Here is a 72,089-nt window from a genome sequence, read left to right on the forward strand (position 1 = left end):
TAGCACTTAGAACGTATTGCACACACCCAAAATCCTACAACGCATACACCCACCCCTCCCCCTGAAAAGCGTATAAACAACCAAATAAGACAAACTCACAGACTCTTTGCATGCATACACCCACACCCAGCCTTTCACGGCAAGCCCACAACGCCCTACCACCTATCATATGCTCCAAATAAAACAAGAGGAATCCAAATTTTTTTTTAAAAAAAACATATGTACATACTACACCCCAAAAATGCGAACAATATGAAACCAAACAAAAATAACTTTCTAAACAACCCATAGTTGAAACCAATCAGTGGACGACTGCACACGCCGACATGATATAACGCACATACCCACTGCTAACTGGGAACAAAAAAAAAAAAAAAAAAAAAAAAAAAAAAAAAAAAAAAAACAACAACAACAACAACGCCAACCCTGTCCAAAACACCACATCGCCCAATCAACACCGCTCGCATAACCCGCCACGGCGGTTAAAACCAAAAAACAAAAACAAAAACAAAAAAACAAAAAAACAAAAAAACAAAAACAAAAACCAACCCCGAACCATCCCAACCGGAAACCCTAGAAACACAACCCCCAGAGACCACAAGGGCGCCGCCTCACCCCCCCCCCCCCCACCACAGACAACCGACCCAGACGGTGCCATGCAAAACAAAACAAGCCCCATGAATCACGTATCCGGCCGGAAAAATAAAAAAAAATAAAAAAAAAATAAAAAAAACGGTCGACCGGCAACACTCGAAGAAAAACAACCCACCCAGACCAAAATCAACACCACAACACAGAAGCAATACCTGGAACGCCGCTGGAAAACGCCGCCCTCAGCCGCTTGGAACTCCGGTTCGAAGAGCCCGCCATGCCGAACGCTAGACCTTTGTGCAAGAACGGACAACCGTGAAACGATAGGAAAAGAAGGAAGAAACGAAGAAGATGAGCAGTCGGGGAGAAGAAAACTAAAAGAAGAAGAAGCGACAGTTTGAATGGAAAGAGACGGCACACATAATAAAATCCGATTTCTACCATAATTATCAATGCACAAGCCCATAAAATCTGCAATTAAATTAATCTAAATAAATATAACCTAATAAAGATACAATTAAAAAGACAATAAAACCCCCCACACACCCACAATGAGACGCACGTGCACATAATGCCTCATCCATCTCATTCGTCCAACACCCAAAATAGACGCACAAGATCAAGCCTCACCACCTTACCTGCCAAAGAAAACCTCACCAGATTCAATATATATATATATATATATATATATATATATATATATATATATATATATATATATATATATATATATATATATATATATATATAAGATTGTAATATCAAATCTTGTGGATCAATCTAATTAATTTTAATGGTCTAGATTAAGTATATATATATAAAAGATTGTAATATGAAATCTTGTGCATCAATTTAATTAATTTTAATGGTCTAGATTAAGTGTCTGCAAACGCGATTAAATATGTGCAAATGCGATTGATCTAGATTGGTCTAGGTGATATTGTGAGATCAAATCTTGTGCATCAATCTCACAATTCACCTAAAAAGGTGTTCTCATTGGAATCATATATAATATATATATATATATATATATATATATATATATATATATATATATATATATATGTGTGTGTGTGTGTGTGTGTGTGTGTGTGTGTGTGTGTGGGGGGGGGGGGAGGGGGGCGATCAAGTGCAGTCATGTTATTAGGTGTGGTCATATGGACAATTACAGGCCATTAGATTAGATAAATCCAATGAATCACATTAATCAAGATTCTTCCAGAATTTCGCGCATGTTCTCCTACCCAGCGAACTGCAAGGGTAAACTCGTCATAGGGCACCAGAATAAGGGAAATCACATTGTTGTGTATTTTATTTGTGTAATTGGTGCATTATTAGCCTTACTCAGATGTATTTGGAGATTCCCATTGGTGCCAAGTTCAAATGCGGCAACTCCTTCCCGTGTGGTCAGTGCGACCGCACCAATTGTTATACAAATATACACCATCCATGTTATGAAATGCACAGCAAAAAACATACACAAATTAGGTACACATCACAAAAAATGCGCCATTAGATATGAATAAATACATCATATAGTGTTCGGGAATACACTATTGGTGTATTTCACTGTGGTGTGTTTTATTACACTATTGGTGCATGTTGTCAACACTGTTGGTGTATTCTGGAACCCCGCCGCTATAAATGGCCACTATAATTACCATAACACCCCCGCTTACCAAAACACGGGAAAATCCTCAGAATTAACCACTGCCGCTAGATTAAACTGATTCCACGACACAGATACGACCACATCGCCACACCTAATGATATGACCACATATGAGCGCTCTTATATATATATATATATATATATATATATATATATATATATATATATATATATATATATATATATATATATATAGTATACTAGTTGTTTTACGCGCTTTGCGTGAATGAAATATTACCCAATGATTATTTTTAAATAAGTATATCAAAATATAACAATGCAATATTATATCGGAGATGTTCATGCATAAGTAAATAAATATTGAATTTGTTTATTTAAATCGGTAATTTAAAGTATATAAATGCAAGATAATATATGAGATTGATTATATTGTTACTAAAATAAGTGTTTGCAACTTTGTAATAACACTAGTCTAAATACTTAGTCTAAAAATGATAGTCTAAATAAATACTACTTTTGGTTTAAATTTCTCAAATTCTTCTTAATTCTCTTTTGTATAGCATTGTCATTGTCTTCATCTTAAGTACATGTCTTTTTTTTATTGGTAGTGTGTCATGTGCAATTGGGTTACTGTATTTTTATTTATTTATTTATTTTTGTAGTGTGTCATGTGCAATTGGATTACTGGTGGTAGCATGGATGGATTCATCGTGCAATGTGATTATGGTGTAGGAAGCTTTAGATTTGCCTTGTTGTGTATATGATGAAATCTTAATTGTACTATTAATTCTTTATCTTACAAGCACCTATTGATATTTGGTAGTGGTAGTTTTTCCCCTACATGTTTCATGTGTTGTGAGATGTGTGTTGTAGGTTATCATGTGAAAGTATTGAACAAAATATTAATATTTATTATATTTGTATAAAATACTTGGTAAATAAATATATATAACATATTTTATATTATAACTTTAATATTTAATTACAAGATAATGTAAAAAGAAGACAATGGACAATTTAGTGAATATAATAAATTAATAAATTTGAAGTCATGAATCTTTGAATTGTAGAAAATAAAGATAATATAATTAATGAAATTATATCTCTTTCAAATTTTTTATAATGAATAATTTTTTTAATTATATTAAAGGCATTATAGACATCTAATTCTAAATTAATTAAATGCATATGTATTATTTTTTGTTGTAGCTACTAATTTATTTAATTTAATAAGAGCTAGTAATAAAGTAGCGTACATACTTTTCATCAACAATAATGAAATCATTGATTTTTTTTAATTAACATTTGTTGTTGAGACAAATTGTTTTGAGAGCTTGTCAATGACAATTGTTACAATTCCTGTCAATAGAGGATGATAATAAATAATTCAAAATATATAGTTACAATAGATATTGTTATAATGATATATTAAAAATTAACTTACAAATTTCTTTAGAAGTTTTCATGCATTGATAAAATTATGATGTGTAAACTTGTTCAATTGGAGCCAGTGGGATGCCAACATTGTCAATTCTTTGAAAAATGGTCCTACCGTTTTAGAGTCCAGGTGTAATTGTATTTATGATCAACGACTTTGTAGTTAGGTCGCACATGTTTGACAATAATGTAAGAACAATTTTGTCCAATAAAAAAATAATAGTATAATATTTGTAAAGTAATTACAATTGTACCATTATAAAAATACATACAAAAAATATTGATACCATAACGACCTAAATCATACCAATAATGCAAAAGTATAATTGAAATATTAAGTTTTGTTATGATCTAAATAATCAAAAGAAGATTAATTAAACGAAAAAAAAAACTTAACCTAATTTTTTTTTTTTTTTTTTGGAAGAAGAAACTCAATTCATTAAATCATCAGCAAGTAACGGAACCAGAAACGGAGGTGGTATATCAAACCACTCCCCACAACCTAACGTTGAAACGGCTTCCCGAGCTAATGCATGGGCCGCACGGTTCGCAGATCGTTTTACAAAACGAAAGTTAACCCCAATGATTGATGAGGCAACTTGTCTAATATCATCTACTAAAAAATCAAAAGCAGAAAAACAAGAACTAGCATGAATAGCATGGTAACAAAGTTGCGAATCAGTTTCCACATCGACCTCACCCATCCCTGTACCTCTTAGCCAAGTTAGCGCCTCCCGCACACAAAGTGCCTCCGCCTCTGCCACCGTATGATAGCCAGCGACATAAACACTACTAGCTGCCAAGAAATTCCCCACATCATCCCGCAACACCCAACCGAGCCCCATTGAATTTCTCAAAACATCTACGGACGCATCCGTATTCAGCTTCAGTCTCCCCACCGGTGGTAACCTCCATGCACCCGTACATTCATTCTGCCTGGCCTCACACTCGCCACCCTCACTAACCGCCCTCCAACTCTCCCAAAAGACCAAAGTTGTATGCCGCAAATGCCGCCCATCAAAAGCCATTCCCTTCCAGACGCCATTATTCCTACTTTGCCATAAACCCCATAACAACATCACATACTCACACTGCACTCTTCCCGTGAGGCCACTAAGATGCCCAAAAAACCAGTCTACCAGAGAGCCGTGATCATGAGCTGAGTCCGGCAATTGAATGGAAGTCCATAACATCATGGCATGGCAACAATCCCGGAAAAGATGAACTGCCGTTTCATCAACTGCTCCACACATATGACACATAATATTAGGCGCAACACGCTTAGTTAGCAATGCATCCCTTGTTGGCAATATAGAAGAAGCAAGCTGCTATGCGAAAACACGAACATTCGAGGGCACTTGCAAGCCCCAAATGAGATGCCAGGGCCTGTCTGCCACACACTCCCCCACCAGCTTCCGATAACAATACTTCACCGTGTAATTACCCTTTGGCTCCCCACTCCACACCCACACATCATCTGGCAACCGCACACTCACCGGAATATTAAGTATACAAGCGGCATCCCGGTCATTAAAAACATCCCTCACACAACTTACATCCCATCCATGCCCCTCCGTGCGCAACAAACTACTCACCGGTGCCTCTATAATAGACTGATCCAACTCCGTCTGAACATATGGGTGGTCAGCCGAAACAAGCCACGGATCAGCCCCAATCTTAGTAGTTCGTCCGTTTCCAATGCTCCGTCTCGTCCATTCACGCACCACATTTTTAGCCTCATAAATTCCACGCCATATAAATGAGGGGTTATGGCCTAGCTGCGCATCAAAAAAAGTAGAATGTGGGTAATACCTACTCTTATACACTCGTGCAACCAATGAGTCTGAACGAGTTAGTAGTCGCCAAGCTTGCTTACCCAGAAGAGCCAGGTTCATCTCCCTTAACCGTCTAAAGCCCAGGCCCCCTTTCGCCTTTGGGACACTAAGGGCCTGCCAAGATTTCCAGCACAACCCGCTCCTGTCACTAACCTTGTCGGACCACCAATATTGATTCAGTATCACCTCAATTTCCCTACACAAAGTGATCGGCAAAGCAAATACCATCATAGAGTAGCATGGCATAGCCTGCACCACATTTTTTAACAACACCTCACGCCCAGCACGGGACAGAAATCTTGTGTTCCAATTTCTTACACGTTGCAATATTTTTTCCTTCAGAAAACCCAGTATTGCCTTCTTGTTGCGCCCCACCAACGAGGGTAGCCCCAGATATCTTCCTCCCGTGTCACCCTGCGCTACCCCGAGAATATTAACCACATTAGTCCTGGTTGGCATATCCACATTGGCACTAAAACACAGCACAGATTTATCATAATTAATTAATTGGCCAGAGGCTTGGGCATACACATTCATTACCTCCCTCATTTGAAAGCTCTCGGCCGGATTTGCTCACATGAACAGAAAGCAGCCATCAGCAAACAGGAGATGTGTTAGCGGTGGAGCACCCCGCGCTACACACACCCCATGCAACAGCCCTCTACTCATCCGATTCTCAATTAACGCACTCAGCCCCTCTGCAACCATCAGAAACAAATATGGCGAGAGCGGGTCCCCCTGTCGCAAACCCCGCCCCGGCACAATCGGACCGAGCCAACACTGATCATGCAGAATATTATACTTAACGCAGCTCACAGTCTCCAATAAGATACTTACCCATTTTTCACTGAAACCCATCTTCAGCATTACCGACCTGAGAAACCGCCACTCTACACGGTCATAGGCCTTACTCATATCAACTTTTAGAGCAGCCAGCCCATTCCTTCCCTGTGTCTTCCTCCTTAAATAATGGTGCACCTCATAAGCTAACATTATGTTATCTGTAATCAAACGGCCAGACACAAACGCACTCTGTGCTTTACAAATAATTTTCTCTAGTAATGGCTTTAACCTATTAGCACATACCTTCGCAGCTATTTTATACAGGACATTGCACAATGCAATTGGCCGCAGGTCTTTCATGGATTCCGGCACCGGTTTTTTCGGGATTAGCACTATCAACGTATCATTAGCCTTCGTTGGCAGCTTTGCAGTCTGAATAAACCGGCAACAAAACAAAGTCACCTCACCTCCTATTAACGGCCGGAAATGCTGATAGAAGCCTGGTCCAAAGCCATCAGGCCCCGGGGACTTATCAGGATGCATAGCTAAGACGGCCAGTCTAACCTCCTCCATACTAACTTCACGCTCTAGCATCAAATTATCAGTCTGCGATACAAGGGATTTCACACAAGCCACCACCTCCGCATCATCCCCTGGCTGAGCAGTAAAAAGTTTTTGATAATACTCAACCATTAGGCCCCCCACCTCCTCCGATCCCTCAACCCACATACCATCATCATTCAACAGCCTTGCTATTCTATTCTGACGTCTCCTAGTTTTTACCGAATTATGAAAAAACCTTGTATTCAAATCACCCCCCCTCCACCAGTGTTCTTTGGCCCGCTGACGCCAATATTGATGTTGCTGCTCAAGCAACGCCAACAACTCCCTCTCAGTTTTATCATAAGCAGAAACCCCCGCCGGATCCCTTCATGGCCGTAACACTTCAAGATCCCTCTTACACTGATCCATCTGCCTGTGAAACCCCTTATTATAATCATGCCCCCATCGCCCAACATCCTGACTACACATTTCAATTCGCTGGAACACATCCAAGCCTACAGACTTGGACCAACTTTGCTCGACCACCTCCGTGAACACCTCCTCCCGCAACCACATATTATCAAAACAAAACCTCCTCCGCCTGCGCAGATGATTAACCACAACTGGACATAACATGAGGGGGAGATGATCACTATTGGGAAAGATGATTGAGCATGCAGTAGCACCCTCAAACAACTCCATCCACGTCGCGGATACAAGAATCCGATCAAGTTTCTCCTCTACCATATCTGGTGATCCCCTATGTCGATGCCATGTAAACTGATAACCCGAAAATTCAAAATTCAACAGGCCACAATCAGCCACTGCATCACGGAACCCATTCAGCAGCCATCGAGGATGCGGTACCCGGCCACGTTTCTCATTCTGACTGAGAAGGTCATTAAAATCACCAACAGCGGCCCACGATAGATTGCTAATACTTAACCTAATTTTTTTAAATGCATAAAAATCAAATGATTTTTAAAATTCTTGATTTATAATCTTTGATGTTAACTTTGAATGTTATGTATTTAGTCGGACTAATTATTTGACCAATGTTTATGTTAAATTTTATATTATATATATTTTTAATACATTTTAACATATTTATAGTATATATTTAACAATTATGCCAACTCCAATTGGGATGAGATTCGAACCTAAGACATTTCTTATAGAAATTAATAAGTAATTTAAAAATAATAAATAGTTAACGGAATATTCCGTTACTAAAGTTTAAACTAACGGAGTTTAGGTTATTTAAGGGAAGAAAATAATATAATAGAGGGTAAATAAGGAAAATCATTAAAAAATACTAAAATCAAAATAATATGAACCATTCATTTTAAGAAACAATAGTACCGACATTTTTTTTGTTCCAATTAAGGGCCTAACATTACCGGCAAGGGGGCGCCTAGCGCCTAGGCGCCGATTTTTTTTTTTAATTAAAAATAAAATTAAAAATTAAAATTTTTTAAAATTTAGTAATAAAACATAAGGTTTCCATAGTTATTTCTCAGAAACTATTTACGAAAGTGGTTGTAAAATTGTTCAAAAGATTGTTTAAACCATCTAAATACATAAAAAAACTAAAATTAAGAGCTAAAAAAGTATTTTTTTGAAAAATTAGTGGACCAAACCGCCTTCGGGATAAAAAAAAAAAAAGAAAAAAAGAAAAAAACCAACAAACAAACTAAAAATACAACAAAACACTACTAGTGGGAATTGATCCCATGACCTACCATAAAAATTTTAAGGTTTCTACCAACTAAGCTACTAAAACCTTTAGTAAATTTTATATTTATATTGTATAAAACTCTTAAATTAGGGAGGGGTCAGTGGATCCAATCTCCATTGTAGGTCCGCCATTGTGCATACCTAATGGTATATATATATATTTTGGATCTAGTGAGACCATCCTAATTAGGTGAGATTGTGAGATTAGATCTTGATCATTCATGTTTTTAATTTAACTGTTCAAATTTTATGTGGTATTTTAGTTTTATTCGCTGAAGTTGAATGGGGTTAAGGGCCGTGAAGTAATTTAGCTTAATCATTATTTCATTACCAAATACGGAGTATGAATTACTACGTACTAGATATTATTCGATTTCGCTATTCGCTCTCTCACTCCCGTATCTCGCCTCTTTTTCCCAATCTTCCGTTCGTTGCAGCCGACTACGAACCGCGATCGCAAACCAGAGGCCGTCTCCCCCGTCTGCGAACCAGAGGCTGTTTCCGCCGTCAGCGAACCAGAGGCCGTCTCCTCCGTCCGCGAACCAGAGGCTGTTTCCGCCGTCAGCGAACCAGAGGCCGTCTCCGCCGTCCGCGAACCAAAGGCCGTCTCCGCCGTCTGCGAACCAGAGGCCGCCACCGCCGACCGTGAACCAGAAACCGCAGCCACCTACCGCACTGAACCAGCGACTGTTTGCTCCACAAACTGCCGTCGCTGTCCACCGTGAACCAGCGACTAGAGCTCCACAGACCGCCGCGCCGCCACCCCTCTGCCAATTTGCCATTAATTTTGGCTGAGACTTCAGAGAAGATAGTGTTAATTGAAGGCAGAAGAACTTAGGTTTAGCAATAGTCAAAATCAGATGCATATTTTGATTTTTGACTCTTGAAGCTTGAATCAGTTGATTAGGTATAAATTGATTTGAATTTGTTGATTAGGTATAAATTGATTTGAATTGGTGACAATTTCATTCTCAATATGTTGGAATTGAGATTTTCTCTTTTTGCTAGACTTCTCTTTTTTTCTTTGTCTTTTGTATTTGTTTTGTATATTTATATTTCTCTCTTCTATATATGCGAATTTGTTATATATATATTTGAATGTATTAAAGGGAATGTAAGTTAGAAAGAACATATGTGCGTTTCATATACTAAGTTTGTGTTTTCGCTGTTTTTGCATATTTTAATGTACCCCTTAGAGGGGTGGGTTTAGGGTTAACCGCCCAACAACCGCTAACCGATAATCGCAGCGCCCAAAAAATTCAGTTTTCGGTCGGTCACGGTTATCAATGTTAAAAAATTATCAATTTTTCAGTTTTCCGGTTATAAATTATAATACGGTTAGTGGAGGTCGGTTATCGGTCGTCGGTGACCAATAACCGATATATAATATTTATATATATTAATAAATTAGATATTAGATATATAAACCAAGCCCATAGTTAATATTTAGTAGTCAGTAGCCCAAGCCCCAAACCCACGGCCCATAAGCTTTAATCAGACAAGACTCACAAGTCACAAGAGACATCAGACAAGTAGACAACCCTAAATCCCTAATCTCAAATTTTCAACTCTCGCTCCCCTCTCGGCTCTCGCCTCTCGCATCTCGTCAGTCTTCACTCTTCAGTGAAGACTGAACTACTGAAGAGTGTTCCGTCTTCAGTTCTTCACCACAAGCACCAGGCAGGCAGGCACAGTCGCACGTCACACGGTCACCTTCCACTTCCATATGGTCACACGGAGTCACGGCCAGTCGGCCACCAGTCACGGTCTCAAGGACCACACTCCCACATGATGACGAAGCCTCTAAATTGTCTAAAAATCTTAGAGAAGTTATGGCTGATTTGTTTAATCAATACAAGAGGTTGCATGAATCTTCATCATCTTCAATAAATGAGACTTTTCAATCAAGTGAGCTTGTAAGTGCTGAAATGCCTTCTATACCTCAACCTCCAAAGAAAGGGAAACCAAAAGCTGTTAATAAGGAATTCTTAAAGTATTTGGAACAAATTGGTTGTGCTAATCAGATCACAGAGTTGGATAAGTACATTGCTGAACAACTTGAGAATGGTGGTGAGGATGATGAGTTTGATATACTTAATTGGTGGAAAACAAATGCTCAAAGACTTCCCATCCTTTCAAGCTTGGCTCGTGACGTATTGGTTATACCTATTTCCACTGTTGCCTCTGAATCAGCGTTCAGCACGGGTGGTCGAGTTCTTGATAGTTATAGGAGTTCTTTAACTCCTAGAGTTGTACAAGCTCTCATTTGTGCTCAAGATTGGCTAAGGAATGAAACTGAAGAGTGATGGTGAAATTGAGTACGAAACTGGAGAGATTGATAAAGTTGACTTGGGTACATCCTTTCTTTACTTTTTTTTTTTTTTTTTTTTTTTTTTTTTTTTGTGTTCAAATATTCAAGTTATAAACTTATAATTTCTTATTTATCTTTATCTAATTATTTTTATATTATTTGATGTGATTTTAGAATTTTCAAAGATTAGTTTGGAGCCTGTGATTGATCAATAGAAGTTGCCAAGTTGGAAGAGTTCTAGTATCGTAAGGTAAAATGCTCACTTGATAGTTGCTATTATTTTATTGTATTAACACTAATAATACTAATGGTTTTATTATATTTCATTTGATAGGTTTGAAGGAATTGAAGATTTGAAGCTTGACACTTTTTCAGAATGTTATTTCACGGAATCTATGAATTTATGTGTTTAATTGTGACTTTGGTTTGGATTGTTTGTGACTTGTACTTGGACAATTGGACTGTTTTTGTAAGACTAATTTGTTTGTGAGTTGTGACTGCCCACTGACAGTGTGCCAGTGTGCTAGACAACTAGTAATCTTAGTAGCATTTATTTTGAATTTTGAATTTGGGCATTGGGCCATTGGCAGCAAACAAAATAGTATGTATTTGTTTGTTTTTTGAATTTAGACTTTTGAATTTTGATTGATTTTTTTGTAATTCGGTTTTTTGGTAACCGACCGATAACCGACGGTCGGTTATCGGTCGGTCATGGAACCACCATCGTTCGGTTTCGGTCGGTTACGAGGGTCAAAATCCACGGTCGGTTATTCGGTTATTCGGTCGGTTATGTAATCGACCGACCGTTTGCTCACTCCTAGGTGAGTTGCCTGTGTGCCCAAACACATTATTAGCTTTCCTCTGTCAATGTTATATCTGGCTATTATCAGCTTTCATTTGTTTTAGGTACTGAGTTTCATTTTTAGTTGCTTGGGGCTTCAAGCATGCTTGCTTGGGGCTTCAAGCATGATCGTGTGAGTTACTGAAGTATCTTACTATATATAGGGTCGAGATGTGGTGCGAACTGTGAACTATCTAACGTGCGACATGTGTCCTTCGGTGCAGATAAATGTGTTACTTTGTACAATTAGTTGGTGCACCTTTGCAACTAAAAAGTGTAGGTAAAATCACTTACAAGTGCACCTACTATCACCTATAAGTGCATGTAATTTTGCCTTGTTAACATTCATTGATCGGGTGCACCTACTTTCACCTACAAGTACACCCATTTCACCTAGGTGCACTTAGTTATAACTAGTTATAACTATATGTGCACCTAAATCTGGACACGTGAGCGAGATAGTTCACATTTCTCTCCTGAACGCGCATTTGCACCTAAACGGGAGTCTATAAATATATATATCAAATATTAATCATTTCAATTAGTTAGCAACTTAGCACATTCAATACGTTTTTACCACAATGTTAGATATTATTCGGTTTATATCTATCTAGAAATCTAATAAGAGCCAATAATGTTAGGTCCTTAACTGGAATAAAAAAAATGTCGGTAGTAGTTGTTTCTTAAAATGAATGATTCATATTATTTTGATTTTAGTATATTTTAATGATTTTCCTTATTTGCCCTCAGTTATATTATTTTCTTCCCTTAAATAACCCTAAATTCCGTTAGTATAAACTTTAATAACGGAATATTTCGTTAACTATTTATTATTTTTAACATACTCATTAATTTATATAAGAAAGGTCTTAGGTTCGAACCCCATCCCAATTAAAGTTGACATAATTGTTAAACATATATTATGAATACGTTAAAATGTATTAAAAATATATAATATAAAATTTAACATAAACTTTAATCATAACATAATCTTGAAATAGGCTAAGTGTTTTTTTTTTAATTAATCTTCTTTTGATTATTTAGAACAAAACTTATTATTTCAATTATGCTTTTGCATTATTGGAATATTTAGGTCATTATGGTATTAATATTTTTTGTATTTTTTATAATGGTAGAATACTAGAATTATACATTACTTTACAAATATTATACTATTATTTTTTATGGGACAAAATTGTTATTACATCATTGTCAAAACTGCGCGGCCTTACTACAAAGTTGTTGATCATAAATACAATTACACAGGGACTCTAAAGCGGTAGGACCATTTTCTAAATAATTGACAATGTTAACATCCTACTAGCTCCAACTGAACAAGTTTACACATCTGAATTTTATCAATGCATGAAAACTTCTAAATAAATTTGTAAGTCAATTTTTCCTATGTCATTATAACAGTATCTATTGTAACCATATATTTTGAATTATTTATTATCATCCTCTATTGACAGCAATTGTAGCAATTGTCATTGACAAACTCTCAAAACAATTTGTTTCAACAAGGAATGGAAATAAAAAAAATCATTGATTTCATTATTGTTGATGAAAAGTATGTACGACACTTTATTACTCTTATTAAATTATAAATAAATTAGTAGCTACAACAAAAAACAATACATATGCATTTAATTAATTTAGAAATAGATGTCTATAATGCTTTATTTAAAAAAAATATTCATTATAAAAAAAATTTAAAAGAAATATAATTTCATTAGTTATATTATCTTTATTTTGTACAATTCAAAGATTCCTTACCTTCAAATTTATTAATTTATTATATTCACTACATTGTTCATTGTTTTCTTTTTTACATTATCTTGTAATTAAATATCAAAGTTATAATACAAAACATGTTATATATATTTACCAAGTATTTTATATATTTTTTTAATGCTATTGACTCTATTACATTGTAGTATCTGTTCAAACATACTTTATCAACCTAATGAAGCACAAAGAGTCAACAACGCCTTCATTGAGGCTCACATGAGAGAGGTCACTACATGCCATCTGAGCACAAGATGCTTACCAAGTATTTTATACAAATATAATAAATATTAATATTTTGTTCAATACTTTCACATGATAACCTACGACACATCTCACAACACATGAAACATGTAGGGGGAAAACTACCACTACTAAATAATTCATATTACAACTAAAATCTCAGTCATATATAAAGCAAAGATAGGACATATGTAATGAAGATGAAAACAATGACAATGCTACCCAAAAGAGAATTAAGGAGAATTAAGAAGAATTAAAAAAATTTAAACCAAAAGTAATATTTATTTAGACTATCGCTTTAAGACTAAGTATTTAGATTAACATTATTACTTATTACAAAGTTGCAAACATTTATTTTAGTGACAATTATAATAAACCTCTCATATATTATCTTCAATTTATATACTTTGAATTACCAATTTAAATAAACAAATTCAACATTTATTTACCTATGCATAAACATCTCTTATATAATATTGCTTTGATATACTTTGAAATACTTATTTAAAAAAACTAGTGAACCAAAACTAGTAACTCATTTTTATGATTATGATAGCCAAGAGACTGACAACATGAGTTGACTCAGTTGTAAATTTCATTTTTATAGGCAAGAGCACAACACAAAATCTACCAAAAAGCACTGTTAAAGTCTGAATAATCACTCGATATTTCTTCGCTAATTGAATACAAATGATACAATGATTTTTGTAAATTGAGAGGAACACAAAATTGTAGGAAACATATGTGGTATGTCATTTCCATGCTTTTCTCCCTCTGAACTGTTTGCCAGCTCGCTGTTGCTTTTTCTTTTTTTCCTGTCTTGATTTTGCAACCTTGGCTCTCTTTGCAGCTATTGGCATTAGTTTTTTGCGTTCCTTTTGCAGATTGCTTTGACCACCAGTCTACCCAAAATTAGCATCGCGAGTTATAATCAGAATGCAAGATATATAGAAAGAGAAACAAGTTCTTTCAAATGACAATGGCAATCTGTTAAGGGTAAGTATGGACTGCAAAATGCAAGACAAAGACAGGTGATCTAGGATGGTAGAGATATATCAGAGCCTAGAGGTTGCCCTGGGGGGGGTGCAAACAAATTATACTTTCAGAGAGCAGTGTGTTTGAGTGTATGATTCTTTCCAACAACCACTATATTCACGAGAAAATAATGCAAGCAATTCTTTGGAGTGCATCTGAGCATTGATATAGAGAGGCTACACAAGAATTTTTATTTTTATTTTTAATAATTAAAGAATGAATAGGAAAACATACCTTTTTCTGTTTCACAGCAGAACGAGCCTGGTACTTTCCTCGCTCCTCCCTGCGAGCTTTTATTAATGCTAGCTTTTCTTCCTTGCTTAACTTCTTTCTTATGTTAGCCTAACATTCAGAAATAATAGCATTACATGTCTATTTCAACAGGCACACATTTAAAAAAAAAAAATTGAAAAGATTACGGTTTAAAAATGCTTTTCCTTTCTCCTCACATATACAGTACCCCAAACAAATTAAATGCATTAGCAACTGCACCAGAATGAACACAAGAAACAACATTTATGAAAGAGAAGACAAACCTCAAGTTTTGCTGCATCAACTCTTTTTGAACTGAGTTGGTCTGAGTTGGGAAGTTTAAATCCATGCTGAGACAAAGCATTCCTTGCATCCTTTTTAGCCTAGAAACAAATGCAAGGAACATTATATCAATCAAAGATATTGATTAACAATCAAAATCCACCTATGCTCAGTAAAGTGTAGAATACCCTTAGCTCTTTGATCTTTTGGAAATCCTCATTAGACAGAATACCATCTTGTGTATCTGAGGAGTCATTTCCAAGTTTTGCTCCTGCTAATTTCTTTAGAGCCCTAAGACTCTTACCAGCAGCTTGGAGCTCTTCATCAAAATCATCGAACTTCCTTTTCTGTGCCTTGGATTTCTTTTCCCCATCCTCAGAACCTGGAGTACTAGTACCTTGTCTACTGGATGGTCCGTCAAGCTCCTCTTCATCCTCCTCCTCCTCCTCACTTCTGTAGTCATCTGCATCATCATCAGACAATTCCTCATCTTCTTGCTCATCAGTACTGTCATTATCATCATCAGTTCCATGATCAATGCTAAAGTCACTGAATGCATGTTCAGAAACATTGTCCTCATCAGACTGGTCATCTTCTTCAACAGGAAAAACATCTTCATCACTCTCATTATCATTGTTGGATGTGCCAATGGACCCACTTTCAACATCATCATCACTCTCCTCATCATTCTCTTCCAACAATTCAATGCCAGGAACATTGCTGGCAATCTGCACTTCACCAAATGCCTTGGGTCTTGCTTTTGGGTCAGAAGGGCGTCCCCTGTCCTTCTTGACAAGTAGTGAAGGGCAAATCTGCAGGTTATTCTGGTTAGTACGTGCATACAGAAGGACCTTTTACTTTCATACCGAGCACAAGTGAGGCAATAAAAGAGACACTTGTACCTCTCTGAATAATGTAACAAGTGAGCGAGCAGCTGAAGAAACTGCCTTCTCATGTGATTTCTTATACAATACAAGGTCTTGCAGCAGGTCCTCCGTCATTAACTAAAAATAAAGGGGGAAACAGTGAGATCCAGTAACAGAGACAGGCTGAATTGTCGGGGTCAAGAGCCAAGGTATACGTACCAGAGGCACTCGCAAACATATTTCTCTGACTACATTCAGTCCAACAGAGATTGCCTGAAATTTTTTTAAGCAAGGAGTGTCATCCACATTACTCAAGAGGCATTATTTGTTTTTTGAAAGAATAATAGAATACCTCAGGCCTTGACCGGTCATGAACAAACTGGTTGACTATTTGCTTAAATAGCGGTTCAACAGCATCAGGTGGCACCTGTGCAAGAACAGTTCATGTGTGAGAAAAGATTGAGCTAGAAAGTAAAATTACATTAAAAAATAAAACAGAAGGTAACAGTACCATATCGTGACAGGCCTGAACAGCCGCTGCAAGTAAGTTTGTCACATCTCGTTGATGAGGCTGTATGTATTGGAACATAACTTAAGCAAAAATGTAAAGCTCATCGTCATGTAAGAATAATAGAAAGTAGGGCACCTGAATATATTTCTGAAGGTAAGGATAAAAATTTAATAAGATTAAGTGATGAAGCCCAACTGTTCGTGCAATTACTTTTAGCAACATCATCTTGACCTGAAGGGAAAAAATATAACAAAATAAATAAATAAATAGAAGATCGGAAATAGAGTACTTAAAGAAAAGCAAAAGTTCTTTAATTTTAAAAATAGAGTAAATGAGTAATGAAAGAATAGTGTAAGTTCTTTAACTTTGCATGTTCATATGGATTCAATAAATAATATAATATCACAAAGTGGAGAGGCATTGCAGATTATACCTCAAACCTCTCATTACAAGTTTGAAGACGAGAAAAGAGCTTCTCTGCAAATCCCTGCAGGGAAAATATAATATGGACTTATATTCAGCCTCTAATTTAGATTGCCAAAAGAGAAGAAGAAGACAAACCTGCGCATCTTTCAAGTAGTTTAGTGGTGAGTAATAGTTTGAATTGTTATTTTGCTCTGCTTGTAACCGCTGCTGCTTCTTCATATTTCGAACGATACGCTGTAATTTTGCTTTCTTTTTCTTTTTGCTAGATGTTGTACCCTTATTATTTGCCTAACAATCAATGAATTGCAAAAAATAAGCATAAAAGTATATTACAATTACAGTTACAATAACAAAATATCAGCAAACTTCAAAAATTGAAAAACCAATTTCATGAAAAGCATAATAATATCACATATTCCATGTCATTTTCAGGATAAATCAGAACATCAAATAGTAAAATACTGGTCCTCAAGAAAAGAATGCAACATCTCCGTAACTGGTTAATATGAGATATAACTCTCATGGTCTCATGCTAAGTGCACATTGTAACTGCAATTAAAGAATCATATGGTCAAGAAAGGATGTAGAAGACAACCAACCTTATAAATGGCCTCTTTATTAACCACAACCATAGGCTGTTGAGCACTCTGGTCATCTTCACTGTCTGAATCATCACTATCATCATCATCTTCAATCTTCTCATAATCAATAAGGAAAGAAAGGGCAGCAATCATGATCCTGAAGAATCCAAAAATGTTTAGGGGCTGTTTAGCATGGAAAAGTTATTGACATTTTAATTCCCTTTTTTCCACTACTTCCCTACTCTTCTAGTCTCCAAATGGAAAGCAAAAAGTGGGAAAATTTGGAAAAGAGTGTTCTTCTTTCAGTTTAGAAAAACAAAATCCAATTGATCACAAACTCCATTTTTCCATTTTCATTTTCTACTTTTCTGGGTAAATGGAAAATTTTCCAGAAAACAAAGACGACCAAGTCTTTTGAGTTTGGTTTTTAAGGAATTGAAAAAGATTTGAGTGCATAACAATGATCGCAACCTTGATGATGTGTGAAAGCATGCCATACATATAGCATTTGCTGTCCTTTCATCAAACCAAACCTTTCTCCGGTGGAGTTCACAGAGCGTGATGAGTGCTCTTTTTGCTTTTATTTCATCTTCTTGCTGTAAAATGATGACTATTCACACATTAATCACACAAAACCAAATAACTTCAGCATGGCACTCAACAGTTCACATGAAAAACAAGTAAGCACCTGTAGCATAGCAAATAAGATACTCTGAAGCTCTCTGTTCTTTGAATCATTTTTATGCTTCTGATTCAATCGCCGGATACTATGAATAACGTGTGAGAAAGCCAACTTCCTTAGAACTTTGTCTCCTAGGGTCTGCAGCTCCATGAATAACTCAAGTGTCTCCCGAATGTCAATCATCTTGAATACCCAAAAATACATAACTATGGAGTATTAATATTAATGCCTTCATCATTGATCAGAGTCAGAAATATTTGTTTTTTGAATCAGGAAAATGTACTCCTCTGGCCCCAATCACCAAGACAATTAAAATAGTAAAAGACAGGTTAACCCCAGCCAAGATGGCAATGGATCCACATTTGTAACCACAAAGTCACAAGCTCAAATCCTTGCCCCTTAGTTTGAGCCAGCCCGCTATGGGTTACTTCCTTGTGGTCTTTTGCCGGCTAGCTTTGGGGGGTTTACTCCCTCGTCATAAAAAAAAAAAAAAAAAAGTAAGACCCAAAATTTTCATCCAGAAGATGAAAGTATAAAAACAAAGCTTCTATACAACGATTCTGCAAGTACCATTTTATGGTAAAGCAAGTCGGCAATTCCAACCAAACAGAAAAAGACAGATTTTATGTATTTTATTTTTCATATAAATGCTCAATACTAATCTTCTCCCAAAAGGTTGAATCCGGCCGGACAGAGCATATGTAAATCACGGTAACTTAATAGCTCAATGTACATGGCCAAATGTGAGTGAACAAAAGGAATGGGCATAATACCTACACTGCCTCGGCAGAATTTCAAACCTTAATTTCTTCTCCCAAATATTAACTACTGAACCAGGTGGACTGCTCAATACTTATCTGATATTCATAATTGCAAATAAAATTAAAATATATACCTGACGATTTATCAAAAGAATCAAAGCTTGGGCAACATGAACCCGGAGATGGGAAGGCAGAGCCCGGGATGAGGAACGAAGAAACTGAGCGAGCTCTTTAGGGAATTGGGGAAGCTGTTTTGGGTAGAAGGGAGTGACATGCGCCAAGAACGTGGCCCTGTCGCCGAGGTCCTTGGCAACGGTGGGATCGGTGGCGACGCCGCTGAGGGAGGTGAAGTTGTGGGAAGCCTGTTGCTCAAAGAGCTCCACCAACGACTTGAATTGACTGTAGATTAAGCTCAACTCCGATTCATAGACATCCGGATCGCGTTTCATCTTTGATTGCAAGCTCGGAAGGCTCAGCTTCTCCGCCGTCCTCCCAGACGCCGACATTCCCTCCGCCAATGCCTCCGGCATGCCTTGCAGCTCTGAAGCTGCGGCGGCCATTGCAAACCCTCTCATTCTCTCACGTAGTGATAGGAAGAAGAAGATTATGAAATATTCGTAAAACCCTAAAACGACTTGGGGTTTTTGATTTGGCTGAGAGGTCGAAATGACGGAGGAGTCCCCATTAAAAGACTCTACGCCAGGGGTATTTTAGTCATCTCGTGGAATTGAAGGGTATTTTGGTCCAGAAAGTACAACTGTCTCAAGCGCTCTCTCCTTCATCTTCTTCCCCTGTGAATCTGTGATTTCGAAACATGAGACTTAAAATGATGCCCAGAAATGGCGTGCTTTCAACTTTAACTTTTAGCTGCAGAATTCATTGTAGAGGGTCTGTTCGGAATTGTATTCAGGTCCGCTGGGATTCCTCTCTCTTCTTGTTTTCTTCTATTACTTTTTTTTTGTAAATACATTGCTTTGTAATAGTAGGTAGATGTCCAATTCTTCTTGAATTCTATTCCTACATATCACAAGTAGTTACCCTCGACTATAGTAGTTTTTCTTGATTTAGTTCTAAACATCTTTTTGTGTTTAATTAAATATCGACTAAAGTTTATGCATACTCACGCACTTTCTTGCTTTGACTCAAGAAGTGTCGATAAAAAAGCATTTCCTGCAATACTTACAGTAGACCATTAGAGCAAACCATAATACAGAATTATGCAGTAAAAATGGGATTCTCATTCTAATAAAGGGGACACGCAAGAATTTAAGATAAAATCAGATGTGGGAAAACTCTCAAAACTTTCCCAGTATCTTGTTCCCCAATTAAAGTTATGCAGGCAACCCGCAGACAACCTCCAACAACCCTAATCGCCTTGTGACGCACATGCCTGAGTACATAACAAACACTCATTGAAGAAATTAGGATGACCTTTTGGAGAAAATGTATTATTTTATTATTATTTTCTGGGCATGATTATATTGTTTCATGGTATCTTTAATATGGATTATGAAGTTCAAGTATGTTGCAGATCTACATGAATTTTGCAGCATGTATTTGTTGGTCAGTTTGGTATATATTGTCATCCTTAGAAATTTCATGGATAGCCAGAATTTTATGGTAGCTGCAATTGTGTGATTTCTTCTATTCTCCAAAAAGGCATTGTCTGTTTTATCAGTTTTAGGTTCGGTGATGTTCTCTTTATCTGAATGGTATTCCATCCGAACGTAAAATTTGGAAATATTTTGGTTCATGAAGATGAAAGTTTAGGGTTGCTTCTGTGTGTGGTGGATATAGTTTGAGGACTAAATTGACGCAAGTGGTTGTTTTTCCCAAAGCTTATTGAAACTTATAGGCCAACACTATTAGAATTTAAAAAAAAAAAAATTAAAAAATTGCCTTTAAGGTTAAATAAGAAGCAAAGCCAATTTTTTGGAGAAGGTAGTTGAAGGTTTTTAAAAATAGCTTCTTTTGGTTGAAGCTTAAGCTAAGCTAACTGAGCACTAAGCAGAAGACTTAGTGATGTTAGTGTCAATTTCTCTTTGACTAGTAGTGCTTAAAATTTTATAGACTTTCTTATTGTGTTACGGGTCTTTGTATTTATGTATGTTTTAACTCTTGTTGAAACTTGCAATCAGAAAATAAGGTTGTAGGAAAGTTGAAGATTTCCTGCCCTTTTTCAGGGTGCTTTGGAACTCAGTGTGCATAACGAGGAGTTTGTCTCAAAATTGCTCAATAGAAAATGGGCACTGAGGAGCGCTGCTACCCAAATTCACCAAATAATGGTATCAAATCAGTACAGAGAGCAGGGAGATGCTTTTGATAATGTTTCTTTTGTCAATATTCAACAACCTTCCTTGGGCAAGAGCTTGGTGGCTGAAAACCACTGCCAGCCATCCTTTTATGTGGTGAGGGATGATTTGTTGCATCCCCTGGTGAATGGTAACAAGGCAAGGAAACTGGATGCGCTGCTCCCTCTCCTCCAACATAATTCAGTAACTGATGTGGTAAGTTAAATTGCTTATTCAATGTATGCGTGCTTATGTCAATGGTTAGCGCCTGTATTAAATTGGGCATCCTTTTGGGATTCCTACCCAAGGACCAACTTAATAGCTTTGAAATGGGGTGCTAGTGCCTAGTGGGTAGTGATGGGTGATTCTGATATCTTAGGTGAGATTGTGGCATACCTATAGAGAACATTTGGTGAGATCATGCTCCAAATGAGATTAGGATTTGCCAACTCAAAAGTTTGAACAGTCTTATAATCTAAGATTGGGCTAAGGTTACTCAACTGGGCTATAATGCACATGGGCCAAACCACACTAAAAGACTGAATCCAATCAATTAGCTAGTCTAACCCATGGCTTTATAAACTCATATGTTTTTTTTTTAATGTGGGACTCTTAACAAACAGAAATGAGAATATTCATGATAAATTAGTATTGATTGATAAAAATAGGAAAATCGGAATAACTAATATCTCCAGAAATTTAGTTTAATGATGGGACCAAAGTATAAAACAATTTCTGATTGCAACATTTTTAGGTTACATGTGGAGGTTGTCAAAGTGCACATGCAGCTGCTGTTGGTATGTGATGTAATAGTCAATGTACAGCATTTTAATTGGTTTTGTTTGTCACATTCAGTGTTGTAAAACTAAAAGTCGGCCTAGGCGCTAGGCGCCCCTAGGCCGAGGCGAAAAGGGGTGCAGGCGGTTTTTAGTCGGTCGGCCTCTAGGCAGTTGAGTCAGCCGGAACCCTTTTTTTTCTTTTTCATTGTTTCTTTTGCTCAAAACGACGTCATTTTGAGCAGTTTTTTTTTTTTTAATTAGGCGGCCCTAGGCGCCCCCAGCGCCCGACTAGTACCTTATGCAACATTGGTCACATTAGTTGAGTCTTTATTTGAGCATGCTTCTTTACTTTTTGTGTTTTTTTTCCCTGTAATGCAGCTGTCTCATGTGCTGAGAGGGGACTGAAGTCACATTTACTTCTTCGTGGTGAACAGCCTGAAACTCTCACTGGCTACAATTTAATTTCCACAATGTATGGCAATGTTAGATATGTCCCAAGATCTCTATATGCCAAGAGAGAAGAAATGCTCGCAATGCATGCCAATAAGGTGGCAGGCAGTGATGGGTCAATTGTCTCACTTGGTGAACTTCTGGACGCTTCTTTCTCTAATCAAGGATTCGATGAACAGTCTGTGCAAGTGGCTACTCGTTCATATGCAGAAAGTGAAAAGAAGGTGGTAATTATTAATGAAGGTGCTGGAGATGTTGTAGGATTACTAGGTAACTTATCAGTTAATAACAGATTTACTATGTTACATGGCTCCTATGCGATTAGACTGAGTTCCATTTGAAACAAATAATGTCTAACATGAATGTTTTTCCCGAGTATTAAGTGCATATGTTGTTTTCATACTCATTCCTTGTCTGATAATGCACTAGAATGTTTTGGGAAAGATGAAAGGTCATATCACATTTGTTTTTCTTCAGATATCGTTCTCTAGGATCCTGCCACTTATAGTTAACGATGTTGATTCTCTCCGATGTTTCTAGGATCCTGCCACTTATAGTTAACGATGTTGATTCTCTCCGATGTTTCTAGGATCCTGCCACTTATAGTTAACGATGTTGATTCTCTCCGATGTTTCTGACAAAATGCTCATTTCAGGTGCCATACGGCTTGTGGAATACTTGTCGCAGGAACATTTATTTGGAAGAAATCAGGCACTTAAGATTATTGTAGATGCTGGTACAGGTACTACTGCCATTGGTTTAGGACTTGGAGCTGTTTGCCTAGGGTGAGTGTCTTTTGTTTATTTGTTTGTATTTGCATCTTTAATGCAGATGGGCTATAGTGCACATGTGACTCTTAACACTCCCCCTCAAGTGGGACAACCGCTATGGACACCCTCCCTTGAAACCTACCATGGTATAATCTAAGCGGGGCTTGGGATTGGACCCTCCCTTTAAACCTACCATGGTATAATCTAAGATTGGACTAGGGTCACTCAACTGGGCTATAATGCATATGGGCCAAACCACACTGAAAGACTGAATCTAATCAATTAGCTAGTCTAATTCATAGCCTTATAAACCCATATATTCTCTCTTATATTTTCGATGTGAGACTCTTAACATCTTACATGACCCTAACTTAATCCTTGTATATTAAATTGGGTCAAATTGTGACCTTTCAAAAATAGTTTGTATCTACATCTTTTTTGTATATTTAGCTTTGATGCGTTGCTTTTTCAGGCTCCCATGGAAAGTCACTGCAGTTATGCTGGCTGACACTATTGAGGGATATAGACAAAAGGAGAAAAGTCTAATTTCTGAGTTTTGTGTGAGTTTTAATCTCCCTGATATTGACCCATTGTTGAGCAAAGGACGTGGAGTTGTGCACTGGGTAGAACGCAGCTTACCAAGAAAGTAATTGAATCCTTTCTGGAAAAAATTTTGCTTGATTTTCTAGTAACTTGTAGCAATAGTCATTTTTAAATGCATTGGAGCTTGGATCGCTCCATCTTTGGGCGTTTTAAGTAATGAATCTGTTGCTTGTTGTGTTCCGGTTTAGACAGATTTGGCAAAGTGTTGAAAGGTGAAGTCGAGAAATGCCAAAGAATTGCCCGGGATACGGGTGTTCTTGTTGATCCTGTGTACACTCTCGCTGCTTGGGAACTGGGTATGCGATTTAGTCGCGAGGAAGGTGCGAAGGCCGTGATGCTTCACACAGGAGGCACACTCGGTATGTTTGGATTGGCTCAGCGGTACAGATCTTACTTTCAAATGTTGAATGAATGAATTTTTGGTGGCTTTCTTGTGACTGCATTGCATAATAGGGCAATCAAGTTGGCTATTTGGTGGCTTTCTTGTGATTAAAAACAAACAAAATTTGCAGCATTGATGAGTAATGACATTGTAATTATCAACTGATTGCAGAATATATATATATATATATACTTCTCCTTGTAGTCGAAGAACGGGAAGAATTACAGCTTCTAACTTTAGATCCTTCTGTTTAATTGCTTTCCAATTGCTTCGAAGTAGGTAGGATTGACTTTGATTGGGACTTCAAATCTCTTCGACTTGGTGCTTCAAATTTTGGCTGAGATAAAATTCCTTCGTTGAATCTGAATTCAAGAGAACACAGATAATTCAAGACAACACAAAGATATAAGGTAGAGAAGGAGATAGCTTGAATTGACAGAAATATCCTCCTCTCAGAGGTTCAACTAACGGGATTATAGACGAAGGATCAAAATTGTCCATGTCACAATAAAGGTGTCCAAATTTTTACACGGCCAATCTAACCTCATGAAATCTTCGCCCAAACTTCATCTCATAGAATTAATTTGGCCTTCTTTAAAATTATAGAGGGTGAGATTTGAACCTAAGACTTTAAAGTTAATATATCAGGCTTCTAACTACTCTATCTGTACGTCAGTTTCATGCAATCTTCAATTTACGTCTTCTTCTTCTTCAAATCGGTGAGTAGATGAGATTTTGAGTATACATATCATATGCATACATCTTCCTTTTTTTTTTTTTTTTTTTTTTTTTTTTTTTTTTTTTATATGCATACATCTTCCTCTGTTTTCCTTTTCTAATTTTGTTAATTTCCCTTCATGGTCTATGACACATCTAAAACAAATAAAATTAAGAGTTCTACAATACACTTTGGCATATCAAAATCTACATCTACAAATCTACATATACAAATCTAATAAGAGCGAATAATGTTAGGCCCTTAACTGGAATAAAAAAAAATGTCGGTACTAATTGTTTCTTAAAATGAATGGTTCATATTATTTTGATTTTAGTATCTTTTAATGATTTTCCTTATTTACCCTCTATTATATTATTTTTTTTCCCTTAAATAACCTTAAATTCCGTTAGTTTAAACTTTAGTAACGGAATATTCCGTTAACTATTTATTATTTTTAATATACTCTTAATGTATATAAGGTCTTAGGTTCGAACCTCATCCCAAGTATAGTTGGCATAATTGTTAAACATATATTATGAATATGTTAAAATGTATTAAAAAATATATATAATATAAAATTTAACATAAACTTTGGTCAAATAATTAACTCAACTAAATAAATAGCATTCAAAGTTGAGCATCAAATATTATAAATCAAGAACTACTTTAAAATCATTTGATTTTCTTGAATTTTTTATTAAAAAAAATAAATTTAGGTTAAGTTTTTTTTAAAAAAATTAATCTTCTTCGGATTATTTAGAACAAAACTTAATATTTCAATTATGCTTTTGCATTATTGGAATGATTTAGGCCATTATGGTATTAATATTTTTTATATTTTTTTTATAATGGTGCAATTCTACATTACTTTACAAATATTATACTATTATTTTTTTTATCAGACAAAATTGTTCTTACATCATTGTCAGACCTGCGCGGCTTAACTACAAAGTTGTTGATCATAAATACAATTACACATGGACTCTAAAACGGTAAGATCATTTTTCAAATAATTGACAATGTTAACATCCTACTAGCTCCAATTGAACAAGTTTACACATCAAAATTTTATCAATGCATGAAAACTTTTAAAGAAATTTGTAAGTTAATTTTTACTATATCATTATATTAATATATATTGTAACCATATATTTTGAATTATTTATTATCATCCTCTATTGACAGCAATTGTAGCAATTGTTATGGACAAACTCTCAAAACAATTTGTCTCAACAAGGAATGGAAATTAAAAAAAAAAAAATCATTGATTTCATTATTGTTGAAGAAAAGTATGTACGACACTTTATTACTCCTATTAATTAAATAAATTAGTAGCTACAACAAAAAATGCATATGCATTTAATTAATTTAGAATTAGATGTCTATAATATTTTTTTTAAAAAAAAATTATTCATTATAAAAAAATTAAAAAGAAATATAATTTCATTAGTTCTATTATCTTGATTTTCTACAATTCAAAAATTCCTTACCTTCAAATTTATTAATTTATTATATTCACTACATTGTTCATTGTCTTTTTTTTACATTATCTTGTAATTAAATATCAAAATTATAATACAAAACATGTTTTATATATATATATATATATATATATATATATATATATATATATATATATATATATATATATATATATATATATATATATATATATTTATTTATTTATTTATTTATTTATTTATTTATTTATTTATTTATTTACCAAGTATTTATACAAATTAAATATAATAAATATTAATATTTTGTTCAATACTTTCACATGATAACCTACGACACACATCTCACAACACATGAAATATGTAGAAAAAAACTACCACTACTAAATATCAATAGGTATTTGTACGCTAAAGAGTTCATATTACAACTAAAATCTCAGTCATATACACAACAAGGCAAATCTAAAACTTCCTACACCATAATCTCATTGCATGATGAATCCCTCTATTCTGCTACCAGTAACCTAATTGCACATGACACACTACCAATAAAAATAAAAAAGACATGTACTGAAGATGAAAACAATAACAATGCCACCCAAAAAAGAATTAAGAAGAATTAGAGAAATTTAAACAAAAAGTAGTATTTATTTAGACTATCGCTTTAAGACTAAGTATTTAGACTAGCGTTATTAAAAAGTTGCAAACGTTTATTTTAGTGACAGTTATAATCAATCTCTCATATATTATCTTGCAATTATATACTTTAAATTACAGATTTAAATAAATAAATTCAACATTTATTTACCTATGCATGAACATCTTCTATATAATATTGCATTGATATACTTTGGAATACTTATTTAAAAATAATTATTGGGCATTATCCCCTTCGCGCAAAGCACGTAAAAAAACTAGTCTATTATACGTAGTAATTTATTCCTAACACCAATATTTATATTTTAAAAAATAACTAATAAATTCTTACTAATTAAAATCTAAATGAAATAAAATTTAAGGAAAAATAGTCAAATACACCCTTGAACTTTTAAAAGTTGCAATTAACCTATCAACTTGTTATTTTCGTGCATTTAGACCCAACAACAGATTAATTACCTCTAATAGCAGGTAAGTTGTTGACCTGACTTTTTAAATATAAATTATAATAATAAATTAATATAAAATTTTTTTTAAAAAATAAAAAATAAAAAAGATGGTAGCTATGTAGGCGAAGAATGGGAAAACTCTTTTTTTTTTTTTAAGGAAAAAAGAAAGAAAATGGCAGCCATCTTCTTCTTGACTGGGGGAATTGTTTTAAAAAAATAAATAAAAAATACAGAGGACACATCTTCTTCTTGCCGGGGGAATTTAATTTAAAATAAAATATAATACAAAGGATGACAGCCATGGCTGCCGTCTTCTATTTTTTAAATTTTATATTAATTTATTATTATTATTTATTTATTAAATTGTCACGTCAGTAACTTACATACTATTACAGGTAATTAAACTATTGTTGGGTTTAAATGTACGAAATAACAAGTTGATAGGTTTAATTGCAACTTTTAAGAGTTCAGGGGCATAATTAACTTTTCGTATAAAGTTCAGGAGTGTATTTGACTATTTTTCTTAAATTTTATTTATTATATTAATTCAATATATAATGTCTACAAATATTATTATCGTTAAAGAATATATAATAAAATATATGGTGCAAGCATGTGTATGGTAAAAATAATAAAAAAGATAATGGAAATTAAAATGGTAAGAGTATTTTTGTCCAAAAAATTGTATAATACAACTCTAAAAACACAATTTACAAAATGGTTAGCACTAAAAACATAGACATAAATTAAGGGTATAACTTTTATTGAGACTTTGTTTATATATATATATATATATATATATATATATAGTAAGGTTCAAGTGCGGCGATGTCTTTATGTGCTCTGGAAGGCTCAACAATGTATACTTTAAGGCAAAAAATATACACTTCGAAAGCACAACAATATGCTCTGGAAGGCACAACAATATGCTCTGGAAAGCTCAACAATGTGCAACAATATACACTGGAAGAAAATTAATGTGTTCAAAGGCACATCAATGTGCTTTGGGAGGCACAATATTATGCTTATGGGAAAGAAAGGAAAAAATAGATGAAATGACACTACTAACTTTGGTTATTATTATTATTATTACACATAATACACAAGGATATTTTAATATTTATACTACTTCTTTCATTCTCAATTCTAATAATTTTATTCCTTCCTGCCAAACAACGTAATTTGAATTCATAATTTTTTGAATGCTACTGGCTCTATTACAATATAGTATCTGTTCATATACTTTCTCAACCTACTAAAACACAAAGAACCAACTCACAATCTTCCAAATGAAAGTTCAATTCGGATACTATTAGACCACATAGTCTTGATTTGAATTCATAATTTATTTTCATCAAATTACAATTTATTTCCTTCATAATTCTTTGCTTCCAACCAATCGACCGATAAGCCACTAATAAGGCCATTCGTAATTTATATCCTCTAGTATAAGTTGAGAAATTGAAAGTTAATATATTAAAAAAAAAAAGGGGGGGGGGGGGGGGGGGGGTGGGGCTAAAGTCCTACGGAGTTTGTCTACATAGACTGAGGGCTGAGGCTACATGAAAAACACCTAAGATATGTTTCACTTTTAACTTTTAACTGTGTCTCCACTTTTTGTTGTTTCACAAAAGTGCTCTGCAATAAAAGCCCCCTACACACAAATTCCTAAGACAAGTCTTAGAATTAGCCTACAATTACGATTTAAGATTTTAGTAAATTAATGTGACATTTCTTTTTGAAAAATACATTACAATGTGTTTTGATAATAATTTTTCAAGTGCACAATCAACTATACGTTAATACACAATTAAATATAATTAGAGTCATCATTCCAAATATTTTATAGGTACGGGACGAAATTTAAAGAATCGCCCTGTAGACACCGGAAATTTGAACACGATAAATGGACCGATTAAAGTGTTATTGGGCCAATGTTGAGAATGATGATTGGGCCAATTTGATTAATTGGATCATGGAAATTAAATTAATTTAATTAGACCAATTAAGTTTGATTTGGGCCATTGAATTAATTAATTAATTGGCCCAAGCCCATTTCATGTTTGAATTCAAATTATAATTATAATTTAAATAATTTAAATATAATATTAATTTTATTATATTTGAATTAGATAATTATAATTTAGTTTGAATTTGAATTAGATTATATAATAATGAACCTAGACTTGATTCTAGGCAAGGTTCATTTTCTAGAATAATTAATTAATTAATTAACTGATTAAAGGGGGAGTTTGTTGAGGAATGTTGGTTAGGCTTCAAGTATAAATAGATCCTTCATTTCATTCCAAAACACACTTGAAAGCTGGAAGAACTTGAAGGCTTAAGGAGTTGAGAGCATTTGAAGAGCCCGAAGGCATTGAAGAACGCTTGAAGTTGAAGGCATTTTTCTTGATTTTGCAGGCAATTTGAATCCATTGCAGGGTTGATTGCTTCTAAATTCTTGACGCTCGTTGTTGGAAGTTACGCCACTTAAATCCCGGAAGCTACGCCACTTGAATCCCGGAGGCACGCGCCAATTGAATCCCGAAGGCTACGCTAATTGAATCCCGGAGGCACTTCCATAGATAACGTTAGTGAAGAATCAGAGGACTAGACAGAGATTTTGTACCTGCATTGAATTATACACACACTGTACAAGGAATTTTGTGAATATATATACAAAGTTTACTTTTTTGTGTTTACAGATTTTGGCACGCCCAGTGGGACAACTCTGCCTCTCATCTCTTCACTGTTGATTCACGAGCTCTACAAGGAAGGAATCTAAATGGCATCAAGAAATCCCTCCTCCAAGATGACATATGCTCAGGCTACCCGCTCCAGGGCATCATCTGCGGCCGGTTCCGGCGATAGCCAAGGCGTGGGAGGAGCAATGACTCGAAGCCGAGTGAGGAACCTAGGGGTGCAACTCCACGAAGCCCAGGACATTGCCCGCCACATCGTCCGAAGGATTGACAGAAACTCCACTATGTCACGGAGAGCTGCACATGACAAAGGATCATCCTCTACAAAGGAAACTGTTGCTGACCAGAATCCTACAAGTGAGAGAGCTCCAAGTAACAAGAGTCATGCGAGCCCTATTCCCTTGAATAAAACTCCAAGCAGTGGAAGTTCATCACAGTCATCACTTTTGCAGAGAACCTCACCGGAATGGAATCACATATACACAATCATGCCCGCTATGACAACGAACGCGGCTTCGGTGGAGGAACAACTCGTAAACATCACTAAATCTCTCGAGGGGATAGCTGCACTCATGCATAACCAAGAAAGGCGGATCAATGAGCTCAGCGAAAAGGTTGAAAGCGGAAGGAACGGCGAAACAAGTCGGGCTTCCGGGAAGCAGCCTCAAACCCAAGGAGATGAGATTGATGTCGAGTCCTCGCGCCATCAAAGTAGGCCAGGAATGGAAGAGACAATCTCCCGTCCACCACCCGCCGAGAAGAGTATCCCGATTTCTGAGGGCATGATACCTGTTGAGCAGTTGAATGAGTACATCATGGGAGCGATCAAGGGGAAGCTCGAGGGAGGACAATCTTCATATACTTACACTAAGCCATATACTCAAAGAATTGAAGAAATGAAAATGCCGCTGGGCTATCAACCTCCCAAGTTCCAGCAGTTTGATGGAAAAGGCAACCCGAGGCAGCACATCGCCCACTTCGTTGAAACCTGTAATGATGCAGGAACATACGGAGATCTCCTCGTCAAGCAGTTCGTCCGCTCTCTGAAGGGCACTGCCTTTGATTGGTACACAGACCTGGAGAATGGTTGCATTGATAGCTGGAATGATATGGAGCGCGAGTTTTTGACCCGCTTCTACAGCACCAGGAGGACTGTCAGCTTCTTGGAACTCACCACTACCCACCAATGGAAGGGTGAGCGTGCGGGCACTTACATCGAGAGATGGAGGGAGTTGTGCCTTAACTGTAAAGAGAGGATATCACAAAGCTCCGCAATTGAAATGTGCATCCAAGGGATGCACTTCGAGCTCTCTTATATCTTGCAGGGAATCAAGCCTAGAACATTTGAAGAACTATCCAGTCGTGCTCACGACATGGAATTGAGTATTGAAGCCAATGGAGGGCTCGGCATGTCAAGTATCCCTAGCTCATCCAAGGCGCCTGTAAAACAAGAATTCAAGAAAGGGGGCAAACCCTTCCCGAAACAAGAAAAGAAGGAGGCCATGAACGTAAAAACAGCACCAATGCGGGTTTTTGCCAAAGTAACTGAAAATCCCAGGCTAAGGTCCTTTTCCCGCCCATCTCGGGGTACTAGAATCATTGAAGAGATGCAGCAAAACAGTATCCGTTCTTGGACTCCGATGTGTCACCCATGTTTGATGAATTGTTAAAGCTTAAGTTGATTGAATTACCGGAGATGAAGCGTCCCGAAGAAGCTTCTAAGGTAGACGACCCCAACTATTGCAAGTATCATCATCTCCTCGGACACTCGATTGAAAAATGTTTCGTCTTTAAAGATAAGGTGATGAGACTTGCTCGTGATGGAAAGATTGAGCTGGCCGATGCAACTGCCAGCACCAATCAAATTTCATGCGGAAGGTTCGCTCCGTTAGTTGAGGAGAGTGATGAAGAGGATGGGGGCAAGCAATACAAACGCCCGCTTCCATTTATTGTGAAACATGCTACTAGGCAACAACCGGAATTACCACAGGTCAATCCGGTATGCGAGAAGGATTGGGTAATTGTTACCCGCAAAAAACAAAGGAACAATGCTGAACATGTTAGATCTTTGAAGAGAATAACGAAGCAATGGGTTGAGAGAAAGCCAGCAAGAGACCTCGCCTATGACACAAAGATGAGAGGACGTCCCGGCACGTCTCGAACACCAGTTGCCCTGGTTCAATACATGCCGAAGACGCTTCCTCCGCATGGGACAAATATTCCTGGAACTCGCTTGAGTATTAAAGAGAGACATGTTGAAGAGGAAGAATGTTCATTCCCCGTGATTGAGGGAGGTGACGAGGTTCAAGTCCACAAAGCCGCGTCTTATACCGCCGAGATAACTTTTAAGGATGAGGATCTATTGCTTGGTGGTACACCACATAATCGTCCGTTGTTTGTTGAAGGTTATGCTCGTGAGCAAAAGATTAAAAGGATTTTGATTGATCAAGGGTCGGCTGTGAACATTCTGTCACTCCGAGCTATGAAAGAACTTGGCATCTCCACCGATGAGCTCTCTCAAAGCCGCTTAATGATCCAAGGATTTAATCAAGGCGGACAAAGAGCACTGGGTACCATCAGACTCGACCTCAGGATCGGAACACTAAACTCAAGTACACTATGTTATGTGATAGATGCAAAGACGTCGTACAACTTGCTGCTGGGCCGGCCTTGGATACATGAGAATGGAGTAGTTCCCTCATCCTGGCACCAATGCCTCATATTTGAAAAAGGCGGGGTGATAGAAAAGGTAATCGCTGATCAAACTCCCTTCATTGAAGCAGAATCATACTTTGCAGATGCAAAGTTTTACTTGAAGAAACAAGTTGTAGAGGAGGCTGAGCAAAGCAATGTTGACACACCTCTTGATCCAAAGTGGAAAGGCAAGCAAGTTGTAGACCAAGCTCATCGTGACAAGGAACTTGTTTTCCCACTCGCAAGGATTGAAACATTAAAAGCAGCAGCTCCAGTTAAACCGCTTGAAGATGAAGCTCAAGTTGGGGCAAGTCAAGCAGTGCCCGCTAAGCGCACTGGCGGCTTCGACCCTAATGCATATAAACTTCTATTCAAAGCTGGATATGATCCCAAAGATCCACAAAAGCTGGGGAAGCTCATCCCAGAAGCTGGTGGTAAAGGCAAGTCAAATCAGCAGGAGCCGCATCAACGCAAGGGATTGGGTTACGTTCCCCCTAAGCCCGTGCGAATATTCATAAACAGAGCCACAAGTAATTGCATCACTTCTACAGATGAAGAGGAAGGTGACAAGAAACAGTCTATTTTTGATAGAATCGGAGATGTAGAATCACGACAATCAGTCTTCCGCAGACTTGGGCCGAATTCCAAACCGGCTAAGAGAAAATCAGTACATGACAGAATTGGGCCTACTCAGAGTTCGAAGGAGCAGACCAACCCTCCTACTGAAATGGAACCCTCAAAAAGGCTCAGGAGTGCCGTTCCATCTCGCATGAGAAGGGAAGTTAATATCCATGTCTCGTGTGGTGAAGTTTTGAAGGTCTAACCAAGAACCATTGTACACACCCAAGTGCAAGAAAGAAATCAAGAAAATATTGATTCAAGTTGTGAGGCAACACCAAGTCAAGATGAGATGACATCGTCATTTCATATAACATTATACGATGAGATTCCAACCGAGGGTGAAGATGCAGAGGATGCACCTCAAGAGCTAGAAGAAGGGGTACAAGCCGCAGTGGACGAACTAAAAGAGGTGGATCTAGGAACTCCTGAAAGTCCTCGACCTATCTTCATTAGTTTACTCCTTTCCAACGAAGATGAAGAAATATATGTCACACTTTTGAAAGAATATATCGATGTATTTGCATGGACATATAAGGAGATGCCAGGGTTGGACCCAAAGATAGCCGTGCACCGCTTGGCAGTAAAAAAGGGGTGTCGCCCGATTAAGCAAGCTCAACGGCACTTCCGCCCCGAGCTCATTCCCTCAATCGAAGCAGAAGTCAACAAGCTTATAGAGGCTGGTTTCATTCGCGAAGTTAAATACCCGACTTGGATATCCAGCATTGTGCCTGTGCGCAAGAAGAATGGCCAGATCCGCGTGTGCGTAGACTTTCGAGATCTTAATGTTGCATGCCCGAAAGATGACTTCCCGCTCCCTATCATAGAGTTAATGATAGATGCTGTAACTGGACACGAGATCATGTCATTCATGGATGGCTCATCCGGTTACAATCAAATCCGCATGGCGCCAGAAGATGAGGAGTTTACTGCGTTTCGTACGCCAAAAGGTATCTACTGCTACAAAGTGATGCCCTTTGGTTTGAAAAATGCAGGTGCTACATACCAAAGGGTCATGCAGACTATATTTGACGACATGCTGCATAAAATGGTGGAATGTTACGTAGACGACCTGGTTGTGAAGTCGAAACTCCGCACAGATCACACGATGCATCTAAGACAAGTATTTGACCGCTTGCGGAAGTTTCAACTCAAAATGAACCCCCTGAAATGTGCTTTTGGGGTTGCTGCTGGCAAATTCCTTGGGTTTACTGTTCGACATAGGGGCATTGAGATCGAACAAGCAAAGATCGACGCTATAATGAAGATGCCTGAGCCAAAGAACCTTCATGAGCTTAAAAGCTTGCAAGGGAAGTTGGCTTATATAAGAAGATTCATATCAAACCTAGCAGGAAGATGTCAGCCCTTTAGCCGGTTAATGAAGAAGGGTGTCCCGTTTGTATGGGATGAGGCCTGCAAGAATGCATTCCAAAGCATCAAGTCCTATTTAATGAAGCCTCCTGTGCTGACTGCTCCAATTCCAGGACGCTCGTTGATCCTTTACATCTCTGCCCAAGAAAGCTCGGTGGGTGCTTTACATGCACAAGAGAATGATAACGGGAAAGAAAATGCCCTTTATTATTTAAGTAGAATGATGACGCCAAATGAGCTCAAATATCTTCCAATTGAGAAGTTGTGTCTGGCCCTTGTATTCGCCATCAGGAAGCTCAAGCATTATTTCGAAGCGCATACAATTCGACTAGTTTCCAAAGCAAACTCAGTGAAGTATGTCATGTCAAAGGTTGTTCTTTCCGATCGACTTGCTAGGTGGTACTTATTATTTCAACAGTTTGAGATCACTTATGTACCACAGAAGTCCATCAAGGGGCAAGCCTTAGCAGATTTCCTAGCTGATCATCCAATTCCTGCCGAGTGGGAGTTGTCCAGTGACCTACCTGATGAGGATGTGCTTGTGGTTGAAGTTTTACCTCCATGGAAGATGTACTTTGATGGAGCGGCACACAAAGAGGGGGCAGGCGCTGGAGTTGTCTTTGTTACGCCTAAAGGGGAAGTGCTTCCTTATTCATTTATCTTGACGGAACGCTGCTCGAACAATGTTGCCGAGTATCAGGCACTCATTTAGGGACTTGAAATTGCAGCCGATATGAAGCAACTAAGGGTTAACATATACGGGGACTCCAAATTAATTATCAACCAAGTACTTGGGGTTTACGAAGTAAAAAAGCTTGAGTTGATCCCATACAACAGTTATGCAAAGACACTCCTGCAATGGCTAGGAGATGCTACGATGGAGCATATTCCAAGGAAACATAATAAGCAAGCCGATGCCTTAGCTGCTTTGGCTTCAACTATATCACATCCTATAGATGAGGCTCGGCTACGAGTATGCCAAAAATGGGTGGTCCCTCCAATCTTCGAGGACGATGGCTCTCTTGACGACATTGTTGAACTCCCGACTGCTTCTGTCTATGAGGTAGATAAAGAGGATTGGAGGCAATCATTGATTGACTACCTTGTTGATGGGAAGTTACCCCAAGACCCTCGTAAGAGGGTAGATGTAAGACGTCGAGCTCCTCGCTTCATATATTTCAAGGATGCTCTATACCGGCGCTCGTTTGATGGTGTGTTTCTTCGATGTTTAGGCGAAGAGGAAGCTTTACAAGCGATGGAGGAGGCTCACTCTGGAGTGTGCGGTGCTCATCAGTCTGGTCCTAAGTTACATTTTCACATCAAAAGAATGGGTTACTACTGGCCTACGATGGTGAAGGATTGCATAGACTATGCACGGAGATGTCAAGCATGTCAATTTCATGCGAACTTTATCCATCAACCTCCTGAACCGCTACATCCGACGGTAGCATCGTGGCCATTTGATGCATGGGGGCTCGATGTGGTTGGTCCTATTACACCCAAGTCATCAGCAGGGCATTCGTATATATTAGCAGCCACCGATTATTTCTCAAAGTGGGCTGAAGCAGTGGCTTTAAAGGAAGTGAAGAAGGAAAATGTTGCAGATTTCATCCGAGTTCACATTATCTATCGTTTTGGCATCCCTCGGTATATCCTAACCGACAACGGGAAACCATTCGATAATAAATTGATGGATAAAATCTGCAAACTTTTTGAGTTCGAGCAAAGAAATTCATCAGCTTATTATGCAGCTGCAAATGGACTTGCCGAGGCTTTTAACAAAACTCTATGCAATCTCCTAAAAAAGGTGGTGTCGAAGTCAAAACGTGATTGGCAAGAAAGGATGGAAGAAGCACTGTGGGCATACAGAACTACATACCGTACACCAACACAAAGCACTCCATACTCACTGGTTTACGGGGTTGAAGCAGTCTTGCCTCTTGAACGCCAAATACCTTCTCTAAGGTTAGCTATCCAAGAAGGCCTTACAGACGAAGATAATGTAAAGTTGCGGTTGGCAGAGTTAGAAGCTCTCGATGAGAAGAGATTGCAGGCCCAACAAAGTTTAGAATGCTATCAAGCTCGAATTTCTAGAGCTTTCAACAAGAGGGTAAGGATTCGCTCATTTCAGGTTGGTGACAAGGTGTTGGCGGTTCGTAGACCTATCATTATTACAAGGAAAACTGGGCACAAGTTTACTCCAAAATGGGATGGACCTTACGTGGTACAAGAAGCATACTCAGGAGGCGCTTACAAGCTAATTGATGAAGATGGTGTGCGAGTTGGCCCTATTAACGGGAAATTCTTAAAGATCTATCATCCCTAAGCACACGGACTACGTAATGAATGATATCCACAAAAAATGCAGCACGTGGTTAAACTGCTAATGCATCTCGCTTGTCTATGGGTGGGCCCAAGTCATAGACGCTCTTGACCTGCACGAGCTTAAACTGTGTACGGTAAACTCCTGGCCCGCATGAGTTTAAACTGTGAACGGCCCTACCTATTCAAATGGTCCTTTGAACTACGTTTGACTTGATCTCCTTCGCAGGAGTACGTAGGCAGCTTAGAAACACCTCCTCTTCTAAGTTCAGTCATAACTAAAATAAACCCCTTTGTGTCCCTTTTATGCCACGTTTGTTCGAATAATGTAGATGTATTGGAGATGGGTCATCTCTGTTCACGTTGTAATTACGGGTGAATTCTTTTGTCAGATTTCTATTAGAGTGACTCGTTTGGGTTTAGACTTAGTTGCTTCTGTTCATGCTGAAGTTCAATTGTTCGCAAGTATTGTTGAAAAGATAAGAGAAATCAAGTCGTATTCAAGTCTTGTTTCCAAGTATAAAACTCATGCGTTATACAAAAAAAAAAAAAAAAAAAAAAAAAAAAAATCTCTAAGCAAAAAAAAATATAAATAAATCTAAAGTATTCTAAAGCTCATGAGATCTTCCTTATACGCTTCCAGCTCTCTTTTGATTGAAGTAAGCTTTTCTTCATCTTCATCTGTCAACGTGGGGCAGTCTCGAATACGTTTAATTTCATCCTCAGCGGTGGTCACGGCCTTTTGCGATGCGTTATGTTGTTCTTGAGCCTTCGTCACACGGTCTTGGAGTTCCGGGTTCTTGGCTTCAATCTCCTTCAACTCTTCCTGTGCATCCTTTATCGTTTTCTCCAGGAGGGCTTTTCGATCGGCGGCGTCTTCGAGGGTTTTCTGTTCGTCAAGAAGAAGCGCTTCGGTTTGAGAACACTTCCGTTGAGCTTCTACATGGATACCTTGCGTTAGAACTAGCTTCGCGGATTGGGTTTCAACGGGCAGTGCATTCGAGAGCTGCGACCGCGCCCGATCGAAATCTTTAGCTTTGTTAAAGAACTCGGCCACTCGTCGCTTCAATATTGATAGGTCCACCCCGTCCCGTCCCATTTCTTGGAGTTGTCTTTCAACGCTTCCTTGGAAGGAAGAAATTCTTTCAGCTGGGATCTCATTAAGCTTCCTGCAGATACTACTCCAAACTCCCGCAATGAAAGCCATGTATTGTGATATAAACGACTCCTCGCCGGGGAAGATAGAGGCTTGGGACGGCTCTGGCTGCATCTCCTGAGGAGTTGTGTTTAAGGGCAACGTCGACTGGTGGGATTCTACCTCGAGGTCAAGGGTATTAGAGCGTCCGCCACTTTGTCCCATTGAAGACTGGTGATTTGATGACTGGACATCGTTGCTAACATGTGGCTCGGCAGGATCCTGTAAGAAGTAGTGCATGTACGTTAACAAAGGCCAAAGTCCAACGATATACGAAACGGGAGAATTTGGGGAAGTATCTTAACCTGGTTCAATGGTCTCCCTCTAGGCCGTTTCCAACAGCGATCTTGGTCGTCATCACTACCAGCGTCCTCGTCCGAGCTTCGTTGCCTCGCTTGCTCCTCCCTGCTCCTTCGAGCGACATGTCCTGAGGCCCTATCCCGAGATGACATGTCCTCTTGTGCAGGTGTTTTTTTGTTCCTTGAGGTGGTCAGTTGGTCTCTTTGTTCTTGAGTTCCTTCCTCGTCGACAGGTACGTTTGGGTTTCCGTTAACGGCTATGTCTGTGAAATGATTCTCGAGAAGGTTTGCACTCACATCGATCAACCAGGCCTTGTACTCGTTCGAAAAATGCTTCTTTGGAGCAGCCGGGCTCATGGGAAATGTCGCCCTAGATTGGGAGTTGATATTATCATATTGGCGATGAAGTCGGAATCCTTCGGTGAGTGAAGCATAACGGACATCCTTCGCCAACAGGCCGGGGGCATATGCTTGATAGAATCCAAATTGACGACTGAAGCGATGCGGCATGTAAGGCTCGGCTTTGCATTGAGACCCTTGGCGCAAAACGAGGAAGCTGGGGCGCAAACATATGAAGTACTCAAAGTCTTCCCTACTCCCTCTACGTTCGTCGTAAAAGATAAAATCTCTACTATCCTTGCGGGAGTTGCAGAGCCAAGAAACGTCCCCTTTGAATATCTTCTTACGGGCATCCATCTCGGTGTAATACCTTGCACCACCTTCTCCAGAATTAGTGACCATCTTTGGGTTTGCTAACGTGAGGCTGGGGGTCTTAAAGTGGGTTTGGTAGTAAGTTGCTAGCCAGCTGTACACGTAATGGATTGGAAAAGGATCTCCTATTTGACCAGGAGAGTGGGATTCCGAGATTGAGTTTAAACCAGAATAAATACTAGCAAGTACTGGAGCCGCAAGACATATCTTATCTCCTTTAGCCATCATGCATGCTATCCTGAAAGTCTCTGGGCGAATGGTTCTTGTTGGTGTACCTGGCAGGACAAACACGCAAAGCCAACAAGATAAAAACGCGGCCAAATAAGCTTCCTTTTCGAAACGCTGAGAGATGCCTAGTTCAAGAAAGGGCGTCCTGCTCACATCTAACCACCTGAGGGATTTGTTAAGTTCTCCGCTTGGGTTGTGGGTATTCTTTGGCCGAGATTTCCTGTCCTTTTGAGATGGAGGTGGAGGAGCTGGATGTGTTCGCGATTTTCTGCACCAGAAGTCAATCCATCGCGATGCTTGAACAAAGGGGGTGCCATCCTCTTGCTGGTTTAAAAGATAAAAGGCCTCGAATAAGCTTGCACAACACCTGTTTGGGCCCCTTTTTAGGTCCAGGGCACTTGGGATGTGTTCGTCGTAAATACCGCCGGACAGTGGTAGTCTTCCAAGAACGTGCAAATCCCGAGGCGATATGCTCACCTCACCAGACGAGGTGATCAGGGTGTTGGTTCTTGGGCACCATGCTTCGCAGAAGGCTTTGACAATGTTGATGTTACGGTTATATGTAAATAATGACGCAAACACAGCATCATATATCTTCCCCTCCTTTAAGGTGTCGTGGGAGAAGTGAAGCGTTTCTTCAACCCACTCCCAATATCCTTTTAGAAAAGTGAATTCGCCCTCGAAGTCTATGTCTTGGCCCCACGAGACCTCAGCATTAAGTATACGACGCCCCAGTGTAGGAAGGGCGTCTTTGGAAGGTTGGTGCTGCATTCCGGGTAGCAAGGTCCACACCTTGGATGGCGGGCATTCGTACTCGGGGGTCCAGTTACTCGCATGATACGACACCGTGAGCTTTGGCGGGTCGCGTAGTACTATGGGTGGGTTAACCTTCAGTGTGACTTGATGATCACTATTTCTGCTCGATATAACCATGACATCTTGCCCGTTACGTCGTTGATCTTGAAAGTACACCATCTTGAATGTGTCAAAGTCGAAAAGTCGCTGCAAAAAAAAAATAATAACAATAACTATGATATACTATGCACAGATATATAGCATAATACATCACACAAAATTAAATTGACGAATTATATATATATGACAAGTTTTTTTTTTTTTTTTTGGGGCTATGGTCCACACAATTTTATGGACCATGGTCCATGCAATAATGATTGTATACATATGTACACAATATTATTATTGTTATTATTATTACTATCATTATTATTAGTAATGTTATTATTATTATTATTATATTATTATATTATAGTATTACTATTAGGATATTAGCAAAAAGAAGCAAAAAAAAAAAAAAAAAAAAAAAAAAAAAAACAAAGCACAGAAACGAAAAAATGTGAAAAGAAGAAACTGAAGAAAAACAACGAAAGTGAAAAAAAAAATGAAAAGGAAAAGGTGAGTGCACATATATTCTATTTGTGTGCGTATATAATAATGCATATGTATGCATGTTAGAGGTAAATTGTATTGTGTTCTATAGTGGAAATATTAGGTGATTAGGTGGTCCAGCTGAAGCCTTGTTTCATCATTCCCAAAAAAGGTGATGGTCACGTGTGAAATCTGCAAAGGGATTCAGCTTTGCAAAAGTCATGTTCTTTCTGTGGCTTCCCAATGTTTCACCAAAGGCCATCTTGATTTTCCCAGTGCTTCACCGTAAAATCACCAAGTCATGCGGCAAAACTTTTCCTCGATCTATCGACGGACTAGAAGCGAAGCTCCAACACGGACCTCCCTGCGCTAACAACAGTAGGAAAACAGAGTTCTGCGATGGTGATCCATCGGCGACTACCACGAGGAACAAACTCCAGTGAAGGCCAACAACGGTCTCCGACAGTTTGACGGCTCCTGCGAAGAACTCCGGCGGCAACTCCGGCAACAGCAACGGTCAACGTCAGGCAGCAGCAGTGCATGGTTCCTGGGCATTAATGGTGAAAAAAAAAACGTCCGGCGAAGGTGAAGGAATGGAATTGGACGGCGGACTCCAGCGGCGATCGGCGACCTTTTGCGAAGAACCTCCGGCCAGCTGCTACGGGCCTCGACGGTTCGGGATGCGGTACGCGGCAACGACGGTGGTGCGAGGATCCACTTCCGGCAGCGCCGATCTCCAATTAGCTTCCAGTAGATGCAGCAGCTCCGGTGGTCCCTTATGGGTGGTGACCTTTGCGAAGAATCTCCGGCTGCAGCGTTGGCGACGGACTTCGATGTTTTGCGACACGGTAGAAGGCTCCAACAGCTGCGATTTGCGACAAAATAAAACACTACGTAGCAGCCGGCATCCTCGACGATTTGCGATGCGGTAGAAAGCTCCGGCGACCGGCGGCTTCTGCGGAAAGAAAAACAACAACAAAATTTTCGCCGAGGAGCTCCAGCAATCGGCAAGATGGCGGCGTCGGCGGCTAAGCAGCAGTCTCAGGCGATGGGTTGCGCAGTCCAACTCCGGCGACAATGGCAAGATTCCAGCGGCTTTTAGGCAGAATGGAGCTGGGCAGCGAGCGTTAATGGTGAAAAAAAAATCCAGTAGACTCCGGCAAAAAGCAGCGCTAGTGGTTGAGCGGCGATTCCTGGGGGCAATTATCCTTTAATGTCGTGCGGTTGTTTTTGGCGTTCCCTTCTTCTTGTTCCTACAGATATATATGTGGGGGGAAATGAAAATGAAAAGGTAAGAGTAAGAAGTGTACCTGGTCGAAAATTCAGACTATGAGTGCTTCTCAATCTTTAGTAGCAGGCTTTCGGCGTTGATAGTAAAGTTGATAGGTTCTTGCCTCAATTTATAGGAGATGCCAAGCGTTTGATTCGGAATGGGAGGGTTAGATTCGTAGAGTTCATGTTTGAATGGGAGTCAAGATGAGGTGTGATACGCTTCTAATCTGATCTTGTTGCAGGTTGTTCGGGCAGTTAGTAACCTGATTCCAGGCACCCAAAAAAAAAAAAAAATTAATTTAATGGGTTAATGACATCTTGTTGAATTAGAGGAAGTTGATTATGGATCCAGATATTCTGTTCAAGTACAGTACATAAATTAATGGGTCCAATTGTGCAAATGAGTTAATGGGTTATAGACAAAAGTGTGATTAAATTAAGGTCATTCTGGCAGTGGTTGGGTTCGTATGGAATGGCTCCAGTTATTTTGCAATAAGGGTCAATTTGCTCTTAACTAGAGGCCAAACTTGGTTTTATTTTATATAAGTGATTTTTGGGCTCATAAAAAATTCCAGGCATATGTTATTAAAATGGTTTGGGCTCATTTGGTGGCAATTTAATCTTTGATTTTGGGTTCGCGAAAGTCCGGACATACATTTGGGCCCATGGAATTAAAATGCACCTTGATGAAGTTGAAGGATCATTTGTTAAAGTTTCGAGACTTCCTCACTCCAAGCACGTGAAGCGGCATGTCCTGACAAGTCTCGAGGGGGCAATTTGTAGACACCGGAAATTTGAACCCGATAAATGGACCGATTAAAGTGTTATTGGGCCAATGTTGAGAATGATGATTGGGCCAATTTGATTAATTGGATCATGGAAATTAAATTAATTTAATTAGACCAATTAAGTTTGATTTGGGCCATTGAATTAATTAATTAATTGGCCCAAGCCCATTTCATGTTTGAATTCAAATTATAATTATAATTTAAATAATTTAAATATAATATTAATTTTATTATATTTGAATTAGATAATTATAATTTAGTTTGAATTTGAATTAGATTATACAATAATGAACCTGGACTTGATTCTAGGCAAGGTTCATTTTCTAGAATAATTAATTAATTAATTAATTGATTAAAGGGGGAGTTTGTTGAGGAATGTTGGTTAGGCTTCAAGTATAAATAGATCCTTCATTTCATTCCAAAACACACTTGAAAGTTGGAAGAACTTGAAGGCTTAAGGAGTTGAGAGCATTTGAAGAGCCCGAAGGCATTGAAGAACGCTTGAAGTTGAAGGCATTTTTCTTGATTTTGCAGGCAATTTGAATCCATTGCAGGGTTGATTGCTTCTAAATTCTTGACGCTCGTTGTTGGAAGTTACGCCACTTAAATCCCGGAAGCTACGCCACTTGAATCCCGGAGGCACGCGCCAATTGAATTCCGGAGGCTACGCTAATTGAATCCCGGAGGCACTTCCATAGATAACGTTAGTGAAGAATCAGAGGACTAGACAGAGATTTTGTACCTGCATTGAATTATACACACACTGTACAAGGAATTTTGTGAATATATATACAAAGTTTACTTTTTTGTGTTTACAGGCCCCTATATGAAAAACTAAAATTTAAATTTAATAATACTAAAAATGATAATATCAATTAACATAAAATAAGATTAGAAAATTTTTAACAATTTTTAAGAGTTAATTTCATTTTTGGTCCTAGATTTATAGGTGGCAATCCACTTTAAGTCTTTTTTTATTAGAACATCCATTGCTTTTATCAACAAAACAATTTAAATATTGTTAAATACAAGGGCATTTTGATATTCAATTATGATTTTTTTCAAAAAAAAAAAAAACATAAAAAATATTGTGGTTTAACCTACTTTGTATAAAAAAGATTGCAATGTCTTTGTTTTTAACGACATTTCAATGATTTTGTTGAAGGAGACTAAAAATGGTCATGACACAATAATACTATGACTAAATGAGGATGTTTTAGTAAAAAATGATTAAAAGTGAACTGTCACATATAAATTTAGGATAAAAAATGGAATTAACTCATTTTTTAAATACAAAAACAATCATGACAAAAAAATTTTACGTGCTTTACTTGATGCAAAATCATCAATAATTGCATCAAAGATTAATATTCTCTAGCATATCTTTCTCCATACACAAAATAAATTAAAATAAAACCAATCTTCATATACTAAAACTAATAAATTAAACTTACAATTTCATTATACATAGGAATCTTAATAAATAGAATTAAAAGACAAATAAAATTTCTAATTCCCAACTCTTAAACAACACTACGGTATAATTAGGAATTTAAAATTCCTAAACAACAATACAACAATTAACCTAATTTATTTTAATATATACTAAATAATATATAGTATGCATATCTTATGGCATATGGGCCCCCTCTAGAGATGGCCCTAGGCAGTGGCCCAGCCTGCCCTCCCCTATAGGCCGGTCCTGGATATAGTAATATATATATATATATATATATATATATATATATATATATATATATATATATATTTGTGTGTGTGTGTGTGTGAAGGGATGAAGAAAAGGGTTGAGAAAGATGGCAACAAACAAATAAAATAGTAGGGCAGGGTAGAGTGGATCTTAGGTTGGGCAGCAGAAGAGGGGAATGTCTGATGTGTTGTGCAAAGAAGCAAACATGGCTAAGGTTCTTAAAAGAGGGACATGGGAATAGAGGAGACATATCCCTTTCACTTACTTTTTGATATCATCAAAAAAGGGTCCTCTCCTCTCCTCTCATGTTACAAAACATAATACTGGAAATTGTTTTCTCCCCTTTTCATTTGTTGGAGAAGAATGGAGACTATACTTGCTTTTTAACTACAATTGACATTCTTCTTCTTCTTCTTCTTCTTCTTCTTCTTCAAAAAAAAAAAAAAAAAAAAAAAAAAAAAAAACTACAATTGACATTCCCTGCCTCACTTCTACTTACACTAATGGTTTATAACAAGTATCATAACACTACATTGAATTGCACATTTATTAATTATTTATCAACTCATTAAACCTTTCATAAATTAATTAAACTCATTTTAGAAAAATTTTAAACTACTAACATGTTTAGTTTACATAATAAATTTATAATGAAATAACATTCCTCGAACTATGGTACAAGAAATAGATGCTCCGCTTGCAATGTCAGATACCAACGTAAAACATTTTAATTTCATTCTTCCCAAAAGGTTGAATCCCCAATCCCAATTGTCCCTCACACCCCGGCCTAACAGAGTATCTGGGAGGATGTAAATCATGGTAACTCAACTGTGAACACATTTTAATTTCATGAATGAATTATTCCCCTCATATTTTTCGAAAGCTTTAGTATTATTAGCTCAATAGGTATAATCACATCCATTGATCCGGTCCAGATCAAGGGTTCAAAATGAAAATATTTTAAAAAAAAACGTAATGACATTATGATAATTTTGTGTAAGTTATTTTTTTGGTCTTTCGGTGCATTATTTTCCTTCTTCCAGTGCACATTTTTCTTTTTTTCAAGTGCATGTTTTTGTCTCTTCTAGAGCAAAGTTTCTTCTTTTGATTGCACAATTTTGTGCCTTGTAGTGCACATTGTTGCCTTCAAGTGCATATTATTATACCTTCCAATGCACATTGTTGTGCCTTCAAGTGCACATTTTTGTACATTCAAAGTGTAATTTTACTTTTCTAAGAGTAGTAGATCTGAACAAAATAAATAACTGAGATTTATGCACATTTTTCACTTGAGAGGTCCTTCGCACCTGATCTTAAGCCCCTCTCTCTCTCTGTATATATATATATATATATATATATATATATATATATATATATATATATATATATATATATATATATATATATATATATATATAAATTTAGGATCATATGAGAACACCTGTTTAGGTGAGATTTTGAGAGTAAATCTTGTGTATCAATCTAATTAATTTTAATGGTCTAGATTAAGTGTGTATGAACGCGATTAAATGTGTGCGAACACAATTAAGTGTGTGCAAATGTGACTGATCTAGACAATTAAAATTTATTAGATTGATGCACAAGATTTGATCTCACAATATCACATAAATAGGTGTTCTCATAGGAACCCTCCTCTATATATATATATATATATATATATAAGAGATCAAATGTGGAGGAAGTCTCCAGGTGAAACATGCGGTTGATTGTTACCCATTGATCTTGCCAAAATTAACGTCTAGGATGAACACGGATTAAAAAAAAAAATGTAGTGGCAATTTGATCATTTTGTGTATTGTTGAAACTTAAGGTGTATCATTTTAATACTTGAGGTGCGTCATTTTAATGCTTAAGGTGCGTCATTCTAATGCTTAAGATGCGTTTTTCAAAGCTTAAGGTGCGTCTTTTTAACGCTTATGGTGCGCCATTTAAACATTTAAGGTGCGTCAGTTATACACTTAAAGTACATAAGTTCTCCACTTAAGGTGCGTCATTTTAACACTTAAGGTGCGTGATTTTACCACTTAAGGTGCGTTTTTGTAACACTTAAGTTGCGTTATTTTTAACACTGAATGTGCGTCATTTTAACATTTAAGATGCGTCGTTTTAACACTTAAGGTGCATCATTCTAACACTTAAGGTGCGTCTTTGTAACACTTAAGGTGTGTCATTTTTACACTTAGCTTCTGCTCACGTGAGGGGGCGTGTGAGCATATAGCCATTAACGTGCAATCCAACTATCAGCTTAGGCTTTTAGTTGAGATGGAGCACATGCTTCAATTCTGCCTTCCCTGTCGCACTTTTTAGTTACTTATATATTTAATTCTCAAACACACCCTCAAACTTTCCACGAAAGTACAATTACTTTTGAATTTTTGAAAGGTGCAATTAAACACATTAACACGTCATTTTAGTGCATTGAAGTTTAAAAACATATTAGTGACTTGTAATAGTAGGACACTAAGGATCCAAGATTTTCGGAAAAATCATCAACCGATGAACGGTCGGTGATTGACTTCCTCAAAGAAGGCAACCAACGACCATTCTTCAACCATCAATTTTTTTTTTCTAAGTTATTATCAATGATGGTGGTCAACGGCAGCTAATAGTGGTCAATAACGGCAACTTGTTAGTTACTAGTAAATTGGACTTATTTGACTGAGTTTAATAAATTGAAATGCTTAATTGTATTTTTCAAAAGTTCAGGGTTTAATTACACTTTACACTTTTGAGTAAAGTTTTTCAAAAGTGTAAAGATGTATTTGATTATTTTTCTTATAATTTATTACGGAGTATTAGTTTTTGAACTTGAGTTCGTTCATACACGTGTATGAAGTGGGGAGCAGAAGAACAGCAGAAAATGAAGATACTCCATAAATTATGAAGATAATCTGGATAAGACAAACATACAAGGAAAGCACCTATACCCCCTCGCCGGCTCGCCCAACAATAATTGTTCCAAGTCTTGAAAACAATGCTTTTTCCCATTTACAAATCTAAAAATATGGAGTCAAGTAAAATCCCCACTCTGCACCAAGGAGAGGGGGGCATTGAAAAAACACAAAACCCGAAAATAATAATAATAATAATAACAAAAAGACAAAACATTTCTGTTCTTTTTCTTTATTCAGGTGGGGTGGAGGAAAATGGAAGTACCACATTTGAAATGAAAGTTGAGAAACATGTGTATGTGATTGTACGTTACTACTTTGGTCACTCAATTATTTTTTAATTATCAATATATAGTTTTTGGAAAATACTTGGTGTATTTTCATTTTAAACTCCTAACTTGTACTCATTCTTACATGTTTTTAGCGTATAGACACTTTTCAGTGGACTCACATGATAAAAATAATCAATCTTGGTTTGCCACCTCAGGAAGTATAAATGAGGGGGTAGAATTTTGAGAGTCTATGTAGTAGAACTCATAGTTTTTAGTTTTCAATTTCAACAAAATTTGATCCTCGAATTGTTTAAAATTTTATCAATTAAATCCTTCCATGGATCAAAGTAGTGATTTCTACATTTTAAAATTTTGTCAATTTGGTCCCTGGATGGGTTTAATTGATGAAATTTTAAACAATTCGACGATCAAATTGGTTGAAATTGAAAATTAAGGACTACATTGACAGTTGAAAAACAATTGAGGGAGCAAAATGATGATTTCCCTTATTACATATGTATCATAGCTTAAGGCAGACTAATCATAAGACCCTTAAAACCATTGAATGAGGTAAATTATGAGTCGTTTGTCAGTCCTAAGATTTCCACCCTTATTTATATACTCTCTACACACACAGAGTTTTCATCTCTCACTAGAGCATGACTTTACTTTTAAAGGAACAAGAATTAAATTTAGAATTTATTTTATTTGTTTATATTGCAAGATGGCAATATCTTTAGCTTACATACAATACACAACGTTGAAGTGAAAACTTTTATCTTGGAGGTGCATTGCATAAATTTTGTTAGATGATCCATACGAGCAATTTCATCCGTGATTTTTAGGAGATTTTTTGTTTTAATGGAAGAGATACGGTGAGTTGGAAGGAAGAGAAGGGAGAAAAGAGAAAAAAAAATTGTAGGAGAATAAGGTTTTTGTGAGTCCTACAGTAAAAAAAATTAATAAAAACAATCATTCATAATATGTGTTTCGTGCACTAGGTGTGCTAAGCGGACGCGTGCACAGTATACTTCCTCTGAGTGTGTTATTGCACATTTTTTTGACAATTATTTTATTCCCTCTCTTTTCTCTCTCTCTCTCCCCCACTTCGAATCCTATGTGGCCTGCCAAAACCATAAAAATCCACAATTAATGAGGATACTGAAAGTCCTAATATATATATATATATATATATATATATATATATATATATATATATATATATTCTATCAAAATTGTGTGCATATATTATGCTTTAATGATTTTTTTTTAATTTTATTTTTAGGGCATTTACAATACTAGAAAAACTTCTAGAGATCATTTGGTACTTTTTCATTATTAATTAAATTTTTGGGAAAATGTTTCAAAAGAATATACTTGATGGGAATAATTTTAATTTATAAAAAAAATTAATTAATATGTTTGTTATTACACTGAAAATATAACAATTAAATTAGTTGAAAAATTAATTAATATGTTTAGTTTGTTTAAACTATCCCAGAAAATTTTTATTCCATGAAATTAACCCACTAATCAAACCTTAGTCTTTATACACGCACAAGGGATCAAATTCCCAGCTTTCATTGGGTCTTTTTTTTTCATTCATGTTTCTAATGGGATTTGAACCCCACTCTGCCGCCTTCCGTCATGACATCAAGTCATGTGAGAACCACCCATTTTTCAATATCACGAATGCAGAATACTAGAAAACATAGCTACAAATAAGCTATAGCTTATTTTAAGCTACAAGCTACCAATAAGCTATAAACTTATTTGGTAAAACATATGTAGCTTAAAATAATAGCTTATTTTGAAATGCTACCCAATTATCGTTTTAAGCTCTTGGTTTTTTTAATTTTTTTTCCTTTTTGTTTTAATCCATATTAATTTACAAAATTGACATCATCTACCCTTCATTAATCAAATTTCGATCCCTAATATCTTAGTTTATCCTTTTATTTATGCCTTTTTACACTTATTAATTAATTCAACAATTAATTTTACTAAATACTTTAATTTTAATTAATTAACTTATTAATTACTAACTTTTCAACTTTCAACTTCAAACTAACTTTTCAACTAGGCGTGTTAACCAGAGCCTACATGAATTAATTATTACACAAGTTTACTTGGCCTCCATGTTCACCTTAACTTCTTTGGATACTATTAGTGGTGAATGGGCATTATATTGGTTTTGTCATTGAAACCTGGGAAATCCGCCACAGGACACATCAAAGGAACACGAGGGAATGGAGTAGTATACAGCTACATACTACATATATAGTACACGTACACCTTAATTACTTCACATATTACAAGCAAATATATATTAAAAAACGTAACACAAGAAAAATTAAAGTAATTAATACACTATAACCTATGACAATATGTATATAAAACAAATAAGAGACAAAAAGTGGAGACAACAGCTTGCAAAGTATCAAAGACCAACTCAATTTGGTTTTCATTGGAATTTGGAAAATCTCAATGGAATACCGAATACATTTATTTATTTAGGGTCGATTGGGAAGTCTAAAAAATATTTTTCAAAAAATATTTTAATTTTTGAGTAAATACCCAAAATGGTCCCTCGACTATAGCTAAATTCATAAATTGGTCTTCGACTTTCAATTTCAACCAATTCAGTCCTTAACTTTACAATTTTGACACGATTTGGTCCTCCATCTATTTGACCGTTTGTTGACTGTGATCTTTGAAGATATATATGTAATTTCACGTGCAAAGCTCAAGAGAACGCTTTTGGAGGTGACAACGTTGATTTAGAGGGAGAAGTGCTTCTCCGCTTGTTGCTTGGAGATCACAAGTTGGTTCAGCTTAGAGAATGCTCTTGGAGGTGACAGCGCCGTTTCGGAGGGGGAAGTGCTTCTCCGCTTACTGCTTGGGGATCACGAGTCGGTTCAGCTTGCCTACATCGCTTGGAGTCACGGCTTTCTCGAAGAGCCGCTCTAGGGACTTCGGCGATTTATCTATCAAAAGCTATAATCTCTCAGGCATGGGGTGCAGCGCCGGCCTGATGTCAATCGATCTCGCACGTGACCTCCTGTACGTGCACCCCAACTCTAACGCCTTGGTGGTTAGCACGGAGATTATTACGCGCAACTATTACAAAGGATCGGAGAGAGCTATGTTCATCCCTAATTGCCACTTCAGAATGGGCGGCACAGCGATTCTCGTGTCCAACAAGAAGCGCGATTCGGGTCGGGCCAAGTACCGACTCATGCACGTGGTCCGCATGCACAAGGGCGCCGACGACAAAGCCTACCGCTGCGTTTACGAGCAGGAAGATTCGCAAGGGAAAGTCGGAATCAACCTCTCAAATGACTGACGGTGAAGCCCTCAAATCCAACATAACCACAATCGGCTCGCTCGTTCTCCCGGTGTTGGAGCAGCTCCTCTTCCTCTTCACCCTAATTGGTCGGAAAATCTTCAATCCCATATGGAAACCCTACATTCCCGACTTCAAACAGGCCTTTGAACACTCCTGCATCAACACTGGCGGCCGCGCCGTCATCGATGATCTCCAGAATAAGCTGCAGCACTCGTCGGAGCACGTGGATGCCTCTAGGATGACGTTGCACTAATTCGGAAACACGTCGTCTTCTTCACTCTGTTACGAACTTAACTACATTGAATTCAAAGGGAGGATGAAAAAGGCGACCGAATTTGGTAGCAGAGGATTCAAATGTAACAGTACGGTCTGGAAATGCAACCGGAACCTTAAAAAACTGATGATGGACCATGAAATTACATATATATCCTAAAAAATCACAGTCATCAAACGGTTAAATAGACAGAGGACCAAATTGTTTTAAAATTGCAAAGCTAAATGATATGAACCTAGTCCAAGATTCAAATAAGATGGAGTATTGTCCCAAGAATGCTCTCAAAATAAAGATAGAGATGGATCAAAATACCTTAAACCTCACGAGAAACCCTTTGTCTCGAATCCTCAAAGACTTGGAAGAATCCCATGTAGCTTCAAGTACCTTGATGTTGCAATCTTCAATCAACTAGAGTCGGATCTAGTTTCCTTCGATTCAAGAACAAGTCCACGAACCTAAATCTAAGGTTGAAGAAAGTAAGATTGATTCGAGTCCAGGAATCAATTTGCTAGTCGAGTCCACAACTAGCCACTAATTGAGTCCACAATTAGCCATAAGGTTTCTTACACAAGTGTAAAGAAAAACTTAAGAATTTTATTAAATTGAAGCCTCCTCGAAACTGATATGGATGTGCCCTATTTATAGGTATAGGGCAACATTGTAATCTAAATACAATGGGAAAAAGAGTCATAAACCTAATCTAGAAAACAAGTAAATAGAGTTTTATTTAGAAAAGGATTTAAGGAATCCTTTTTAAATACAACTAGTGTTTTCTCTTTTATGCCAAACAATTTAAATTAATGATGACCAAAAATAATAGGGCTGATTTGGGCCTAATTTAATCACCAAAATCAGCTCTTAAACAATTATAAAAAGCCTTGAAATCTTCTTCATCTTTTGCAAATGGGCTTGACTTGAATTTCCACCATCTTTGAATATCACCAATGAATAGTTGTCTTAATCGTTTGGACTTGGGTCTTGTGATTGGCCCAATTGGTACTCTTGATGGATCTTCATTATGTTGGGCCGCATCATTAAAGGACTTAATTGGTTGAAAAATTGAAATTCGATGATCAATTTGTGAATTTAGCTATAGTCGAGGGACCATTTTGGGTATTTACTCTTAATTTTTTTATGTTTGGTTGAAAGTTAGAAAATTATCTTTTAATATTTGGCAAAAAGTTAAGAAATTGAATTTTTTTAGTTTATTTTCCTTAAAATAAACATAAATATATTATAAAGTCATTTGTAATAATAATAATAATAATAATAATAATAATAATAATAATAATAATAATAATAATCACCACGACCACCACCACCACCACCACCATCCAGAAACTAGTTTGAAGAAAGATGAGAAAGAAGTGAGAGGCTGAAAAATAAATAATTTGGAAAATACTCTTTGACTAAAAATCTAGGAAATACATTTTTGTCAAATTAAGTTTTTTTTTTATTGACCAGAATAAGTATTTTATTTTGACTTTAATTTTTTCGAATACCCAAACAAAAAAAAAAAAAAAAAAAAAAATCTGAAAAATGACTTCTTAAAGTCAATTGTTGAGTTTCTAAAGAGATCCTTAGTTAAAATGTATTTCCATTTTACCATAAAACTTTCCTGTTAATAATGTCACCCTAACTATGCTTTTTACAATCACAGGTCGATGATAAATTATTTCCATTTTACCATAAAACTTTCCTGTTAATAATGTCACCCTAACTATGCTTTTTACAATCACAGGTCGATGATAAATTGTGGAACTCTTCTATCGCAAACTGAAAGATGAAAGTCAACCACACAGGTAGTTCAGTTGGTTTTTAAATGGTGGATTGTAGGCAAGATGAATGATTAAATTGAGCCATGATAGTCAAGGAGTTTTACCTTCTTGTGGGGTGGTTCCTTGTGAGCAGCAAACACTGCTCCTCCCACCTATAGGTCGTTGAGTCATCATGATTTCCCTCACAATCTTGTCGGGCCCTTGATGCGAGAGATTTTGTCTTATAGTAGATTGAGGGCAAAATACAATTGGTCTGTTTGAAAACCCCAAAAATGACCTCTGGAAGTCATTTTCTAGATTTTTTTTTTGTGTTTAGGTATTTAAAGAACATAGAGTCAAAAGAAAAATATTCATTCTGGTCAACTAAAAAAGTCCAAATTCGCAAAGAATGTCTTCCTAGACTTTTAGTCGAAGACGTTTTCCAAATTTTTTATTTTCATGAATGTATCTTTTCTCTCATCTATTTTCAAGCTAATTTTCAGATTATTATTACCACTACCACCACAACCACCACTTATTATTATTATTATTATTATTATTATTATTATTATTATTATTATTATTGTTGTTGTTGTTGTTGTTGTTGTTGTTGTTGTTGTTATCACCATCACCGCCACCACTATCACTTATTATTATTATTATTATTATTATTATTATTATTATTATTATTATTATTATTATTATTTTATAACAAATAATATATTTATTTCAAGGAAAATGACAGAAACAGAAAAAAAATACAATTTCTTAACTTTCAGTCAAACAAAAAAATAGTTTATTGACCTCCAACCAAATATAGAAAATTAAATTATTTTCTAAAAAACAAGTCATTTTTGAAAATTATTTTTTAAAATATATTTTCTTAATTTCCAAACGGAGCCTAAATAACTAAATATAGTAACTTTTTTAATTGTCACATTGAATTTATTTAGTTTAAAATACTATTTAATCTACTAAGTTTTTTTTTTTTTTTTTTTTTTTTTTTTTTTTTTTGAATTCTACTGGCTCTATTACATTGTAGTATCTGTTCATATACTTTCTCAACCTACTGAAACACAAAGAACCAAAGGCTTGAAATCACAACCTTCCAAATGGAAGTCCAACCCGGGTACCATTAGACCACATAGTCTTGGTTATCTACTAAGTTATATTTAAATAAAATATATTATCATTACTTTTTTTTTTGTCAAGCCACGAGGTGTCCTGAGCAGGCCCTAATTGTAGGAGGCACTTTTAAGCCCGTACCATACTTAAACTAATCCACATTCACACCAGTTCGGCCCCGGCCCAATACTTAGGCAAATTATGCCCTGTGTTCACCGAGAATGGTGAACACAAGTCCAAACGACGTCGTTTTTAGGTAAAAAAAAAAAAATTTGCGGATGTGGAGTTAACGGCGCGCGTTTGATCAAATTATGAATTTTCTGTTATGAGATTATGAATGTAATGAAAATTCATAATCTCATAACAGAAAATTCATAATCGCATAAAAGTAAAATATTTATTAAATTATGAATTTTCTGTTATGAGATTATGAATGTAGTGTAAATTCATAATCTCATAACAGAAAATTCATAATCTCATAACAGAAAATTCATAATTTCATAACAGAAAATTCATAATCTCATAACTGAAAATTCATAATCTTATAACAGAAAATTCATAATCTCATGGTTCCAAAGTGAATGTGTAGGCATGGTTCCAAAGTGAATGTGCAGGCATGGATTCATAATTTATGAATGTCTGTGATTTCGGACGGGAATGTGTAGGCATGGTTCCAAAGTGAATGTGCAGGCATGAATTCATAATTTATGAATGTCCGAAATCATTGCTCACCTCAAATTAAAGTGAAATCGCAAAATGTGAAAATGAAGAAGAAAAGTCACGCAATTTATTTAAAAAAAAAAAAAAAAGATAACGGTGTACTAACACCGTTGGAACCGTGTTCACCATGAATGGTGAACACGGTTCCATGGCATAACGATTGCATATACTATCATTACTTTATAACTGTATAAAATTTTAAAATGTAAAATCTAAAACTTATTTATTTTATATCTTCATTTTAACCGCATCATAAGCACAAAAGTTTCTCTTTGACTTGGTAACTAATTTCATAACAACAACAATAAATTTTTAAATAAAATTATTAATTATGAAATTTATATTTAAAATAAATAAAATACTTTATAAATAATTGACTAAATAAAAAATACATTATATCTTTATAAGTCGTTTGATATGTTCACAACTAAAATGAAATAGCTTTTTTTTTTTTTTTTTTTGAAATCAACTAAAATTAAATAGCTAATTTATCAAATATTTAAAAAAAAAAAGAAAAAAAAACTAAGGCAGATGTGTCAAATAGCTCCATCTATCACTCGCAAGTGGTCAATTAACCTCTTGTTCTAAAATACTTCGTAATATCTAGTTGGTCACATTTACTTTTAAAATTGTGTTCGCTTAGCATTTTCTCCAAGTTTCCATTAGGTAACCCTTCCATAATGCTAACATAAAATTTAAATAAAAATAATTTGATGACTTGTTTCATTGTTGACTCATTTAAACCCTGAGATAACCGTTACTCTCTCCCTCCTCATCCTCACAACCATCATCGCGACTGTCGATCTGAAAAAAAAATCAGCAGCTTCTCTTGACTTTGCACCATCATTTAGGTTCTCCCTTGTGTGCTCGTGAAAGGTTGGTGAGTGATAGCAATATCGACACTCTGCACATCCAAAATAAACAGAATAGATATGCTCGTTGGCTATCCAGTTCAAAGTTTCCTAGCAAATTTGGTTTCAAACACCTCGTACATTATATGACATTTTATAGTTGGTGCACGCCCAACCAAGGCAGCTGAAGCAAATAGGAGAAATGAAATTCCAAATTGTGACTAAGAGCGCAAGACCATGAATAAGTTTTGCCTCCGAGCATGTTTAAGAATTAGGCGGTGAAGAGTTTCAGGAGGGATGCTAGTGAGCTCTATAACAAAGAATGGAAGGGCATGGTAATCTTTATCTTTATCTTTATCTTTTCTTTATATACTAGTTTTTTACGCGCATTGCGCGATTGGGATAATGTCCAATTTTTTTTTTTTTTTTTAAATAAGTACTTTAAAATATATCAAGGCAAGATTATATTGAAATTGTTCATGCATAAATAATTAAATGTTAAATTTGCGTATTTAAATAGGCAATTCTAAGTTTACAAATGCAAGATAATATAGTCAAGATTGATTATAATTATCAATAAAATAATTGTATAGGTATGGTTGAAACCAAATACGAGACATAAGGGAGAACAAATAAAAATTAGTGCTTAAAATATTAAATATATATTAATATTGAAGAGCTAACTGCTGATTGTCAAACAAGGACATTGCGAGGTAGTTTCCCACTTCAATTTGTTGTGTGATTTGAATACTTTTTTGTCAATAAATCTCCTAAGTAGTTAATATGATTGACTTAATTATGTATATTTTTTAAAACTATTATTATTATTATTATTATTATTATTATTATTATTATTATTATTAAATATATGTATACCTTAGGTCATTTTACATGTTAATCTAAACAGCTAATTTTTTCAAATATCTTTTTACCAACCATTGATATAATTCGCTGGTCAAATTCGCTAATGTAATCTGCTAACGCTAACCGCTAACTGCTGATTGTCAAACAAGGACATCGCGAGGTAGTTCTCACTTCAATTTGTTGTGTAATTTGAATACTCTGTTTGTCAACAAATCCCTCAAGTAGTTAATATGATTGACTTTATTAATTATATTTTTTTAATTTTTTCATGGTATTAATAAAATACTTTGTAAATAAATATAGGGAAAATGGTCAAATAGACCCTCGAACTTTAGCTTAAAAGTCAATTAGACCCCTAAACTTTTTAAAGGTGCAATTACACCTATCAACAATTCATTTAGATGCAATGAAGTCCAAAAACAAGTTAATGACCTGCTATCTCAGGTCATTAGGGTTCAGGCCATCTTCCGACAAAAAAAAAAAAAAAAAAGTGACCAGCGACCGACCGGCGAAATTTCTGGCAAAAAAAAAAAAAAAAAAGTGACCGGCGACCGACGAACGGTCGCCGCCGATCACTTTTTTGCCAAAAAATTTGCCGGTTACTTTTTTTTTTTTTTTTTTTTCCAGAAATTTTGCCGAAAGGTGGCCTGAACCCTATTAACTTGTTTTTGGGCTTCATTGCACCTAAATGAATTGTTTATGGGTGTAATTGCACCTTTAAAAAGTTTAGGGACCTAATTGACTTTTAAGTTAAAGTTCGAGGGTCTATTTGACCCTTTTCCCATAAATATATAACATTATTTTGTATTATAACTTTGATATTTAATTAAAAAATAGTGCACAAAAAAATAATAGACAATGTAGTGAATATAATCAATTGATGAATTTGAATGTAATGAATTTTTACATGAAAAATAAAGACAATATAACTAATAAAATTATTTCAGTAATTAATTTATTGATAATGATTTTTTTTTTAATAAAGACATTGTAGAGACAATGTAGCGAATATAATCAATTGATGAATTTGAAGGTAGAGAATTTTTATATTGGAGAAAAATAAAGACAATATAACTAATGAAATTATTTCTCTTATTTAATTTATTGATAATGAATATTTTTTTTTTTGAATAAAGACATTGTAGACACATAATTCTAAATTAAAGAAATGCATATGTATTATTTTTTTGTTGTAGCTACTAAATTATTATTTAATTTAATAAGAGTAAAATAGAGTACTAATTATGCCAACTTTGATTGGGATGGGGTTCGAACCAAAGACATTTCTTATTGAAATCAATAAGTAAGTTAACGGTGAACTAACAGAAATTAACAAAAAAGATAATATTTAACGGAAAAGTTAACGGATAATCATATTCATTAAGGATAAATTAGGAAATCTTAAGGAAAAAATAAAATCTAATTAATCTGAGCCATTCATTTGATTGAAAAATTTGACCGTCATTTTTTCTACCCATTATTGGCCTAACTCTTTTGGGCTCTTATTAGTATAGTAGATAGTAGATATAGTTGATTAATGCATTAGTATAGTAGATAGTAGATAATAAAGCAGAATCTACTATCTATAGTAGATACGTGTGAATGCATTTTGATAGAAACAAGATTAGCAAGTATGAATGCATTAATTGTGTGGGTAGATGTATTTATACATAGTTTTTGAAGTTATTATGTGTATTTATATTTTATAAATTATATTGTATTATTATAACTCTATCTCTATCTCTATATATTTATTAAAGCATAATGAAGTATGGAAAAAAAATTTATTGTGTTCAAATTTATTGGTAAAGTTTTATATTTAATATAATTTGTGCATATATTCATTTAAACCTCAATATAATTAATTTGACTCCACATATATAAAGAGGAGAAATTAGATATAAAACAAATATAGTTCTTACATAAATAATCTTTTTCAAATGCATAAGTTTTTTGTGGAGATTTTCGACAAATATTGCCTGTTATTTTATTTACAAGTTTTATTTAAATACTTAGTTATATAATGAAAGTAGTTATTTCAAATTCAAATTCCTTTCAACAACAAAAATTCAAATTCAAATAATTATACAAGTAACAATAAACTTTAAAATCAACATAATAATAGCATAATTAAACTTTTAAAAATATTAAATATTACATTGTATAGTTATACTTACATATTTAATCAAACTAATTCTGAGCTCAAGAAATCAAGTACGTTTTTCTGTTTCTACAACTATTACTTTCATTGCTATTTCAGAGTATGTCAAAAATTTAATTGGTAAATTTGTTAAATTAATAATAGTTCGTGCATCGCACGGGACAATTACTAGTGGGCATATAAATATCATACAACCATAGAAAGTTTCAACAATCACATACTAAAGATATTGGGGGTGTTTGGTAAATAGCTATTAGCTGATAGCTGTTAACTGATTGGGTTAGTGGGTTGGACTAGTTGATATCATTAGCTTATTGTAGAAAAATGTTTGGTAAATTAGCTGTTAGCTGATTTTATACAATCAAATTCATATCGCTCATTTATGTCCATGTTTTTAATGCTAATCATTTTGTACATTATGCTTTTAGAGTTGTACTATATAAATTTTTGGACAAAAATACCCCTACCATAATAACTTTCGTTATCTTTTCCATTATTGTTACCATGCACATGCATCCACCATATATTTTCTTATATTCTTTAATGATAATAATATTTGTAGACATTATATATTGAATTATTATAATAAATAAATTTGATTTCATATAGATTTTAATTAGTAGGGATTTGTTAGTTATTTTAAAATATATAAATATTGGACATATGTTTTTGCGCATCGCGCATAGAAAAGACTAGTTATTATAATATAGGGAAAATGACACTTTTTCCCCCTATGTTATATACTTATAGCACTTTTTCCCCCTTAATTATTTAAGTGGCTCTTTTTCCCCCTGAAATGTTAAATGGACATATTTACCCTTAAAATAAATATTTCATTTATTTTTATTCTCCAATAAATTATTACTATAATTTGGTTCAAACCAGATACTATAGTAACCAAACCAAAATATTCCAATTACAATTTATAATCAAAACGCGATATTTAGAGTTTATTAAAATCGCGAACTGGAATGGCCGGTTCATGTTCCGAACTGAAAAAATAAAATACATTTATTGTTGAATTTAAACTATTTTAAAATAAAAAATAAAATTTTAAAATAAAGACGGTTCAAAATCGCGAACGGGATCCGGAACCGCCGGTTCATGATCCAGTTTTTTTTTTTTTTTAATTCTTAAATTTAATAAATTGAAATCCAAATATTGGGTTCTAGATCTGAATCATAACTGAAAACTTTTAATTCGATTACTATAGTGTCTGGTTCAGTTCGAACCGAACCGTGGTAATCGCTACATATACGCAATAATTTGTTGGAGAAGTAAAATAAATAAAATGTTTACTTTAAGGGTAGAAATGTCAATTTAATATATTAGGGGGGAAAACCACCACTTTTAAAATAATTGAGGGGGCTAATGTGCTTACATAAATAATTGAGGGGGAAAAAGTGCTATAAGTATATAACATAGGGGGAAAAAGTGTCATTTTCCCTATAATATATATAGCAACGGAAGTCCCCAGACCATCTCAAGGCTAAGAGGATCCTCTATTTGGATGGTTAGCACCACTCAGAGGAATCAAAATCGAGTCTCCGCCATTAACAACCTCCACAGACGACAGAACTTCGCCTGCCAGAACTAGGGTCCTGGAAGGGGTCAGTCGAACATAATTCGACCACTCTGGTCGCAAAGATCCAGGCTCCCCGAGCCCATCACCACACTCTGCTTCTTTGTTCGCCGCTTCCACTTGCCAGAAATTAGCCGGTTGTGCTTCGCCATCACGAGAGTTTGCCAGTTATCGATCAATGATCGGACCAGTAACAAATTGTCGTTGAGAGGAGGCGACTCCGATTTTGCCCACAATTCCTTGATCAGGCGGCTGGGTCACCAGCGAAAACACCATTGCCGAAACATTAGAGGACTTGCAAGAAGTCTCGGATGGCCTTCTATCAACGCTATGTGGGGGCGATATGAGACCCCAAAATATTTTCCTCCAATACTCATATTTTATCAAATTTCAAAATAAAATTATTTATAAAATTTTACTCCTACGATGGTTTTACCAAATGAGTGAATAAATGAAATAGTATATTTTAAACTCTTCGTTTCAAAATGATTTAATATAAAGTATTTATATATTTATTTATGATTTTAAAAGCCCTATTTAAGGCATATATTATTTATCAAAATCTTGATCTAAAAATCTATTTGAGACGTACCTGTGATCCTTACATTATTAATTCTGAGCTTAAGACTTGAGCCCAAACTCAACCTAACCTATTTTACTCTAACAAATCAGATTTTCTCTTGAATCTAGCCCAACATTCTAGCTCAAACATTTCAGCCCAAGTCTCCAAACCCAAATACAAGATCATATAATGTTCTTTGAGACTAATATTGACCTAGGGTTCAATGCTTATATAAGCCACAATTTTCCTTGTCTTCCACCATCATCTCACGTTGTTTCCTTCGCCCAAGTGTAGATGTAGAGCTAGGAGACTCACATTGCAGTAAACTTTCCCTTCTCTCCTTCCTTTTTATTATTCTTCCTTCTTCTTCCATTTCCTTCCTTCATTTTCCTAGAGCTGTGTGTATGTTTATATATGTGTGTGTGTATGTTGTTGTTTGTTTGGTCTTGGAGTATTAGGAAGTGAAGATAGAGGACAATCTTGAGGTGTAGAGGAAGGATTCTTGCTTTTAGAGCATCAAGCTTGAGGTATAACCCATGGAAACTTAAAACCTATATTTTTATAATGTGATTTGTGTTATTTGTTTGTGTGATGATATTGATGAATAAATGTGACTAGTGATAATGTAATTAGGGTTGTGATGTTTGAGAGTTTGGGATGTGTTGTTGAAAATGGTGTGAAGCAGAGGGCGAGGAAGGCTTAGCGAAGCTACTGCCTTCGCCCTTCCAATGAGAGTGCAGGACTACCCGCTGAACTAGGTGTTATGCGGGGCAGTCCCGCACACCCATGGCAGGGCGTGGTGGCAAGGCTTTGAGCCCTGCCAACCACGTCCAAAGCTACCGCAGGACTTCGCGGCAAGGCTCTACATAGTCCTGCACAATCTAGGGCTGGTAGCAGAACAGTGTACTGCTACTCGGGGGTCTGGCCATGGTTTGTTTCGCGGGTCAGGGTGACTCGTGCGTTGCTCAGGGACCTGATGTGTTTGGATAAAAAAATGTTAAATGTAATTATTTGCAAACCATTTTCAAAATAAAGCATGTCTCATTATTTTTTATTAGTTGTGGTATATATATAAATTGCCTAAGAATTGATTATGTTATTTATGAGTCTAAATCATTTTGGAAGGAACCTCTTAAGTCGTATTATGTGCTTAAGAAAATGAAAGACGGCAGCAACATTCATTGTGAAAGAAATTTTCATTGTAAAATTTCTTTCAGAAAAACGCGTAATTCTGATCATGCTTAGGGATGGCAATGGGGCAGGGCGGGGGCGGGGGATATACCCCCAGCCCACGCCCCAGCAATCCCACCCCACTCCCCATACCCGCACCCGCACTTGCGCGGGTAATAAAATTCCTTCCCATACCCGCCCCTGTGGGGATTTGCGGGTGCGGGGAATACCCATGGGGATTTTGCATGTAACCTTAGTCTCATTAATAATATGAAACTTACATCTAATAAAAAATTTATTACTGCAATTTATAATATTAGTGCATCAAAGACTTCACCAAATAACTACCAACTTGAATATTACATTTGCTTCCAACTTCAACATTAGTGTATAAAATCTTAGCCCGCACCAAAAAATAATTAGAAATTGTAATATTAGTGAGTTAGGACCTTCCCTTACTACCCAAAAATCTATATAATACTTCAAGTTTAATGCTCCAAATCTTCATGAATTATATTAGTGCTTCAAATCCTCGACTTAGTTCAAAAAAAGTAATTATAGATTTCAACACTAGTTTGATATTGACATTGACATAAATATAATAACACAATATATATATATATATATATATATATATATATATATATATATATATATATATATGGGGGTGGGTTTAAAACTTTTCCCCCATACCCGCGCCCATTACCCAAATTATGCGGGTATTTTATTACCCATTGGGGCGGGGATGCGGGTAACCCGTTGGGTTCGGGTAGTATTGCCATCCCTAATCATGCTACAACCACACCACCAACATCAGAAATATCACAATCAGCAGCGTAGCCGACGTGACTTTAATGTTCAGTGTCAAATTTGTAATGGTTTTTGGCACACAGGAGCCACTTGTATTCGACGTTATGATGATCAGTGTCAAATTTGTCAAGGTTTTGGACACACGGGAGCCAATTGTTTTCGGCGCTATGATGATCAGTGTCAAATTTGTAAAGGTTTTGGGCACACATGAGCCACTTGTATTCAACGTTATTCAGGGGCTCTGGGTCCTTGGGCTAATTTGGTGTTTCAAAATGGTTTTGGTGCTAACACCTCGTCAAAGTCTCATACTTGGGTTCTAGATACTAGAGCCACAAATCATGCAACTCCAGACATAGCTGCCCTTTCTACATCGGAGAAGTACACTGGTAATGACACTTTACGTGTCGGTGAAGATATGGGCTTATCTATTAGTCGTATTGGTCATGCTACTTTTCACACCCCTTCTAGGTCTTTTACGATTTCTGATATATTGCATGTTCCTGGTCTGTCTACCTCTTTATTATCTGTTCAACATTTTGCTATAGATAACAATGTGTTTTTTGAGTTTCACTCTTATTTTTTCCTCGTGAAAGATATTACCACCAAGGAAATCCTCCTACGGGGCAGTAGTTCGGGTGGTCTATACACTTTGCATGTTCCCTGTTCATCTCCCTCTGCGTTCCTCTCTGCTCGTGCTTCCGCTTCGATTTGGCATGATCGTCTGGGTCATCCTCATCAGCGTGTCTTGAGTCAAATTATTCTGCCATGTTCGGTTAGTGGGTCTAGTCGTAGTATTCGTAGCAATTCTAATTTATGTTCAGAGTGTCAATTGGGTAAATCTGCACGTTTCCCTTTGGCACATGTTGAGTCTAGTACTTCGGACATTCTTGATTTGATATACACCGATATTTAGGGACCAGCTCATTTGCTATCTTCTAATGGTTGTCGTTATTTTGTCATCTTTGTTTATGATTATTTTCGTTATACTTGGTACTTTTCTATGAAGCAGAAATCTGGTATTTATGCCATATTTGATCAATTTCGTGTTTTAGTTGAGCGTTCATTTAATCGTAAAATCAAGTCCATTCAATCTGATTTAGGAGCTGAATATAAGAAATTAAATTCCTCGGTTGTGCAACTAGGCATTAATCATACACAGTCATGTGCATATACTCATGAGCAAAATGGACGTGTTGAACGGAAACACAGGCACATTGTTGAAACTGGGCTCACTCTTATGGCTCATGCCTCTATTCTGTATCGTTTTTGGAATTTTGCTTTTGAGACTTCTGTTTATTTTATTAATAAAGTGTCTTCCAGTGTCTTAAACAATTCTAGTCCTCATCATGTGTTGCACAAGTCTCTTCCTTCCTATTCTTTTCTTCGTGTCTTTGGCTGTCTGTGTTATCCTCACTTAAGACCATACAATCGTCACAAAATGTCATACAGGTCTTCTCCTTATGTCTTCCTAGGTTATCCTGAGTCCTTTAGGGGGTATAGGTGCATGGACTTACAGATTAATAAGATTTACACATGTAGGCATATCAGATTTGATGAAGAAGTATTTCCTTTTGCTACTAAATCTTCCTTGCAGGCTACACCATCTACTCAAACTGTTCCCTGGGCGGAATCTATTCTCCACCATGACAACAGCAATCCTGCATCGAATTCCGTGCATCCAGATTCGCCGCCAGAGCTTGTGTTGCCGGACGAGCCCATGCAAATTGATTCCGTGCAGCCTACGTCATCCTCGGCCGAACCTGTAGAGGCTGTATAGCGTCCACGTGGCTAGTCGACGAGGCCAACCGTCCGCACCCACTCCATAATGACTCGTAGTGAGTCTCAGGCTCCTCCTACAGCGCTGGCTGCTTACGTTTATCCTACGGAACCTACGTGTTAGACTCAAGTTGTTAAATATCCTGAGTGGCGTGAAGCTATGGACCAAGAATTTAATGCTCTACTACAGAATCAGACTTGGTCCCTAGTTCTTTCCACCACAGGTATGAATATTATTAGGTGTAAATGGGTGTTTCGGACGAAAAGGAAAACTGATGGCACAATTGAAAGGCATAAAGCCAGGTTAGTAGCAAAAGGTTTCAATCAGGTTCCAGGTCAGGATTTCTTTGATACATTCAGTCCAGTGGTGAAACCCACAACTATAAGGCTTCTATTATCCTTAGCTTTATCATCTGGATGGGTTATCAGGCAGCTAGATGTTCATAACGCTTTTTTAAATGGAAATTTGGATGTAACTATTTATATGAAGCAACCCCCTAGTTATATTGATGCTAATTTTTCACACCATGTCTGCTTAGTAAAACGTTCACTGTATGGATTAAAACAAGCTCCTAGAGCTTGGTTTAATCGTTTACACACGATTTTAATATCTGTTGGTTTTCAAGCATCAAAGACATATGTCTCTCTATTCTATTTCTCTCAAGATTCTGCATTGGTTTATTTCTTAGTCTATGTAGACGATATTCTTGTAATGGGAAGTGATTAGGCCCTAGGTACTCACTTACTCTCAAAATTGGCTGCCACTTTCAAGATTAGAGATCTTGGTGAACCAAATTTTTTCCTTGGCATTGAAACTATTAAATGTGATGATGGAATCCTATCGTCTCAACAGCGATATATGAATGATATTTTGAAACGTGTTGGAATGGCGGAATGCAAACTTCTTTCTACTCCTATATCTGTTTCGAAAACTGTTCCCTTTAGTGCAGACTTATATGATGATCCTACACAGTACAGGAGCCTGGCTGAAGCACTACAATATCTCACTGTTACACAACCTGATTTATCCTTTGCGTTTAATCAGCTTTGTCAGCACATGCATGCTCCTACCACATCACATTGGGAGTAGCTAAAACGTATCTTGGGGTATGTTAAGGGAACAATTGGTTTTGAGTTGCGTATACGGAAATCAATGTCAAAAGAAATTCATGCTTTTTCTGATTCTGATTGGGCTGGTTGTCCTGAAGATCGTAAGTCCACTAGTGATTTTGCTGTTTGTTTGTTTTTTTTTTTTTTGTACTAATCTTATATCTTGGGTCCGTAAGAAGCAAAGAACTGTTGCTAGGTCTTCTACTGAGGCAGAATACAAAACCCTAGCAAATGTCTGTGCAGAGGTATTATGGATTATTTCGTTGCTACACGAAATAAAGGTGTCAGGTATTTTTGTTCCAAAGCTATGGTGTGACAATCTAGGTGCTACCTATATGTGTGTCAATCCAATCTTTCATGCACGTACCAAGCACGTAGAAATTGATTATCACTTTGTACGAGATAGAGTGGCTTCTGGAGATATTCAAGTCAACTTCATCTCTACCAAAGATCAACTTGCAAATATATTTACGAAAGCTCTACCTGGCCCTAGATTTTCTTTCCTTAGAGACAAGCTAAAGGTTACTAGTATACCATGTGCTTGAGGGGGAGTATTATGACTCTATGGCCCTGTTTGGTAAAATGGCTGTTAGCGGATGGCTGTTAGTTGTTAGCTGATTGTGTTAATTAGAGGGTATAAATAGTTGATAACATTAGCTGATTGTAAAAAAATGTTTGGTAAATTAGCTGTTAGCTAATAGCTGTTTGGTATAATTTCTTTTCTCAAAAAGCTAATTGAAAAAGTTGCTTGGAGTAGCTTTTTGAATTTTAGGTTTTTGGAGTTGCAAAATGCCAATTAACCAAACATTTATGTTGATATTTTAACTAAATCAAATAATTAATAGTAGTCAAATAAGCCAAAATTGGCCTATAGGCCAATTTTTTACCAAACAGGGCCTATGTATTTGAGTCAGTTTATAACTCTATATCCCAGTCATCCTGTGACTTTTCCTTGTATATATTCTCATTGTCTTGTATGTACTCTTTGTAATCATCTCATTCAATACAATTCATTCAGTTCTCATCCAACACAACTATAGTTTCATTTCGATATAACTATAGTTTTATTTGATATTTATACACTCAAATATGTGAAAATGTTATTTGATTTTATTTTATATACACTATAATTTCATTAAAACACAACTACATGATCATTTCGATATAACTACAGTTTCATTGCACAATATACACTCAAATATGTGAAATGTTATTCAACTTCATTTTATATACACTGCAGTTTCAACTACAGTATCATTTTGATATAACTGCAGTTTCATTTTATAATATATAAAATAATACGTGAGGTAGTGTCGATTTAGATACATGTAGTTTCAGTTGGTAATTACCACACTAAAAAATGCGCGATCTGTTAATAGTAATGACGCGCCGTTTCTTTACTTAAAAAAACGGTGTCGTTTTGACCGCGGTGTACGTGCACCGCGATCCACAATATAACGATGTTTTCTATCCGATCAAATTACCCTTTCATAAAGTATTATGGAAATAAGGATCCCATGTTACATTTTAAATTATATATTTGGTGAAACTTCAATTAATAGAGAAAAAAAAAATTGAAAATGGGGGATGAATAGAAGCGTATGTTAAATTAGGAATCAAAGATATTAACCCAATTGTACAAGACTAAAAGTAGTCAGGTTACGAAAATGTCCAAATTGCTGAGGGTATCACGTAAGTCCTCTAAATACAGATAAAAGTAATACGGAGTACATCTTTTTCGATGAAGGCAAGGCATTTCGGGCAAATTATGCCCTGGACCTGTGTCCACAATTCCAAAACGACGTCGTTTTTAAAAAAAACGCGTCATTTAGTTAAAAAAAAAAAAAAATCGTGCGTGTTTTGCTGTTAACGGCGTTATTTTTTTTTGGATTATGAATGTACAGTTATGCCGTTAGGAATGTACAGTTATGCAATTATGAAATTATGAACACAGAGCTCTAACATTATGAACATACAATGATGAACATATAGTGATAAAATTATGACCATGGAACTTTAAAATTGTGAATATAGAGCTTCGAAGATTATGAATGTACAGTTATGGAGTTATGAATCTACAGTTATGAGATTATGAATCTACAGTTATGGAATTATGAATGTACAGTTATTGATCGAATTATGAACAAAGAGCTCTGACATTATGAACTTACAATTATGAACATATAGTGATAAAATTATGAACATAGAGCTCTAAAATTGTGAACATAGAGCTTCGAAAATTATGAATGTACAATTATGGAGTTATGAATGTACAGTTATGGAGTTATGAATGCACAGTTATGGAATTATGAATGTACAGTTATAGAGTTATGAACGTACAGTTATGGAGTTATGAATATACAATTATTAACATATAGTAATAAAATTATGAACATATACTCCTATAACGAAGCGGTCTGAAATTTATAAAAACAAAAAAAAAAAAAAGAGATAACAGTGCCTAACGGCACTGGGGTCCATAGCATAACGATTGGGCATTTCGTAAATCCTTTCAAACACAACCTCGCGAGTCACGAGAAGGTGAAAAAAAAAAACTCATTTCAAGACTTATTGAGTTTCTCCAGAAGATGACAAATTATTCTATGGACTCAAGTTCACCTTGCAAGGTAGACCTAAGTTCAAAAATACGCAATTTATATATTAAATTTTCACAATTTACATATTAAATGTTCACAATTTACATACATACTAAATTTGTGAACATTCAATATGTGAATTGTGTATTTTGGACATATATCCATTGTATAACTGCTGCCAAATGATAGTCTCCACGAGTCTTTTTTATTGGGGTGAAAATTAAACCACTTTGAAATACGATAAAAGAGATTTGACAAAATACGAAACATAAGTAAATGCATAAAATGATTGAAATAAAAAAAAACATATTATAAACCGAACATCATCTTGATTCGTATGATATTTATAAATACATTTTTTTAGTTAGATCAACTTCAAAATTTTTTACTTTTAGACTACATTAACTATATAATTTATAAAAAGTAAACTTTTTTAAAAAATATTTTTTCATAACTGAATTACAAAATATATTTCATATCAATTAATTAATAAATTTAAATAATTATTACAATACATAAAACATTATAAATCTTACAAATTAATACACGTTATAAATATTAGTAAATTACTATTTAGACTAAGGCATGCCTATCCAAAAAAAAAAAAAAAAAAGTCACTTTCTCCCAAAACATATCTATTTTTCTTTGACTAAGGCATCATTTTCCATTGACATCATTTTCCCCCTCTTGCCAAACACTAGAGGGTTTAGTCAAGCATTTTGATTGTATTCCTCGTTTTATTTTCCATGTTGCATGTCTCGACTTTTTACAAAATTAATATATGCCTTTTGGTCTTGATTGTCAAAAAAAAAAAAAAATCATTTTCAAGTTTTCAAATGCACCCTAAATTTTAAATTTTTATATGAATCACAAATTAATCTACATTATTATAATTCTGACAATTAATATAAAAAGAAAAATTCACAAAGAAATTAAAATGTAAATTAAGCAATAATTTTAATACTAATTGTAAAGAAATTTTCTTATATAATCTTGTATTGATATACTTTGAATTACTTATTTAAATACAAACATTAGACATTAAATTAGTCACTCAATATGTGTGTAAAACTAGTATATATATAAGGAGTAATTCTAGTTATAATCCGTGGAAAAGATGGAAAAGATGTCATATATATAACACGCAACACAAAAACCACGCACCATGAATTTGACCTAGATGTAAAAAGACCAAATTATCTCCTTTTTTTTTTTTTTTTTTTTTTTTTGTTATCACTGACTCTGTTACAATGCAATATCTGTTCATAACTACTTTTTCAACCTAATGAAGCACAAATAGTTAATACTGCCTCCACTGAGGCTCAAATTCCCAATCTCTCATATGAGAGAGCAACTTGGTGCCATTAAACCACAAGGTCATTGGCACACCTGGGTATTTGTTCATTCATATTTCCAGTGAGATTCGAACCCTAACATCATTTATAAATTCTTATTTATGCAATAGAAAATATTTTAATTTGAATACCCCTAAAAAATTAAACCAATCAAAAGATTGCATATTAAAGAGGGGGAAAGTGAAAGGGGCTGTGCACTGGTGGTGTGAACAAAAACGTACAAAACGAATCGTGAAGTCGGACAGAGAGTTAATACGTGCACCACATAAAGCTTTCCGAGTAGTCCAAATGTTACAATTCACTCAACGCAATTATTGCTCCTTTTTGCATATCTGGAATATACATTATTGCTTTCCATTTCCAGCTTGGATAATGAAATTTCTGCACAAAAATTGTTATTATTCAATTAATTTTTAATAAGTTAGATTTATTCACCGTCAATCAATAATATATTCGTAAAAGATTATGATAACGTATTTAATCACATTAAGGGTGGCAATTTATATCGTGCACTAGGGCGCGCATTGCATTGTGCGCCCTGATACAAAGCGATGTCGTTTCAGATTATTATTATTATTATTATTTTTTGAAATTTCGCTATCAAGTATTGGAGGTTAATTTTCCTTTTAAAAAAAAATTCATGTTAAAAAATGTACATAATTTTATACTAAAATACACATCATTGTACACATAAATGTATATAATTGTATAAACAAATACACATAACTGTATAAACAAATACACATAACTGTATAAAAAAATACACATAATTGTATACACAAATACACATAATTGTATAAACAAATACACATAGTCACGTCAACTCCCTACATAACTTACCAAAACGACGTCGTTTTGGGAGGCACGGGACGCACAGTGCTATGTGCGCCGTGGTGCAGGGTATAACGAGGCAATTTATATCCTACACCACGGTGCGCGTTGCACTATGCGCCCAGATGCAAAACGACGTCGTTTTAATTTTTTTTTTTTTTGAAATTTTCCGCCCCAGTGAATGGCAGTAGTTTTTTCTTTAAAAAAAAACTCGCTGTTCAAGAATGTACATAATGTTATACTAGAATACACATAATGTTATACATGAATGTACATAATTATATAACAAAATATACATACTCTTTTTAAAAGATAATACACATAATCTAACATAATACATAATAAACATAAACTTTTAACATAATACACATCAACTCTTAACATAATACACACAAATTTTCTGATTCGGATGTACATAATTGTATAAAAAGAATGTACATAATTGTATAAAAAATACACATAACTGTATGAACCAATACACATAACGTTGTGAAAAAATACACATAACGTTGTGAACAAATACACATAATCTCAGCAACTTCCTACCGCGCCTCCCAACACTACCCCAAAACGACGTCGTTTTGGGAGGCGCGCAGCGGACAGTGCTATGTGCGCCGTGGTGTAGGATATAACGATTGGTCACTTGCTAGGCACATTAATAATAACGAACAAGTTAATTTAACCCATTGAATAATAAACACAACATGCACCATAATCTAGGGGGTGTGGTTGAGTGGAAGGGACTCATTAATCCTTAAGAATTCGATCCTTGGCTTTGGGTATGGAACAAACTTAAATCAACAAGTGTTTTGGCTTTGAGTATGGAACAACCTTAAATCAATGAGTGGATTAGTCACTGTGTCCAACGATGGAAACTTTGGATACAAAAAAAAAAAAAAAAAAAAAACAGCATGCACCATGAAGAAAACAGAGTATTAAACTCCATTAGTTTATATAAATACCCTATTTTCAATCCACATCGAATACATACAAACTCTTGACCTACCTTGTTGGGCTCTAGTAG

At 35.9% G+C, this 72,089-nt stretch overlaps 2 protein-coding genes and 1 pseudogene across 4 annotated transcripts; 2 read left to right on the top strand and 1 right to left on the bottom strand.

The window, feature by feature from the left end:
• Positions 1–14,318: 14,318 nt before the first annotated feature.
• Positions 14,319–40,622, bottom strand: LOC109171547 (protein SDA1 homolog). Of its 2 annotated transcripts, XM_019320587.1 has the most exons (17): positions 40,618–40,622; positions 28,053–28,058; positions 19,272–19,700; positions 18,383–18,559; positions 18,166–18,290; positions 17,713–17,851; positions 17,249–17,401; positions 17,121–17,174; positions 16,823–16,918; positions 16,688–16,747; positions 16,529–16,603; positions 16,396–16,449; positions 16,213–16,314; positions 15,499–16,122; positions 15,313–15,411; positions 15,011–15,118; positions 14,319–14,643 (listed from the first exon to the last, which is right to left on the bottom strand). In XM_019320587.1, the coding sequence occupies exons 3-17, from the start codon at positions 19,695–19,697 to the stop codon at positions 14,494–14,496; spliced, it is 2,442 nt and encodes an 813-aa protein (XP_019176132.1). In that variant the 5' UTR covers positions 19,698–19,700; positions 28,053–28,058; positions 40,618–40,622; the 3' UTR covers positions 14,319–14,493. The 2 variants fall into 2 exon arrangements, with proteins under 2 accessions (XP_019176132.1, XP_019176131.1); XM_019320586.1 differs by lacking the exons at positions 28,053–28,058; positions 40,618–40,622 and having other exon boundaries at positions 19,272–19,743.
• On the top strand, positions 19,935–24,555 carry LOC109171548 (D-cysteine desulfhydrase 2, mitochondrial). Of its 2 annotated transcripts, none has more exons than XM_019320588.1 (7): positions 19,935–20,047; positions 21,321–21,644; positions 22,183–22,225; positions 22,586–22,927; positions 23,313–23,442; positions 23,900–24,073; positions 24,223–24,555. In XM_019320588.1, the coding sequence occupies exons 1-7, from the start codon at positions 19,952–19,954 to the stop codon at positions 24,443–24,445; spliced, it is 1,332 nt and encodes a 443-aa protein (XP_019176133.1). In that variant the 5' UTR covers positions 19,935–19,951; the 3' UTR covers positions 24,446–24,555. The 2 variants fall into 2 exon arrangements, with proteins under 2 accessions (XP_019176133.1, XP_019176134.1); XM_019320589.1 differs by having other exon boundaries at positions 24,219–24,358.
• Positions 40,623–48,012: 7,390 nt separating the features above from the next.
• On the top strand, positions 48,013–51,911 carry LOC109171506 (annotated as a pseudogene).
• The last annotated feature ends 20,178 nt before the right edge of the window (positions 51,912–72,089 follow it).

This window comes from Ipomoea nil, unplaced genomic scaffold, assembly GCF_001879475.1.
Source record: "Ipomoea nil cultivar Tokyo-kokei standard unplaced genomic scaffold, Asagao_1.1 scaffold0319, whole genome shotgun sequence".
NCBI lineage: Eukaryota > Viridiplantae > Streptophyta > Magnoliopsida > Solanales > Convolvulaceae > Ipomoea > Ipomoea nil.

Bases quoted from the DNA above. Each gene is read 5' to 3' on its own strand.
- LOC109171547 (XM_019320586.1), bottom strand. From the start codon at position 19,712: ATGAGAGGGTTTGCAATGGCCGCCGCAGCTTCAGAGCTGCAAGGCATG. The intron at 16,919-17,120 runs GTATAATCTGCA...TTTTCCCTTCAG, and splicing joins CTTGTAATGAGAGGTTTGAG to GTCAAGATGATGTTGCTAAA. The intron at 16,315-16,395 runs GTACGTATACCT...CTTTATTTTTAG, and splicing joins TATGTTTGCGAGTGCCTCTG to TTAATGACGGAGGACCTGCT.
- LOC109171548 (XM_019320588.1), top strand. From the start codon at position 19,952: ATGAGACTTAAAATGATGCCCAGAAATGGCGTGCTTTCAACTTTAACT. The intron at 22,226-22,585 runs GTATGTGATGTA...CCTGTAATGCAG, and splicing joins TGCACATGCAGCTGCTGTTG to CTGTCTCATGTGCTGAGAGG. The intron at 24,074-24,222 runs GTAATTGAATCC...CGGTTTAGACAG, and splicing joins GAACGCAGCTTACCAAGAAA to ATTTGGCAAAGTGTTGAAAG.